We start from the raw sequence: 72,089 nt of genomic DNA, 5'->3' as shown, positions 1-72,089 counted from the left end.
GCAAATATAGACTTTAACCATATGCTTATTAGCTTGTCAAAGCCATCCTGAACCTTGTTCATTAATTCTGCCATCTGAGACGTGCTGAATATGCACTTGGGCTCGCCTCCAAATCACAATTTCAGCTCGCAAAGGAAGAGCTCAGCGCTGCAACCATTAAAGACCTTCCCCATGGCAAGACTCGAAGAGCCACAGATACCCTTTCAATCCGGGCGAGCAACACAAAGTGGAAAGACAACGACCCGTCGCGGCGGCTGTGTAAGTGCAGGAGCCCTGGGAATGGTTGGAGTGCTCGTAACGGCTCTGTCAGAAGTCTGGCTTACCAAAACACCTGCTAATAACTACCTGCACAGCAAGGACGTGCAGTGAACCTTTGAGCACTGCTGCAGGGCTCTCGGCATAAACACGTAAGAGCATTCAAGTCCCTACAGGCAATTCAGTCCAGCAGATTAAAGGACCTGATTTACCATTTTCCTTGAACTGCCTTTCCTCTAAGAAACCAGGCTCCCTAGGTCTGGGACAATTACAGCTACAGTTTCAGCTCTTCCATCATTAGAGTCAGCTGGATGTCAAGCAGCAAGATCTAAGAGAGCCTAACTTGGCAGTTTGTGCCTTTCATCCTCAAAGCCAAGACGTATCCAGTCAGCGGACCTCCCGTTCCTGCAGCAGATAAAGTAAAACAACGTTCTTCCTACTTCCATTTTGACAAATGGTCCTTTCTAATTGAAAAGCAGCTGTGAACAGAACATGGCTTCCTCGTGTATCACACGGGCATTTCTACACAGGAGCCTCACAAGATCACCCCATAGCAAGAACAATGGTGTGGGTTGATAACGAGCCCTCACCGAGGAGTCAAACAATGGACCTAATCGATGCTGCACTTATCGCAGAGGGCATCTGCTGTATTCATGTGGATTTATCTCACATTGGGCATTTGATACAGAGTTGCAAGGAGCTGGGCACCTGAGATCCTTTCCAAACTACCGGCAGCTGAAGCCAGATGGGGTAGGACCCTCAGTTCACCCCAGATTTGGGCCCATGCTGAGCAAAGTAGGGTACCTATATCTAGAAAAACACCAGTTATAAAGATTGATGTCTCCTTGCAGCACAACTGAATGCTGAGCCCAGGCAGTGATATGTTTCAGTGCTTCCTCACAACACTTCGTGTCGCTCTAAATCAAGGTTTCTGGATGCTTTCATAAATACGAATCAGTTCAATCCACAAAGACCCCCAAGACAGATCTGGAAGGAAGGACGACTTCAGAGCTGGAGAAAACCCCTTTAATGTATTGAAAGCCAGTTAAGAGTCACTGTTCTTCTGCCAGGACTGAGCTCCTCTCCCTCACCAGTGTTTCCCCCTGCCAAATTCATGGACGTGGTCCCTCCTCTCCCCAGCCCATGGTTCCCAGGTTGACCAAGCTCTGCTGGCTCAGCGTTGCCTTGGCTCTTCCTTCCTGAGCATCTCACCTGCCCTTTCAGACACCTGGGTATTTCCCCTGCATCTTTCTTGAACATAGACGACCAGAACTGTAAATGCTATTCCCAAAGAGACCTTACCAGAGATTTGTGAAACAGCAGGAACTACTGATTACAGTGCCACAGAAATGTTGCAGTAATTCACAACATCTCTCCCTTTTCCCTGGCTACATCCCACCAGTGGCTCATTGAGACTTGCATCTACCTTATCTAAATAAACGAGGCAGAGTACATTCTCTCTGACTAGAAAATCCATTTTCTTGTCACAAACTAAATCAGGTTGGCCTGACACTCGTTCCTTTTGTTAATGCCATTGGGTATTTTTGTTCATTTTTCCCTGACAATGAACCAGGAGCGGAGCTATTACGCAAAAGCCGCGTTTCTGCTTTTTCTGCTTCAGCTGCCATGGACTTTACTGTCACTTCACGCACAGACAGTTCTGGGCACAAACTGCCACAGAAACATCACTGAACCCAAACTTCAGAGGGATTGGGGTTTTAGAGCCGCTGGTCCATCTTGCTAGCCCAGGAAAGGGATCCACATGGCTGCAAGCAAGCCTTGGCCTTACAAACTGCAAACACAGTTCAGGCTGTGGAAAAAGGACAGCAGCGGGGTGGCAGAATGCAAGTTCCAGCCATTGTCCATGCTGGGTCCATTGAGAGAACTTCAGAACACAAAATTAAAAGACCCAGTTTAATTTATTTTGCAAGACATCTTGCTGCATCCGTGGAGCCGTACGACTCTCTCAGGGCAGGGTTACAGAGACAGAACCTGGCATCTGCAGCAGCAAGAGACGATGAACCAGAGAAAGGTCAGGGTAAAGTAGTATTTTCTGAGAGAATTCAACATAGGAGCCCTTGACTTCACAAAGTTCACGTCTCTGGGTTTCAAATCTGGGTTAGCACTGTGGTCAGACACATGCAGTCAAAGACCTGGAAAGGGACTCATCTCCTGCGATTTTGGATGTCTACCGCCCACACAGCATCTGAGACAGTCATCCGGACTCCTCTCTAACCAGTGAAGAGAAAGAGACACATCTGGAGTGTGATTCATCTGGGCTATTTCTACCTTTGAGTGAGGTGAATCATGCCCTAGAAATTACCATTTCTCTGTGTTTAATTGGGTGATGCAAAAGTTTACGTTTCCAACATCTTACATTCAACCCATCGACAATTTGGCCATCACTAAAAAGGGGTAACAAAGAACTGGATTTAACAACAATGATCACAATAGGAACAGTCAAATATTAAATCACACCCTCCCAGGCATAGCAGTTTCTCAGTATGAGAAGGTGGTTGTAAATAAAAACATGTTCTCCATGCCCACTGGAAGAATTCACAAAATCTCAGCCTTAAATTTACAATAACGAGGACTTAGATTATTTGGGAAAAGTGTCCTACTCACAAGAAGAGGGAGGTAGCCAGAATAAATGCAGTGGGTGATGAAGTACATTGGGTTTTGACATGCCCTGGATACTGCTTGTATTCCAGGTGAAAGTACTTGTTCCCACTAAAATCAATTATTCTGGGCAGTTGGTTTTTCAGACTAAAGAGCCCAAAGAGAAAAGTTCCTCGATGCTTTCGCCACGTGGCATCAGTGCAGGAGAAATGCCCACGAGCATTTCCTAACAACAGACCGGAGAATAATTTGTACTGTTTTACGGGAGACTTCAGAGTGCTGCCAACCACTTTCTGTCTGGGGCCAAGAAAAAGCTTCCTCAGCAGGGAGAAGACCAGAATCATGGCTGGGATGTGGGGCGTGGTGTACGGACCAGAGTCACCGTTCATCATGGGTCCTTCTTCACCTCCTGGTTGTGGCCAAAGCACCAGGACATACAGATGAGAGACCACTTCTATGTCCCAGCACCACAAACAGACTTCATGAGGAAAAGAAGAAGGGAAAAAAGATTATGATCTCCCTAATTATCTGAACAGCTGCCCGAATTCTGGAACACCCACCAAGAACAGGGATATTAGCACCATACTGCCAGGATCACACACATCAGCTTTTCCAGGGATTGTCACTGCAGGCTTTTGGAAGCCTCCAAAAATGCGGTCACAAACCCTCACTCTAAAGACGCTTATTTAAGACACTCCTAGCACTTACGTACAAGAAGTGAATGCTTTCACAAGAGCAAGTAAAGTCAGCGGAAAATAATTCAATCATTCCTACTTAAGGTCCGTGTGGGTTTCCCTTTCTGCTCTGGTCTGGTGTTCTATCCAGGACGGACCGTGGCCACTGGAAATACTGAATGACATTAGAGGTGCTGCCAAAACGAAATGACAACAACAACAAAGAGCAAGGAAGGGTTTCAGAGGACTCTGCACATCGGGATCTCCATGAGCCACCAGCGCATGCCAGCCAAGAGCTCCTGGCCCTGGCACCCCCCGGCAGGGATGCTGAAAGCTGAGCCTCGGTGAATACGTCATGGTACATCGCTGCAAACCTCTGCCGAGCTCATCTGGCCAGGACTGTCCTCACTGGTGTCGGGAAAACTCCGAAATGCCGTGAAAGACCCTCCTGCAGCAGCAGGTCCCACACCCCTCGTCACCTCCTATCTTGCGGTCTGTATCTCCAGCAATTCCTGACCTACAAAGCCCAGGATCACCACCGAGGATGTTTTTCTAAAGTCATTTTCAGAAAGTGACCTCTAAACCAAGGGTTACAACATCTTCAGGGTTAGTGCAGGGTTTAAACCCACCAGCCGTGTCTCTGCAAAGGGACTTTGCTCCAGCTCTACAAGATGGGACAGCTTGGAAGAAGAGTTTGGGGATTGTGTAAGCCTCCGCCCCCGATGCATCTGGTGCCTTTTCCCTGACTTCACGCGCGCCCAAAGCCAGGAGGCACAGCTGGAGGCCAACATCTGCTCCCTCTCTGCAACTGCCCGCAGTGAGGCAGCTGAACATGAAACATATTTTAGTGAAATGCGTCACTATTGCCAAATTTTGCTAGGTATTCCCAACTAATCAACTCTTACTGGCTTCTTATGGGCCAACCTGAAAATAAATCAGGGGTTTTCTGGTCCCTGGCAACTGAAATGGGCACAAAACAGCAGAAATCTTCTCAGGGGGGTGATTCGGTTTGAGGTTAGGCCACACAAACCACTATCAACTACTTATACCTCTTCCAGGGATAAAAAAATCACTGTTAGCTCACAAGATTCTGCATTGAGTTTCCAGCGCAAAGCACTCCAAAATTCACTTAACGAAGAGCCACTTTACAAAACAAAACCCCAAAGAAATCTACCATAGATCACCACCTCCCTCGAAAATGCCAAGTACCCACAAAGTTTCTAGGACCACAGTCTCTGGGTAAGATGAATAATCTTAAGGCAGGGAAGCATTTCTCTATTAGACCATGTATTAATGCATCAGTAGAGTGATAATAGTAAAAATAAAAGCTCTTGGTAGCTCTGTTTCAAAGCAGCATTACACAATCTGTGTACTCGTCCACAGGAGTGGGACGGCAGGAACAGGGAGCGGGCTGTGACGGGGAGATGGAGAAACACGGCGAGACTGCGCCATTCCTTCAGATTGTTCTTGCCCAGACGTGCCCTTTATTCAGACAACATAAAAGCACTGTAAAATAACAACAGTGTTTCCCATTGTATTCAACAGGCCCTTCCATAACGGCAGCAGCCAAAACATCTTCAAACATGAACATACAGAGAGCTGGCATCCAGAGCAGAGAAATCAACGCTCAAAGCAACCCCAGCAGATGCCAATGCTCTGCAAACCCCCACACATCCCTTTGCTTCCCCTGTTCCCAGCAGAACGGCACCTGAAGCTGCTTTACCCTCTTGTGTTTTAATTGCATTGCTCCCTGACAAGCAGGACCGCTTACAACTCCGAGTGACAGGGCTGTTAATCACAGGGCCATTAACTGCAACAGCAACGCGGTCATCTTAAAGACTTCCCAAGGAGGGTGTTGAGGGCTCTACTGAGACCCCCCTTGTACGATTCCCCCATGAAAACCCCGTGTACGAGCATGGAGCGCTCACCTGAGCTGGGCACGCAACTGAAGCTGCAGCCCCTGTTTCCACCCAGTATTTCACTGGTTTTCACAACTGCGGCAAGTTCACTCAGCTGACAGAGCAGACAGAAAGGAAGCACAGAAGAAAATGTCACCCCTCCCCATCACATTGTACTTTTGCTCTTGTATCAGCTCCCAATAGCCCCTTTGATTGTGTATTTATTTTTAAACCTCTCATCAGAAATTATACAAACTGAATAATGCCAAATCATAGTGAATTCGCCACACGGTTCGTTCACCAAACAAATGGGAGGGCATTTCCACTTGATTTGCTTATTCTCTGAAGAGGTGCAATCATACAAAGGTTAAGCGTCAGGCAAAGAATTTCCCCTTCTGCTTTCCAGCCCTGTGATGGGTTTGACGAGTGGCTGGATTTCAGCTGAAAGAGGCTGACTGAAGCGAGGGCACCTCTGATAGCCCCATATTCTGGAAAGACTGTCACACACTGGGTTGGAAGCTTTATAAACACATCTACAGGTGGAGAATCAGTACGGACTTAAAGGTTCGCTACGACTGAGTTATTGTATTTTTTATTGATTTACAGTTTCTTGGAAAGCTATCGTCTGGCACACATGAAATCACCTGGCCTCATACAGGTACAGCAGACAACTCCAGGGTATGGTATCAGTCTTATTCTCAATTTTACTATGGTTTTTGTCCATGTTTCCTAATAATAATAACGGCTGCAACACAGAGCTGTGTCCAGAACAGGAGAGCTGCAAGTAAAACCACGGCAGCAATGAGGAAAAGGCTGGGTGACACAGCAGAGTTACCCCATCCAGCACTGCCTGTGCGGTGTTAATTGGCTCCATCGATGAGGCCCTCATTTGATGGTGCATATGTCACCCTAATTGCTTCCCAATCCCTTTTGCGTCCTGGGCACATTAAGGCTCCCTTGCTTGATGCCATATCTTTCATGTGGAGTAATTACAAATAACCACTAACCATCATCTTTTCACTCAGATAAATTATGAGACCGGTTCCAGGACTCCAAGTTAAAAGTGCTCCGGGTAAAACAGCACCTTTGGTCAGACAGAGCCATAGCAGTTCCCAGCACCTCACTGACCTGGGGCAACACAGCCTGTCAGCACGAATCTCTCATTGCACACACCCAAAACACACGTCTGAATTGTCTTCAAGATCTAAACCTAAAATACCCACACAAATCCCACTCTCCTGGCCCCAGAAGCAACTCCTCATATTCCTGCATGAAGGCTGTAACTGCCTCAAAGACCTAAAGCTGCACTGGAAGCCTTCCCTACGATCAGAGGGCCAAAGCCATGCTTTTATTTCAGTCTAATCACACTGGGCTGGGCCTGCGTTATGCTGTCTGGATGGGGAAGCAGTCAGGATCATCAAGCGACGTTTCCAGTGTTAATAAAGCATTGGCCCAGCCCCACTGCTCGCTGCAGCAGCAAATGCCGTGCCAGATAACATCAAAGCTTGGTGTCCAGACCACTGCAGGACCCAGGAAAAGATGGATACGGTTATCTCTCAATCACCCAAGCTGCAAAATGACACAGATAAGCAACACGGATATTACAGAGTATTTATAGATTAGGCTCTGGGAATATGCAGGGAGGGGCAAGAGGCTGCTGTGGAGCTGAAGGACCCAGGAGGGGGTAGAGCACAGGGCTCCCAGCTGCGCTGAGATCACCAGGAGCACCCCTGCACAACCTCAAAACCTATCCATGGATAACCAAGGCTTGACTTGAAAAGTCAGGAATGCCAAATCTAGACTCATTTTACCCAATAAGCCCATCCTCACTGAAACTGGGAAGCAAAAGGCTTCTCTCCCATGGAGCAGACTGTGGGCAAACTGAGCTCATCTGAGCCACGGGACAGGTTTTGCAGGGAGGGCAGTTAAAATTGTAACTGCTCTGAAGAAGGCAAAAGTGCTTGATGGTTTAGAGATTTTTTGTTTTAAAACGCACATCACCTGCAACTCCGGGGCATGCGATTTTCCAAAGCAAAAAGGAATTAAGAAGCAAATTACACAAACGACTTCCAGTGGATTGCATTATCCAACACAACACAGCTACTCACACAGCTCTGCTCATCCCAGGCGTGGGGTCTTTACCCTGGGGCCGCAGGAGGAACGTCACCAGCCACCAAAAAGCCAGTGGCACACGGCTAAGCCGTCCCAGCTGTACCTAACAGGGTTAATGGCACACAGGGACAGGCACAGACACCAGTGCTGCAAGTGACACAACTTCACTTTCCTGGAGTCAGGCTTTCAGAGTGAAATGAATAAAGTGACAGGAGCAGAACTAATGAAAGCATAAGTAGATACTTTGTCCTATAAAAGCTGACACAGTTGGCCAGGGTCTAAAAATCATGAAAGAAAATTAATTCAAATGCAGGGCTGTTAATACAAACCAGAAACGTTATTCCTGGACAGCCAAGTACAGGGAACAAGCAGGAAGAGCCCGTCGTGATATCAATCACTGCGATGTGTTCTACACCTTTTAAAAGTGAAGCAGATGCCTTAATTATGTCACATTAGGCCACAATGTATTAAAGCACATCTTCAGTAATAGACTTAATAATGCATAATTCCCATATATCGGTATTGCAGTATGAGGCCAAAATGGCATCAAAAAAAGAGATATTTTAGTAAGTGATGAGAACTCGGAATTTAAAAAGTGGTGGCTGTTAATAGTGCACATCAGTGCCTGGGCTGGATGAAACTCCAGATGAACTTATTAAAATGATTACACTGCTCAGACTCCTTATTTGCTGTTTTGATCTCTTGATTTCTTAGCGTAAGTCACTACAGCTCACGTCTAATACAGCCAAGCAGTGCCTTGGATGAGCACATAGAGAGGAATGCCATCTACAAATTGCTCTGCAGACCTGAGCTTACAGAAAATTTTAACTAAATGCAGGAATAAGAAATGGCCAGGGAAAGCTTCTGGGCCCCGAATTCTGAACTTCAAGAGAATTATTCCAGCAAAAGCGCAAGTTTTCCTCATGTCTTTCAGTACTGCAGCACCAGGACCACAAAGCACTGAGAGGCAACCCGAGCTCAAAGGAAACATCTTGGGGACCAGCCTCTGCTGGCCACCACGCCACACATGCTATCGATACCGCAACACAACGCATGCAGGGAGATGGAGGTCGAGTCGTTACAGCAACCCAAGAGGGCAAACAGGCAAAAGGGGTGTAAAGCAGCTTCTTCCCTTGAGACGCTCATGGAGCCACATCTTGTGGTCTCCTCTGGGCTCTCCAAGCCCTGAGCTCACAGTCCAGGGTGGGCACAGAGCCCTGGCGTGGCCTCACCCCTGCAGCCCAAGAACATCTCGCCGCATGCAGTGCATCACCCCAAGGTCCTACAAGCATTCAACATAGTGCAAACCCTGCCGTGACCACCACTTTTGGGGCAACAGAACACGAGGCAGTGGAATTTGGGGCACTGTCACCTAGGACATGGGGCAGTGGAAGGAAGTGGGGTGACCCAGCAGGGTATCACAGCAGGTGCCTTTGCTCCCTTGGTTTCAACAGGGATGCACCAGGTAACTGCCATGATATTCTTATTCCCACCTAACTGACTTTGCGTTACTGAAGTTTTTTCCTAATAAAAGCTCAACGGCCAATCCTGGATGTCAAAGGCTCCCTCGTCAGCCAGGTAATAAATTGATGCTCGTTAATGGCGTGCAGCTCCTCAGACTGCCATCAGAGCCCTTAAGCCTATTACACGGATCGGCCGGATCAGCGAGGGGACACGCAGCCCTTCCACCTCTAAGCTGCTTTTCTCCGTTCAGGCTGGGAATGAATGGATGTTGCTGTCTGATGGCTTCACAGGTTTTATGGAAAATTGCCACCGCCAGAACGTCCTCTTCTGGTCTTTTTTCAAGTCATCAACACCCGTTTTGAAACATGAGAGATCACCACAGCCTCCTGGGCTGCTCAGGGAGAGAGCACCTCACCTCCCGGTCATGAGAGGCCCCATTTGCTGTCTGCTATGACAAAATTACATCACCTGGATGGTGCTGGAGAAAACGGTTGCGTACCAAGATAATGCTATTCAAAGACTAGAGGGCAACGTTGTCACGGATGAAATATCACTGTCTGTGATCTGTTGGCAAACGCAGCCCATAATGGCAGCCACTCAACTTAATGGCTTACATTCCAGCTCCTGCAAATGAGCCCATCGCCGCTGTATGTAATCACAGTATATATTTAAAAGTATAATTTCCATCCAAAAGAGACCAGAGCAGTATGACTCACATGGCTCCCTGTGCAGCACAAAGCATGTCATGGAGACTGGGAATTCACGAGCCAGTTACCATCTGTGTACGAATTCGGCCGTGAGTCCTCAAACCGGTCACCAGCAAACTCCCCCTGACATAAATGGCAGCTTTCAGGCTGCTGGGATCCAAAAGCTGGGCCCTTTGCACCCCAGAGAACAGAAATGTTCTCTGAAGCTCTATGGGAAGTAAAGGGACACAAATATTAAACAGAAGTGCATCAGAATTAAAAGGCCTTTCTCCCCATATACCTAATCTAGCACTTCAGAGCTGAACAGTTATAGCTGGGAATTTGGTTTAATTTCTGCCGTAACAAAATCATCTCCACAGCATAATTAGTGTGTTCCTGTTAAAATGGGTTCAAATGCATGGAAAGAGGCATCCAAATACGATCTGCTTTTCAAGACAACGTGATGTTTTCCCTGGCTCGTAGATCTGATTCATTAAGGAACAACAAGAGCCAGGCAAACTATTTGCAGCAAACGTCTGCTGATTTTAGCAGCGTTCCCTCCTTGGTGAATTAGCCACGAACAGACTGGTTTTCACATTATTATTTTTTACCTGCTATGATCTGACAACCTATTTTAGTCTAACTTGGCTACGCATTGCGTGCAAACTATCTGTTCTGTAACTACTGCTTAAAATAGCCATTATTCCTAATTTCCTTAATGGTTCGATTAAGTCACCTGGCACTACCCTGTCCCTGGACTGGATGGCTACTGCACTCACACACAATTTTCAAGACAGCCGAACTGAGCATTGACGCGAGCAGATATTTGCACTAGGATTTGCAACACTATCTTAAGGCAAACATCAGAGTTGTCTGAAGGGGTTCTGACTGAATAATTTTCTGCATTATTCACCTACCTCTAGAAATAACGCTCCATCTGTTCACGGAGCGGTTCCTTGTTCTTACGTAGGGAAAATGAAGGTCACGCAAGTGAAAGAAAAATCCGCACATCCCAACAGCCTACAACCATGCACATCTCTCGAAACACATGCATACCTGGTCAAGGTCATTAACCAGTCAGAGAGAGAAATACAGCTGTCAGGTTACGGGGAGTGAGTAATCACCCGGTGCATCATCGCTGCGACAGGCACCCCAGGACACGGGCTGGAGTCACAACATGTCCTTCGCAATTAATCACTAATCAGGATGCGTTACGACAAAGAAGTCAAACGGCAACTCTGAAAGGTGAACCGAAATGTTACTTTTAAAACACCTACGCTCTAAAAGGAAAGCCAACTCTCAGATTTGAGGGGAAAAGCAAATGGAGTGTAGGTAAAACCTGTACCAGCCTCTGGGTGGAAAACATCCAGCTCATACCGGGATGTGATTCACCCCACCGGCAGCGGCACAGCTCGGGAGCAGCTCAGCCCCAGCTGGGGGGGATTTGCTGGTGTGGAAGAGCTCCCCTTCCCCTGGCCTGTCCCACTTCACAGACCTGGAATTTTGGACGGAAATACCAGGGCACTGCCTGTGCTGGGCCCCCCGGGTCTCCACACAGAGCCCTGGACTGCCGGTGTCCTAGGTACTTGGGATAACCATGGCAAACAGTCATCTACAGCAGTCAGAGAACCCTCAGCCCATGTGCTGAGCACTGATGGTCATGGTAGCACCTGAAGGAGCATGTTCAATGCAAGTCCTACTCTGGCTTCAGAGCTTGGAAGCGGTATTTGAGAGCACAGGACAATCACGGACACCCAGGCTCATGCTCTGCAGAAAACGAAACTTCTCAGGGCAGATCTTCTGATTTTTCTTACTATGTGTTGAGCAGAGCCAGCTTCATCTGTAGTGCACGGCTCTGTCCTCATGCATGTGACCCCAAAGTCAGTGCGAACACCTACAACCACAAGCCCACATTCGTCAACCACACTGGGTTCTTCCTTCAAGGAATACATAACTCCAGTGTCCGGTGCCTCAACCCATTTCAATGCTGCTTTCCATTTGTAGTGGACAAATTTTAGCAGAACTAGTGTAAAATATGAATGACAGTGCAGGGAGGTTGGTGCACGCAGGTACAGACAGATCTGAGGGTGCACTATGACAACCCAACTTGGGTTTGGATCGAAACTCGCCCAAATGGAGCTGTTGTGGTTGAGGTTGGCAGAGGCCGTCAGCACAGACGAATTCTCATCCAGCTTCAGCTATACTACATATTACTTGCCTGGTAAACAATCTACACTCAATTATATCCAGTATATAATTATTATTCATATAAAAATAGGTTTTCCTGATGCTTAAAGGATGTCTTTAACGACTGTTACTTCTAGAATAGAAATTTTCAGAAAAGAGATCATACACCGAAGGTGGGAGATTCAGACCTAAATGGAAAATCACAGTCATTCTGTTTTTCCAGCTAAAGAAACAGAAGTGGAGCGTGTGGACTTCCCCCAGCTATGCTGTGTGCTCATCCCAACAGCATGACAGGGAGAACAGCGATGGAGAACGATGAGCACACCCAGAAAAGACGTCTTGTACAAACCTACGCCAACCGTGACAACACTGCCCCAGAAAGGTGGCACAAACAGGGGCAAAATGCAAATGTAAATGCACAGACGGTGGCTACAAGGGCTGCGGGACCCACCCAGGGAATGTTTGCAACGAGCAGTGCCACATGAGATAACATTAAGTGATAGAGAAATATGCTCAAACCTCTGAAATAAAAAGCTTTAGTCAGAGCTATTTTGACTAATTGCTGAAAAACAGCGCAGGTCTCTCTCGCTGCACTGCAGCCCATTTAATTTCTCTTTCCATCACTGCAGCAACTTCCAAATACTCCTGAAGCTTTAAAAAATGCTACAGCAAGTCCTGCCTGCACTGTCCAAACCAGCACCGTTAAGAATTGGTGCTGTTTGTTGAGAGCACCCAAGAGGTTCGCTTGGTGAGTACTCTCCTGAAGACATATGGTAAGGGATTTACACTACTGGTTTAGCTACATACTCCACCTGGAAGAATTAAGTGGTTCTAAGGAGCTTTTAGTCTAAGTAAATCCTCATTTAAACAAGCCCTGTGAAAATGGACAGGAGCTCCGATCGCCTGGTTTGGTTTTGGTTTATGATCCACTCGGACAGAAACAAACAGGAAAGAAAAAACAAGTGCAAGAAACTAGAAACGGGCCCCAAGATTTGTTGCTGTCTTTGATACCTTTACATCTTCACTGCAACGTGGAAGAGGGGGTATCATTCACTAAAATTCCCTGATGGTATCAAACAGGAAAACTTCATGACTATATCTGAGAATCAAGAAATAAAGCCAGTAAACAGGAGGCAAACTCATTCCAAGCCCACATTCACTGGGAGAGATGCTCACAGCAGCAGGAAATCTGAGGAGTCTGCAATGCCCTGCAATGAGAGCAGATCCGTAAGAAGCTGGAGCCATCCCTCCTCCACGGCTGCTGCTGCACACAGGCACTCGTTTCAGACAGATATCGACGGCGTGGGAGGGATTCGGAGAAAAGCAACACATTTTATCAGGGATTCTGGAAGGATTAATACCCCAAAAGAGAGAAAACCTGTTAAAAGCTCAGCTAAACTGCCATTGCAGAGACCGTGCTAACAATTTAAATAGTTCCAGGAGAGGTATTATTTATGTGTAATGGGGAGAGCTCGGAGTCTGAAATGGAGAAAGGCTCCATTTTAACTATCTAAAATGAAAACACCAACAAAGGATTTTAAACAAAGGATCTCCAAGGTGAAGAAGCCTTTGAACAAAAAATAAAACTATACAGCTTTGCCCAAAAGGAGGAAGCCCCCCAGGTCCCTCCTCCTTGGCTCACTTGGCGTTAGAGGGGAAACTGTGAATAATTTTTGCACTTAAATGGAGCTGGGGGAAGTAAAACACAGCTGCTGTGCTGGGACTGGGGCTTGGCATCTTTGTTTGGAGCTATCCATGGAAAAGGAAGGTGTCCTTGATGCAACGTGCCTGTTTCACAGGGTAACCATGTAAAGAGCAAAACACACTTACTCTTCTGCAAGCTTTGGACACTGGGAACACCTTTTCAAGAAGCTCCCGTGTCTGTGCAAAGTCACTGGCACAGGCTGGGTGACTCATGGGTACCAGAGACCTGTGTACGCTGTCACCTGTAAGGACAGCCTTCCCAGGGGAGCACAGATTCGCCACCAAGAACGGTACACCGCAGCAGATGAATCCTCGCACCCGTCTCTGTCCAGGGATGCTCCCAAGCAGTCACGCAGAGCATTGAGGCCGTGCATCCTTCTCCCGCTCCGCTCCCTTCCCACCCACACACCACGACCACAGCGGCTTTAACTGCCCCCCCATCCCCGCAGCACCCCAGGAGGTGCCACCCAGCAAACTCAACCCCCTGCCAGTTTGGCAGGCCCTGGCCGGGGTTACAGCGGGTTCATAGGGCACTCGCCAGCAGTTTTACAAAGAGCCGTCTTGCAGCGTGGTTCCCCTCACTTCTGAACACGATACCTCATTAAACAGCAGTAAAAACACGCTCATTATTTCCCTAACGCTACTTTTGCATGTAAGTAATTACTACAGTCACACCAGGATGGGAGGCAATCATAAGCCCGCCCATAGGGTGACGGATCCGGACCAAACTCCCCAGTGCAGACATCCACGAGCCACAGCTCCATCTAATCAAAACCACAGGAGGGGAGGATTCAGGACAGCCGAGTACAATAATCCCAGTCAGAATTTAGCCAGGACACTGTGACTTAACCCACCGCCTTGTGCACAAAGCTCTAAAGGAGTTTAACTGCTGCCGCTGACGGGATCTGCACTTGTGACTTATCTCCAGCGCACATCCTAAAGTTACTGTTGTCCTCACTCCCGATTTACTTTTGCTAATGCACTCCCAAGGCCACCGCTTCGGCGGTCGGGGTCACGCTGGGAAGCTGCGTTTGGGTGTCTTGAATTGCAAACCACCAGGCTCGAGCAATGGCTCCATCTGGGCCCATCTCTGTCCACTGCCCCCTGCGCTGCTGGGGAATCGGAGCAAAAGGGAGCAGAGTGGGATCAAATTTGGGAGGAGTCATAAGGAATTGGTTTTTTCTGACGTAATGTAGTCTTTAAATGTGAATTTTCTGATTCCTTCATGCACCCAGCTTTCTTAAATTCATTTCATTTTTATCCACTCTTTTAAACACAAGAAAAAGGAGTTAAAATCTCTTATCAAACAAAAAGGGACAAATAAGCCCAACTGTTCGAGTTACACTCTTGGACATTTTTCAGGCTCATTTTTTTCCTCCTGAAACACAAAACCTTTGCAAATTGTGAGAAAAGCTTCAGATTGAATGCTGTGAGGTCAGAATAACACAGACATATTTTTCTTTTTCCCAATTATTCCTGTAAGCAATGTGCTCACACTCCGCTGTACACCTTTGCAGTGTCTATTCAGAACCCTTCTTACCATTACAATCTTGTCAAATTAATTCATCATTAAGGACAGATTTTTTTTCCCTCGCCACTGTGCGTTAATTAGCAAAGGGGTTGCCATGGAAACCCAGCAACACGAGTTAACACCACATAATTCCCCATGCTGGTAAAACGGGGACCAGAGCCCTGCAACAGGTGTCACCGCAGGCACAACGCCCGGGGTACAACGTGAAGCCAGATTTGCTCCTCTGATGAAGGTTCTGATGTCTCTTTACTCTACAAAAGTTGGGAAAACTTGTAAAGACACAGACATGAGGACAAGTTGTTCTGCGTACAAGCCTGAGGGCAGGCTCCCTGGACAGGAGGAGCATTTAGGACATTTTAGGACACTGGTAGGAACCAAAGTGAAGCAAAGGATGTTGAGCTGAGCATGTATGAAAAACACTGAGGTGTGTGATCAGATCCAGGCACTTGTTTTCAATAATTATCAATACACCATGGCCAGCTTAAAGCTTTGCAGCCGTAACAACTCTGTGAGCCACGGCGGTGGGGAGGCTGCACTGGAGGGGCCCCAAACACACCCTCCTGCTGCCGTGACTGTACCTGAGGGGCCTCTGCACTCAAACCTCCATCCTCTGGGCAGAGGATGCAACACCCCAAGGAGGCCGCTCTACCATCCCATCCTGCCTGACGAGCACAAACCACCTTCTAACTACGAGCCTGTATTTTGCTGTGGTCACCCAACACCTACTTGTTCCTCCATCCTCCACCTGGAGCTATTCTGCTGCCCCGCAGGTCTCTGTCCTCAGAGCATTTGTAGAGCCCAGCCTCATTCCTGCTCAGTTGCCGCTCTGCCACGCCAGACAGGGCACAGCAGCTTCCCTTCACAGACAGCTCCTCCATCCCCTCATCGTCCTTGTCCCTGTTCCAGTTTGAATTCATTTGTGTTGAATATTGGCAGCCAAACAGCCTACTCCAGTCCAAGTGAGGCTGCACCACTGTCTGGTACAGCGACATTAATCTCTACTGGAAATTCATCTTCTAATACACCCTTGGATCATACCTTGCTTTTTTATGGCCATATCACGCTGTCAGCTCCTCATCGGGCTTTGATCACCCCGATACAGCTCAGGCTCCGTCCTGCACAGCAATGGGAGCTGCAGGCAGGCACTGCTCTGCTGTCAGTGCTGCCAGGAACCTCACATCCGCTGCCTGCTTATTTGGTTACCCTGGAAATAGCCCGTATCCTTCTCTGCTAATATAAGATGCAGAAAAATTCAAGGCTTAAGCCACCTCTTTAAATAGTCAGTTTGCACTAGCTGGATAAAATTAGACGCAAATCTCAGCACCAGACTAATGAAGGGATTTCAGGAGCAGAACAAAATCACAGCTTCCCCCAGCAAACAGAACCTGCAATAAAAGCAGGGATTTACCTGCCCCTTGCTGAGCCAGCTCCTGAGGAGCACAAGGCCAGGCACTGCCCAGCAGGTCCCACCGAGGCAAATTCCCCCTCCCACGCTTACTGGAAGAGAAACAAATTTGGCTATTTTGACCTCAAATACCAGAGACCGGGCAGAGCCCAACTGCCCAGAGCTTCCCTGGGAAGGAGGCAGCCAGATGCGGGTTTTTTAAACCCTTTTCACCTTCTTTCACTCCAAAGGGATTCACAGGACTGATGTCAAAGACAGCAATCCCACCTCCAAACGCCTCCTCCTCCTCCAGACAAGGACTTGCTCCCACACCAGCAGCCCCCTTTCTGCTGACACCTCAGCTTCAGCAGCTGCCACAGCTCAGCCCGTCGGTACAGACCTGCAACAACCTGGGTTTTAAAATGCCAGGGATGTTCAGGTTCACAAGAGCAAGACGTGTGAGGAAGCTCAGCCTCTTCATGACTATCCACATTATAAAAACTGAATTTGATGAAACCATTGAAAAAATCAAGCTGAAAAAGATACCCGCTGCCAAGTTTCTCCATCCCTCCCCATCATTTTAGCAATCCACCCGCAGGATTTTGTCCTCCGCTTGAACAAATAGTTATTTTTGCACTTAAGACAGAAACATCTTCCATACTTTAAAACTTTCTCTGGCATCCCCATCAAGCTCAAATCCCTCCTCAAAATACCCTTCCAACTCTGGAGAAAAACATCTGTGGCTTGTGCTGAGAGCTCCAGAAACTTTCTTTCACGGACTTGTGTTCCTGCAGCAACTTGCTTGCCTGTTCAGTAATTTAACGCCCCAAAAAAGGCACAAATAGCAAGGAACAGAAATGCTAAACCAAGGCTGGTCTCCAAAGCCCAAGCGAATGTTGGTCTACCTTAGGTCAGAAGACAATGAAGCTTTCATGTCGCACAGTCAAAGCAGAGAGAGCTTTCCTCAAACCGAGGGCACTAAGCTGATTTTATATTAACGAAGGTTTAAGGTCACCACATCTCCATCCAGCTCCAATTGCTGAATTTCCTGAATTAAGAGATCTCAGTCCAGTTTCAAGTAGACAGGAATCCAGAAACCATCAGCAGAGCTGGGAAATCACTGTCAATGTGCTGAATTTCCCAGTTTCCAATAGATTTAATTTTGATTGAGAAGTGTGTGAGTGAGATCAGGATTGGGTCCTCTTGGCCCAGGGTAGGACTGGGTTACCTGCTCCTGCCAGATTTCTGGTAAAGGGAAGAATATTAGGGGGAGACCAAGAATTAAGGGAAATGGAGACAGTAGAGAGGTCATCCAAATTTGAGAAAAGTTATGACTGTACTTGGATAATTCCCAGACATTTCTGTGAGTATCCAAGCCAAATTTGATTCTCCCTTTACCAATAATAAAGGAATAAAAGCCATGTGCAGTATTCCACGCTGAAGAAAATAGCAACAAATACTAAACATGCACACACCAAGGTGCACATCCATGCACTGCAGATCCGATACAGCTCCATGCAGACACAGAGGTGCACACACACACACACAGACACACGCTGATGCAGTCGACTGTACCCAGATATTTCAGCCCCTACCATTCTCTTCTATAAAGCAAGGCTTAAGGACTTTCTAACACATCTTTTGTACAGAGAGCGCCAACAAACTTTTACAAAACTCCGTATGCTCACATAGTGGTTTGTGCAAAGCCAACACCGGGTTAATGTGGGGGCTGATGGCAACCCCCAGCAAACCCTTGCTCTGGATGTACTCCACTGCCACTGTCGGAGCCAGATCTTGGTCTCCAGGACCTGGCCCCAGTGAAGGGATGGGGAAAGGCTGGCAAAGGTTGAAGCAGAGAAACCAAACGGGAAGAGGAGAGCAGAAGCTGGAGGGGCCTTCAATGACAACTCAACAGTCGTTGGGATCAAGCAACCTGGCACAACACAGCTGGATTGGTTCCTCAGCAGGGATTTGAGGATCCACATCCAAAGAGAAACCCTCTCCCTTTGTGTAACCCACCCAAAACCTGGTTTGCTGATGAGCGCCTCTGTTTTCAGAGCAGCTTGGGCTACTGCAGCTCTGAACACATGTGAACAGGGTGAAGATCTATGGCCTCTCACTCTCCTCTAGAGGAGTTATTTTTTGCTCCTGCATCTAACCTGAACACATTGAACACCTCCAACACTACCAGTTCTAGAGAACAAGTAACATGCTTCGGGAGAGAGCATTAAAACACAGGTGAAGGTAACACAGCACAGCAAAACCAGCCACATGTCCCAAATTACCTCTCTTCAGCCCCCCTCAGCATTGCCTTAACAATTCCTGGTGCTTCTGCATCTTTATTATAGATTTCTTGAGAGCACCCATCAACCTCCAGGAGCCTGTGCCGCAAACCTTCTGGATAAGAGGTGAAAAACCCTCCTGATCCTTCCCTCCAGGATTTAATCCCCCTTGACTTTGGCCAGATTGGATGCTCTGTGAGCTTATTCTCCCACAAAGCCCCCAGTCTCGGGCAGGCACAGGGACGCGATACCTCCCAGATCAGCAGCGCAGCCACTCGCCTTATCTCCCCTCTCTGCTTGGTGCTCTTCCTACCAATCTTTTCTCCAGCAGCTGTAATTTCAGCGCTGCCTTGCACTAGGAGATGAAGTGCCGTTATTGACAGAGCTTTATTGGGAAATGCAGATTTATACTCATGCATGCAAATGATTTGAGCGTGCAGAAACTTGCTTCGGACGCGGCTGGGAGTTTGCTTTGCAAGGCTGCTCTGAAAATGTCATAGAGGCTGCAGAGTATCACTTGGCATCACTCATCTGGGGTTCCCCCCAGCAAACCCCACATTTCTTTGTGGTGCCTAAAAGTCGATGCAAGGATCCACATCCAGCTCACCTGGTCTCAGAAATATCAACTGCTGCTGGCCTTGCATTTTAAGCCTCAAAGCACTTTAGAGCATCTCATCCCAAATTCCTGGCTTCAACCAGGACAGAAACTCCTTTTCTCTAACAGCATGGGTTTTTAATAGAAATAAAGCTTCACACAATATAATCTTTCCCCCACACTCTCTACCTTGCTCTTTTCATGCTGCAGATCCAGTACAGCAGGGCTTAGGAGCACAGGATGATCCTAAGAATGCTAAGGAAAAATAAAGAAACTGAAAAAAAATTTAAGAAATGAAAATGCAAACTGGGTTTCCCCACCTGGACACTGAGGAAAGCACCCGCTGCCCACGGGGACCACGGCTGTGCACGTCCCATCCTCCCAGCACAGAGCCCATGGCAGCCACGGGAGTTTTTAAATTACTGTGATCTCAACCACCTGCTTTGCATTTGTGCCTCTAGAAGGGAGATTTCTTTCTGCTGTTTTTAAACTCTGCTGCTCGACACCTTGAAGATCACAGCCTCTGCAGAAAGGCGGCAGACCCAGCAGCTACACGGGCCAGCACACGCGCCCCCAGGGCCGGCCTGGGGACCCGCTGGCCCCCTGCCGCAGAGCTCAGGAGGTGCCCGATTTGCTGCATCTCCACTTCCCATTGTCAGCGCTGGAAATAACGCCAGGCTGAGAGGGACCCCAGGGACATTTTGCAGAGAAAACTGTGGGCAGCTGATACTTCAGGGTAATTCTTGAACTGAAACCCAGAGGGAGTTTCCCTCTCCGTTGCTTTTTTTGGGGTTGTTTTTTTTTTGTGTCCTGCATGTAATTCTCTTTCTTTCAGTGGCATTTCTAGAAAATAAGCAACTGAGGTTTGCTCTGAGCATTTTAGCTTCTGTTGCTTTGACTTATTTCCAAACCCTGATCTAAGAATTTCTTCGCACGTGTGCCTACATGGGCACAAGTGTGTACGCACTGTCTCTGCAAGCAGGATGAAGGCTCCTGTGTGCTCCACGACAGTAAATACTCACTCATCATCTATTCACTATGTAAGAGTTTTACACAGAATATAATGAAGGCCTCAAAGAAACGGCGCACACCTCCAAAACCTCTCTGATGGATCCACTTCTCTCAGGAAAGCATTTCTACCCTAAACAAGCTTCAAAACAAGTCACAGAATCACAGAATCACAGAACGTTAGGGATTGGAAGGGACCTCAAAAGCTCATCCAGTCCAATCCCCCTGCCGGAGCAGGAACACCCAGATGAGGTTACACAGGAAGGCGTCCAGGCGGGTTTTGAATGTCTCCAGAGAAGGAGACTCCACAACCTCTCTGGGCAGCCTGGTCCAGTGCTCTGTCACCCTCACTGAGAAGAAGTTTCTTCTCAAATTGAAGTGGAACCTCCTGTGTTCCAGCTTGTGCCCATTACCTCTTGTCCTATCATTGTTTGTCACCGAGAAGAGCCTGGCTCCATCCTTGTGACACTCACCCTTTAAATATTTATAAACATGAATGAGGTCTCCCCTCAGTCTCCTCTTCTGCAAACTAAAGAGAGCCAGCTCCCTCAGCCGCTCCTCATAAGGGAGATGCTCCACTCCCTTGATCATCTTTGTAGCCCTACGCTGGACTCTCTCCAGCAGTTCCCTGTCCTTCTTGAACTGAGGGGCCCAGAACTGGACACAATATTCCAGATGCGGTCTCACCAGGGCAGAGTAGAGGGGGAGGAGAACCTCTCTCGACCTACTAACCACCCCCCTCCTGATACACCCCAGGATGGGATTGGCCTTCTTGGCCACAAGGGCACGCTTCTTTTGACGCTATCTCCCAAACACCTTGATGTAAAGAATCATGGATGGTATGTTATGTGTTTTATGTTATGTTATGGTTACTTTATGCTATGTTATGGTTATGTTATAGTTATTTCATGCTAAGTTATGCTATGTTACGGTTAGGTTAGGTTACAGTTAGGTTATGGTTATGCTATGCTATGCTATGCATGAACACCATAGAATTATTGGTCAATTCGAGAAAGGCTGAAAGACAGAAAACTGCAGCCTACTGTTCTCCAGCCCCTCGAAAGCTCACCTGAGGTTCCTGCAGGAGAAAGGCAGCTGCATTCTTATCTCACCTTAGGAAATACTATGTATTAAAGAAATACAGGAATATTTATTCTGGCTGTTCTTCCCAAGTGCCACTGTCGCATATATGTACAAGGGCTGGTGCTCACCCTGCAAACACACTGAGTTTCATCAGCAAAATTCAAAAGCAGGAAAGAGTAGAGGAACCAGAGTATCCCACCCGCAGATGCCATAGCACCAGCATCCTCTGCCTGCTGCAGCAAACCAGGCAAATTTAACTTAAAAACAAAGAGAAAACCAGATAAAAGGCAAACCGGCATCCCAGAGGAGGGAAAATCACAGTGACACAGAACTCTCATGCACATTATTTCTTATCTTAAAAAATCGGTCCTTCTGATTTTCGGACATACAGCATTCAAAATTCCAGCCTGTCGCTGAATTTCACCTGACGTGCGTGGGACTTGAGTTTTCACTTCAGGTCTGGTGCAAACACACTGCTACCCCCAGGTGCCAGGTAACATCAGCTGGCAAGCGGCTGCTCCCCGAAACCCCCAAACACCAGTCTATTTTGTTGTAACGGCCAGAAAGAACCTTGAAAATATGCAAAGACTGACAATTTCTGACCGTCTTCAAAATACTGTAGCTATGACATGACACTTTGTTATTCCAGCCATGGACAAATGCTTCTGATAAAATATCTGTCACAAACAGGTCCCTCATGCCCAGGCTACAGGCAGCTCTTTTTTAGCGACTAAAAGGTTCAGTCAGACCATTATGAACTTAACTCCAGCCGGAAAAGCAATGGAAGAGCTGGAGCACCAAGGCAGCAGCTATTCTTGTTAAATTGGTCTCAATTTTTCAAGTATCCTGTTGAACATTATAGGGGTCATACCCCTACGCTGCTGTGAAAATCTAAGAAGTCTCTAAACCCTACAGAGTTTAATAAGGAATGCTATATTCCCAAACCACCTCAAACACTTTACAGGGTATTATGACTTGCAGCTTTATAGGTCCAAAACACTAACCAAATAAAAAGTCTATTTCTTCCGGATTTCCAAGCTGCAATTTTTAAAAGGCCAGAAGCACACACAGCTCCTGTGGTCAGGGAAGTCTTGGCCATCAGCTCCCAGCAAAGACAGGGCTGCTGCTTCCTACGTGCACTGTTCCTGTGTTCACTGTTGCCCAAATTAATTTGGTGCCACTTTTTCTGCTTTCCTGATGTCATAAGCTCTTTGCGTTCTGGAGATGTAACTTTTCTTGAAAAGCTAAAACAACTCATCAGACTGAACAGCATCAGATAATGAACCTTAGTGCCACGCGTGATCACACTGCCCACCCTTCCCTTGTCTTTACACGTTCACCAAGTCTCCTACGTGCACATAGGTTCGTATTTCCCATAAAATGTGCTCTGAATTGATCAAAGTGCTTCATCCTTCTCTTTTTCTCCCTCTCCTGCCCTTACGGACATGCTGGTGTTTCGCTGATGGACCCAAGCCCTGTAGTACGCACGTAACACACTCCGATTTACCACTGGAAGAGGCAACCTCACGGCCTTGACAATGACATCTTCAAATGGAAATGTGAATTTTGGGAACAGTGGTGTGGGTATCTGCCCAGTTGGACCGAATGAAGCTGCAGCATGACGTGGGGACAAACAGCAACACTTTCCAGACCCTGCCGGGCCTGGATTTACACTTTCCATCTACTGCACGGTAGGGCTGTAAAATCACATCTTTCTTTCCCTGCTGCCCTTCCCTTCCAGATTAATTTTATTAACAGCTCTTTTTATGGGCACTATAAAACACCGTTCTACATTCAGGACCCTTTTAAGAGGACAAATTTCTACACAAATCTCCTGTCACCAGAGAGTGACTCTTCAAACACTCTCCCATTTTTTTCCTCACTGGGCGTGCATCCTACGTCCCCTTCAAAGGAGGTCAAACCAAGAACTACCCCAGCACTGAAATACCACAGCTGGTTGCTCTTAAGTGCATATATTGCACATTATTATTCTGAAAACACAAGCAAGAACGCTGAGGACCCATGGCCTTCAGGGCCCTTGGGTTGGCTCAAATCAGCTGCTGGAATATCGAAGCGAATGCTGCTTCTTTGTGATTTACACTTTACTTTCCCCACTCCTGGTTCACAAATAAAAACCGATGTCTTATTTTCCACTGAATGACAGCACTGCAGTTCAGCAAATTAATAAAGTCACTCACGGGCTCTGTATGTTGATTACTCCCTCTCTTTTATTATGAAAGAAATGTCAAATCCTCAGACCTTTAATTGGAATTTTTCAGAAGCATTTGAGCAGCTTAGGAGCAGATTCTTACCACTGAAACAACCCACATGGGCTGCTCTATATCCAAACTCAGATCTAAATTCCTATTTCATCACAGCTGCAAACCAAATCCCAGCACAGCCTGGGTTCAAGCAGCAAGGCCAAATCTCCACTGCCTGGGAATGAAGTGGCTGGGGATCGTCCTGGCAGATGCAGAGACTCTGGCTTTGATTTTCACTTCGATCCTGAACTGTGAGCACCAGCCCTAGCTCAGCCTGCGACCCCTCCGCTCACACAGAGCCACGGGCTTTGGGAGGTATCGAAACAGCAAATACTGTCATTATGATTAAAGCAGCACTGCAGGTCAGCCCTAGTCTGGTCCATGCTGCTCCTCTCCCTGGTGCTGTTTGCAGGCTGTATGTTACCACATGTCTCCAACTGCACACATTCAGGGACTTTGATGGAGCACCTGAACCCTGCCAAGTCCAGAGGATGTGGTACCCAGTGCAAGCGAGACCCTGCTGCGGGCCGTGCAGTGCCTGGTGTTCAGCCCCTCCACCCCAGCGCTGCCAAGAACCCAGCGCCAGCAGCACGGCCCTGCCACCACCTCCAGCAGCCACGACTCCTCACACAGAAACCCATCCTCTACTGATGATTTTATCTGAATAAAACCTGTTCTGTATGAATAAAATGCTTCTCTTCTCGCTTTCCAAGCGCTGTTTGGCTGAGGCGTTGCACATTTTCTCCAAACCACACACGTACCCCGCTCCATGTTCAGCATCACGCTCTCTCCTCCTCCTCTCCCTCTGAATTTTTCCTGCTTGGTTTGAGCCAATCGTACAGGGGAAAATTCTAGCCTGAGCCTCATTAGTATAAGATATAAAAATAGAAGTACATTATCTTTTGTAGCTCTCTCAGTTGCTTCAGCAGCAGCACAAATGTAAAATAATTAAATGTTTGTCTAGTGAAAAAAAACCACCAGAGAGGCTAGGTCTGTGCTTTCCTTAAGCCCGAGCGTGGAGATTTCGGGTCTCTGGTGATGCAGAGACTTTGCCTTCCCTGCTCCCCATCGCTATCAAACGCCTGCTGATGCCTCCCTCCTTCCCTCCTCCTCACTTCAAAAATAAAACGCGATGGGACTTCAATGCAGAAGCTGGCGAAACATCTCTGCTGCAAAGCACAAACCTTCAGCAACTCCCCTCCACAACTTCTCCCCAAATCTCCCCAGACCCAGCCTGGCAGTGATCCCAGCACCACAGGAGCTGATGCGTGGCTGCCCGGACCAAGGTCAACACAGGAGATGTTCACAAAACATTAGCAACTTGACTTGATCCTTCATCAAAATACTTTTTGCTTTCCCTTCCTAACACTTCACTGCCCACAACGTGGCAGGCTGAGCCGATGTGACAAACTGTCGAAACACATTTTTTTTAACAGAAAAAAATTAAACCTAGACTTTAAAGGTAGAAGTGGCCCCTTTGAGTCCCTCCATCGTACATGACGTTCCTGCTGGAAAAACCAGAGGCCCCAAGACAACTCGCTGGGAAAAGTCTCCCACAAACTGGGCAGAGCTCCCATCTGCAGCAACAGGACCAGCAGCAGCCATCTCCTAGGTCTCACCTTGACATTTAAGCTCACATTTGTTAATAAAAGCAACCACAGAGGTACAAAAGCACCTGAGCATCTGAAAATCCCCAGGCCCAAACCCATGACAAGATGCTGCTCATCGACTCCATGCAGTAACAAGCAAATACCACTCAAACCATCCTGCTGGCACTAAAAATCAAATCAGCTACCAAAGGCAAAGGACCACAAACGCCATTATCTCTAACTCTCTAAATTCAAGCCTCGTGGTTTACTGCTGCTGCCGAATCAGTAACAACCTATTTACCACAGGGCTGTTGAGGGTGTCACATCCCAAATGCCATTGCGTTCCGTGCTGCAGTCAGAGACTGCTATTGATGAGCTGCGTGATTTGATGGAAAGGAAATGAGTTGAGTATAAGGCTACTGGTGCTCTCTTTGGAGAAACGTCAGGGAATTTTGAGAAAGAGTCTTGAAAGCAACAATAAAACACCACGGATCTCCGTCAGAGTGGGCAGGCGTCTCGGTGTAAATCCGTGAGCAGATCTGTCTGCACAGCCAAGAACCAAACACATGGGGAACTACATATGCACCCCATGTGTCCAAACCGGGATGCGGGAATGCGGATGTACTGGGTTCTCTGCAGCTGCACACAACTCAAGATCTCTTGCATGGTCTGAGGGTCACCTTTCCACTGCTCCATACACGTGATCACCACTCGTGCGGGTAATTTCTGACGTGTGTGTTTGTGAGCATGCAGCAGCCAACAAGCATTTCACATTCTTTGCTTTTAATTATCTCAGGTAGCAAAAACCAGCCCTTTCTTGGGGTCAAATGAGTAGGGAGTATGTGTAGAAAGCACCTCGCAAATGCCCAATACAAACTCGATTAACACAACTCCAAAGAGACTAAACCTTTATGTTTTTCTCCAGAAACTGGTTGCACACTTACTACTACTTCAAAACAATCCTCCCGAAAGCGGGGTGGATAGGTTTAAATTATTGATGTCTTTTTCCAATACACGATAGTCTAAGATGAAAAATTAAAATCTGAGAGCTACAACCATCACATGACTTCCTAACAAATTGGGAAAGCTCAGCAGCTTTGGTTGACCGAGAATTTGGTTGATGGTTTCAAAGTTCTTGGGCTTGCTGCCAGAATTCCTTCCCAGTGCTCTTCCCCATTGGGTTCATCGGGATCTGCAGGAACCCTGGAGTTTCAGCTCCCTGCTTTAAAATGGCTGGTGCTGCTGGTAAAGAAAATGGGGAAAAAAACCCCTGTTCTGTGTTTATGCATCAGCGTAAAGTAGGGAGAGTTTATGAATAAGTGTAGTGCAGGATGGGACAGAATTATTTGAGAATTAAGGCTTTTCTGTGTTAGAAGAACGCAATGCTCTTGGTAATGAATATAGGAGTCTGTTTAAAAATCAGATCTTGAGGCTGCTGGGCACAGATAAGGCTCTATGGCCCTCCCTGTGTCTCCAGCCCCCCGGCTGACCACAGACTGCCTGTGCTTCCTAAGGCTATCCATAAATCCCAGAGACTTCTCACTACACCAGATAGATCAGGGAGGGCTGGAATAGGCTGCTGAACTACCACGATAAAGCCTTTTCTCCCAGCCAAATCCACCTCTATCAATCTTTCCAGAGCAGCAATCAAAACGCTGATTCCAGCCTACAAAATCTCTCACGGATTTTTTTCTTTATTCTTTAGGACCAGTGCTAAAACCACAACTTACTTGCAGCATAAGCTCCTGGCACCTATAACCGCCATCTCCACCAGCATCACCACCACACCAACCCCCAACCTCTCACTTTGCCAGCCTCTGCGGATTCACAAAGCACAGGAGGACACAGGACCAGTGATGGATGGGACCAACCTCCCTGTGAGTGCCCAGTGCCCAGCTTTCCAACACAAACTGGCAGATCCCACCATCTGTTTAAGGCTTGAATCCACTCCAGGTAATAATAATAAACTACCCCCTTCCTCTCTGCTTCAGTGTTACCAACGGCCCATTTCCAGAGCCCTTCTACTCGTGAATCCATCTGTTCTTGGGATGTTTCCTGCTCCTCGCTGCAGTTACCATTAAAATAAGCTCTATTTTGTGCAAATCCTGCTGGTGCTGCCCCATCATTAAGCTGTGCTGCCCAGATCCGCCTGCATGCGAGGAACACACGGCGTTCCTCGCAACGCAGGGGGCTCTGTGCTCAAAAACCGTATTTGAATCATCTGGTTTGCTCCAAGCCAAACACAGACTGTTCCCTTGAGTACCTGTTAGTGGCATTTTCTCCAATCTCACAATAACTGTCCAACGTGGAGGTACTTCAGTTATTTTCCAGAAATACAAATCCACAGCCCAGTGGATCACATTTTCTCCATGTTCTGATTTGTCGTTACCTCCAGCCCCAGTTTTCCCTTCACAACACCACTCCCATGAGGGAGATATCCTCCTTGCCCAAGCAGCAAGGTCACTGTAGCTCCTGATCACGAACCATTCCCAGATGGGATGGTACCAGTGACAAACAACATTTCCTCTGGGCATGAAAGGACAGTCCCAGAGGGAAAGGGAAAAGTGAGGGGGACACTCTCAGAAGCACGGAGGGAGGTCAGATGAGATATTGCATTGCTGGAGTCAATTACTTACGTTTTGGGCAATCTTTCTATGATCTGTCTGTCAGGAAAGCCCGCAGTTCCCTTGGATTTGTGCCTCAAACCCTCACCTGTGTTTAAACCTGATTTCCAAGCAATTCCTGACCTTCGAGGAGCGCGGTTTGCCTTTGGGTTGCTTGTGCCTTGCCCCACCACTGGTGTCCAGCTCCTGGGACTGCACCCCAGCAGTACAAGAGGCAGGAGGACAGAAACCCGCACAACCCAGAGCCCAAATGTGAGCTCAGGTAAGCAACAGTGCAGAAAAGCCCACAGCAGGTGGGGTGGAGGCATTCTCCCACCTCCAGGAGCAGAGGGATGTGTGTCCCATGGGACAGGGTGCACAGGACACATCACTGCTGCAGTCTCTGCACGGTGCTTACCAAAAACTGGATTCAGTGCAAATTACCGTCAGTGGCCCTGAACGCTTGGGATGGATAAGAAACAAGGTAAAACCTCCTTCACAAATGCCACCAAATACAAGAGAAATGTCAGGTGCACCACGCTGGCCTGTCAGGACACTGCTGGGAATGGCACTGATGATATTTGCAAGATCCAGGACTTAATTCTGTCACAACAAAAGCCCCAGGAGCCTTTAGCATTGATGGACTTCAACCAGCCTCTGAAGCAGGCTGAGAATACATATGGTACAAGATAAATATCTGATGATTAAGCAGCTATAATGCCTGTGTTGCACGATCTGATCTAATGTATTGAAAAAGGGTGATTAGAGCAAACAGCACAGCATGGCTCCAGCTCTACAGAATTATGGTCTAAAACAGGAGCTCCCTGTATCTGGACACCACCACATCCTGACCATCTCCATCTAACGTGGAAGACATAGTGTGGTCCTCTCCAAAACAGGGTGATCCTACAGAAACCCTGGGGTTTCCACCCTCCCTGTGCTCACCAGTACAACCACCTCATGGGGTTTCTAAAGAGGGAAGGTTCAGAGCAGAAAGCCCAGGACACTCCATTTACTGCCCACCTGCAACACAGCCTGGGGGTCCCTTTCCGTGGCCATTGCAAGGAGGAATTCAGATCAACTGTGGAGGGAGGCTGAAAATAACGATCCAGAAAGCTGCAAACATCTGAAGACCAATGCTTTGCTCTGCAGTTCAGAACTGATTTCTTGCCTCAAATAGATCTCTAGATGGATTGCAATTAAAATTAGTTATACAATGCTGTAAAAATGTTGCTCGTTTCCGTTTCAGATTTTATTTCTGCATCTTTGCTTTCTAGATCCTTTTGAATTTCCACATCCACTCCTTAGATCTAAACTATCTTTTTCTGTCCACTCTTCTTCTGGCCAAATCGCCCTGCATCAATCCTAATGTGTGATTACTCCAAGGATTATTCTGTTGGTGGCTTACACAGCCTGGTACTGCTTCCCCCTGAAGAGCTGGACAGTGGTGACACCACCACTGTGAGTGGTGACTGCAGGCACCAGGAACGCTCACCAAGAACCCTCAGGATACCCTCATCGCACACCTCTAGGACATAAATATCCATCTTTTGTTCTGATATCTGCTCATAAACCACAGAGAGGGAGGAAGATGGTGAGGAAGGATGGATGACAGGAAAATGGCTTTGCTTTTCTGAGAAGCTTGTGAAGGAAGCTCAGCTGCCACTGCAAAGGGCAGGGCAACCACTAGCCCCACTGCAGCCACTTGCTGACCATTGCTGCTGATGGACATGAAAATACGATGATAAAACACAGGATTTCCAGCAGGCCAGCAGAGGGAATGTCAGGTACCAAGCCCAGCCCTGAGGAGCATCAGGGTTGAGTTTTAGAGATCCACCGGGCTTTCACCAGCACAGTGGTCCCTTCACACTTAGCCTACACAACCTCACTGCTGTTGGTATTATCTGTGGATAATACAGAAAACTGCCACGAGTCCCAAGCCTTGATCTGCATTTGACTTTTGAGGGCTTCAGGCACCCATTTCCATTTTAAAATAAAAAAAGTACTTGAGTATTTATATAGCACAAAGGCTTTTAAGTAACCTAACTTCAGACAACATTTTTAAGATGCTGGAATGAAGAATGTCAAGTATTATTATTATTACTGTTTGAATTTCAACCTAAGTTGGGAAAAAACCTGTGAAGGTAAAACTGCCTGCAGTAGAACCAGAAAGGAAAAAAGGGAAATGAAAGAAGCCTAAACCCACTGCTAGTGATGGTGAGATGATTTCAGCTGTAGGAGCACTGCTCAAAGGACCCAGTGGAAGCCTTTCATGACCATCTGAGATTAACCACTACAGATATCTCCTGCCAGCTCTGAGAAACCAGGAGGGAACGTGCCCCGGGGAACAGCCCTCCTTTTGGGGAGAGGATGGCCAAGCAGCAGCTCTAGAAGGAAAGATCTGGGAAGGGAGACAGGGAGCTCCTGTCACTCAGTCAGAGACAGCACTTCCAGGGGGATCCCATCATCCGGGGCAGGGTGGGCTGCCCTGGGTGTCCTCTGTACCCTGTGAGCCTCTCTTACACGTTAGTACTGGCTGTAAAGCGAGGGTGAGCCTCTCCTATATGTCAGTACTGGCTTTAAAGTGAGGATGAGCCTCTCCTGTATGTTAATACTGGCTTTAAAGTGAGGATGAGCCTCTCCTGTATGTTAATACTGGCTTTAAAGCCAGGATGTAGTGGTTACCCTGACTGGTTCTGCCCTGGAGCTTACACCATGAAGCATTACAAAGCTACCACTGCAAAGCTACTATTTTTACTTAGGTATTTTGACTCAATGCAGATTAATTCCTTAACTGCCCAGAAATGCCACAAAAGGCTTAGAGAAACAAAAAAGCTTAATTTGGATCAATTAGTAACAGAGAGCAACTGTATTATTAATGAGTAACGACTGAAGGCTCTGAAGAGGTACAGAGCCCTTCTCCAGCTGAATGCCATTTAAAACAGTGCAGATGCAATCTGCCCTTGCATATGCAAAATATTGGAGGCTAAATTAATCTTCGGTGGTACCCTGCTGACATCATTTGGCATCGCATCCCTGTTGGGATTTCAGGTGCAATTCGAGATGCGGCTGTGAACCAAAGGAGGGTGCAGCCGGGAAGGGAGCCCTGCTTCCCTTTCCCCTCTCTCCCCTTTGCCTGCGAAGGGCAGAGCAGAGATTTTCAGCAGCCCTCACTTTGCTCTAGTCCCATCTGCCTTCAGCACCGACTTCTCATCCTCAGCTGTCAAAGCATTTCACAGCAAAGGGCAATTTCCTTCTGCACATTTTTCAGAAAGAGAAGCAAAGATGCAGAAAGATGCAATGGCCTCTGCAGTATCCCCCATGGGGCTGGAAATGGGGGGCAGCTCCCCGAATCCCAGCCCCAGGAGCAACCCATCATTCCCCAGGCACACACAGCTCAAACTGGGCTTTTGAATAAAATACGAAGAGCCCTGATGGATGGGGGACTCGCATCCACTCTGCTGAGCTCATGAGAATTCCCTGGTTACAGCATTTTTGTGGGTTTAAAAATACAGAAGATGTAAATTCTCTTGTCTCCATGCACCAGAAACCCAAGAGCTAATGGGGGTGAAGGCAGAGTGCTCTGGATAAACAGGTTATCCCGTCACCATCAATGACTGTGTCTCTCATTTTCTCTGCAGCGTCTCTCAGACACTGTCCCAGCCAAGCACGGAGCTGCTCGCACTCTCAGGTTCAGCCAGCGTGGGGATTAATTCCTCCTGGGGAAGGCTTCAGTGTTTGCAAACCACAACACAGCTTTCTCTTTGCTTGAAAGGCAACTACTTTCTCAGCCCCAGTGCCCTGGGAGATGAAAGCAGTTCAAAACCTTTCATTTTTATTGGGCAAGTTAAAAATAAACAGAGAAGTCCTTTTCTGCATTCCCTTTAACTCTACTGGTGCCCATTCCCATCCCAGGCTTTCGGAGCATCCTTCAGGGATGCAGGGATTCGACTGAACAGCCTGGCATTAGAGATGGAGAAACTGTTGAGAGAAGAGAGAAGAGCACCCAACCACCGTGCTCTGCTTCCCGTTCCCTCGCGTGGGCCACAACCCACGACACCCGGTGTAGCCTCGGATGTAGGACCCAAACCCCTGACGTTACCGCTGTCTGACTTGAGCCAGACTCATCTTACTTGGGTTTTGGGTTGTGTTCCATCATAATCCATGATGCTCCCCCTCCCTGCAATGCTTAGTGAACAAGAAGAAAACTGCGTGTCCCCTCTCATCCCCTTACCTTAAGGCACACGATAGCATGACCGCCGGTAGGACCAGACAAGTGCTATTACAGCTGCAAAAGCCACAAAAAATGGGTGTTCAACCCCCTCCTAATTTCACCCTCTGCATATATGACAGGCACAGCCTGGAAAATGAGCTTGTGGGGAGAGCCAAGCAGGAAAGAAGGGCTAAAAGTGGATCCTGATTTCACTCTCCCATTTGGGAGGAGGCGGTGGAGGTAGGTGGCCGTAAGCAGGGGCGAGGTGGAGGGGGCAGCGTTTATTTCCAGCTGCACTCGTGTGCCATTGCTGAGATTTTCTAGAAAACAGCAGGAGGTGGGGAGTGGGGGGAAGCAAAAAGGAAAATCGCAGCGTCTTTGCAGGAAAAGATGGTAAGGAAGAGGAGCAAAGTCGTTACCATCACCACAGCCCCAAGACTCTGCTACTGGTACTGCGGGGTTTAAAAATATAACAGAACCCTAGGCTAACAAAACCGGGACTGCATTCTGCATCGGACACAAACGTGTTCAATGGAAATAAGGCCACTTGACCGAGAGGCAAGCGCCAATGCGCGGTGACAAAACGATGCTAAAAAATGCTGCTCGCAGAAAGGCTGCCTCCTAATAAATCGCAAGGTTTTCTTCGCTCCCAGAGATTATGTAATGTGCTCTTGCCTGCTGCTGACTCACATTTTCCAAAACATATCTGGGAAGGCAAACATATGCACATGTGTTTTAATCCGTTTCCCTGCATATGTAAAAATAAACGTGTATGAGGATGCACAAACGCCAGCACACGCGTGCACACGCGTGCACGTTGGTGAGTGCGAGGACGAGAGGCGCAGCCTGGCATCTGCTCTAGAAACACACTGGAGAGGTGAAACCAGCCCCATTTTCTGGGGCAAAACACAGCAACACAGGGAGTGTGGGAGGAGAACGAGAAACTGGGATGATACAGGGAGAGATGGCAAAATAAGACGCACCAGGAGTGCACTGCCTACAACCTCCAGCCAAACTTGGGCTCTGGGCTTAAAACTGGGCTGGAAGAATGGCACTGTGACCACTTGCAGGTGGCAGCGGGCTGGCAGCAGCGCCTGGCTCGGCAGCACCCATGGCTGCAGCGGGGTGCTGGGTGCAGCGAGGCCAGCGCTTCCTAAATCCCATAAATCCCAGGTATGGATCCTGTTAACGCCTGGAGTACCGCACCCAGGCACGCACCGAAGAAGCCAGGCTCCTCCTGGGGGAACACTTGCAATTACACAGCAGTGGGTCAGTCCTGAGCATATTTGTTCCCAGCCTGCAGGTTTGTGAGGTTTGATTCCTTTGCTCTGCATGCTTTTTTACTTTTAATTCTTCAGGGAAGACTTTTGGATGCTTTTGCAAAGCCCTGGGTGTCCAGAAGATGAGACAGATCTGCTGCTGGGCATCGGCCCAGAGATTCATCTGCCCTGGACCAGAGGAGACTGAAAAATCTATCGAGACGTCAGGAAATCAAGGCAGAGGCTCTGCACCGATGGCAGCTGCCTGTCCCCACCGCCCCAGCTGAGGTGGGAGCTGCCTGCGGCAATTCCAACTCTGTTCTATAATTGTTAGTTTAAAATTAATCCTCACAGACCTTCACAAAAGACCAAACAAGGCTTTGGAATAAACCTTAAAAACAAACATGAAAGACTGATCGCACTTTTCCAAGATTGCACTAAAGCTGACTGAAGCTCGACTAGATAAGAAAAGAGAGTTGCATAAAATTAATCAGCACCTTATCAAGCCAGGAAGAAAGAATCTTAGATAAGAAGCCTTCCCTAAATTTGGTATCGGAACAAAAACTTCAGTGCACAACCGATGAAGTAAACCTTGTCAGACACAGCGAGCACAATACAGGAGAGCGCAGGCATCAGAAATCGCGCGGGGAACGCGGTCCGTGGATATCCTTTGAAAAAACCCCACACTCTCTGATAATGCCAGCAAGAGCCTGGTGCCTTTTTTTCAAATGGAACAATTCTACTTGACAAAACTTTTCTACAGATACGCTCGGCAAACGAGCCCGCTGCTTATCAGGGTACAGGACTGATCCTTAGGGCATTTCTCTCCACTTACATTTGTGCAGCTGAGGCCATACTGCATTTTTTGTGGTTCTAAGAAACACCCCGTACACAGGTAGGGTCTTTGCTACTTTTAAATCCTCAGTGGGGCTCATTTCTCCCCGGCACCCTCCATCCCCAGCCCTCCAGTGGCCCCACGGCAAGAACACAGATCTCCCTGATGCATGGGAAGGAAAGGGTGCTGGGGTACACAGCTACTCCTGTTTGTGGCGGAGCAGTAAAATGATCTAATATCAGTAAGTGACCTAGAAATTAACTTTGGGGTTTATTAAAAATTAAAAAAAGGGCCACGCTGCCAGGTGGGGCTGCCTGACCCCACGCTGTGGCAATGCGGTGGTGCCACCCACGGCTTTACCCCTGTGGCAGGGCTCCTGCTCCCACTCGAGCACCCACGGGGGCTATGACTGCCTGCCCTGCAGGTCCTGGCAAGTCCTAGAGGAACACTTCATCCCGCAGAGACCTAAGCACGATCGCAGAGCAGAGCAGCTCACAGCACAGCCCCTGCCTTACTGAGCAGAGATGCTGCCTAAAATAGAAAGCCATCGCTGTCAGCAGTCTATACGTTCTGTTATATACGTCTCTGCTGATGCAAAACAAGGGGCAGGCACCAAACCGCATGGGACCTTCCACATGGGCACGGGCGGATGTCTCTGCTTGGAGTCTGCTATTCCGGGAGCTCTGAAATCCCCCACAAGAGCTCCTGCCCCAGCCCACATACCCCCAACACAGCCTGGTCCCCTCGCACCTCCGACTGCAAGGTTCAGAGCAAAATCCAAGAAAGAAGGAAGAACTCCAAGAACCAGAAACCAAGTGGCATGCCTGTCTGCCCGGCCTCACTGAGGACTCAGAGAAGGCTGCTCTCTGACCGTCACGTGCCTCACTTTCCCTGGCTCTGTGATGGGAGCAGGGATAGCTCTGCAAAGTAGTACACTCCTGAAATTTCCTGTAAGAATAAACCAGAGACAGTTGAAAACCAGACCTGATTCTTTAAATATCTTCCTGTAGGTGCTCCTTTACCACCTAAGGCTCTCTAATTTGGGTGGTAAAGCTTTCAGGCGTGCCCAAGATGTTCATTAACAGGAGAGCTCTGAGGGCAGCTTGCCCCGAGCTCGGGTGTCCCGGTGAACACGGCATCAGCGTGGCGTGTCCCACAACGCAGGAGTGATGCTCTACAAAAACTAGACAGAAGCAGTCAAGGCTGCATGGTCCTGTGCTCTTTCAGATGAAGACTCATTGCCACTCAGGAAAGAAACTCGACCATAACCAATAAAATAATAATTAAAAAATCCTGGTTCCTCCAGCAGCTCTTTCTCCAGCAGCATCTATTTTTAGTGAGAAGCATAAATCACTGTAACTTGCTGCCTACAACAGCTCCAACAGGTAAAACCCAGCAGGGCACGGCTGGGCCAACACGGGCACACACGCGTTGTCCACCCGCACCGCCAGACCCCAACGCCCGAGCACAACGGCGCTTTGAGACACAGAGTCAATGGGTCTCGGCTATGTGTGGGTGGTGGGTGACGTCCCTCTGGGGAAGAGCAGTCGCAGGGTGGCAAAGGGACGAGCCCAAGGCCACGCAGAAAATCAGTGGCAAGATCAGGACCCCTGGACAAACCGGACACCTCTCCTCAACAGCACAATTAGTGCTCAATTATTAACATCAGGGAGCTTTCCTCAAGCTTCCTCCCTTCTGGTCATTGGAGATGACAAATCCCTGCCTTTTATCAAAATAGCCCTCAGAGCGTTTCACTGGGAGATATACATTGAGCACGATAATCACACCCAGCTGAGAAAGACACACATCGGAAATGCAAAATATAGAAGCACCCCCCCCCACCATGGACACAGATGCATTATTCACAACATACAGCACATACGGACACGGTACAGCACAATAAATACATCAATACGTGCAAACAAGCACTGTACACAAAGAGCACCACAAACCAGCATTCGTTAAGCACAGAAATTAAAGAACGATCACAAAATGAACTGAACAGTACAGGAGAGGGCTTCAATTCACAAATTAAAACCAAACCAAACCAAACCAAACAAACTTACATGGATTTTTGGCAATTTTCCTTCAGACATTATACACAGCAGCTGGGCTGTGTACTGAATACCTGATCCAAAAAGAAATATAACCACATTATGCAAACAGATGGGGGCAGGCAGCAGGTGAACATGCAGCTCCTAACCACACTCAGCTCCGGCTCTGCGTCCCCACCAAAGGGCTCGATTTGGGCAGATCTTCACTCCCTACCAAGCAGAGGCAAGCGCTGTGCTGCTGCCATCCCGGGGGAAAATCCAAATGGCAAGACAGGGCAGAGCCATCCTGTCAGGGACCTCTGAGCCGCCCCGTCCCCCTTTACTTTGTCATGTGGGCTTTAAAACAGGGCTGGGAATAGCCAGGGTGCAGGAGGAAGCCTTTGAAAAAAGCCAAAGGAAGCCCTCACGTTAGCCTTAAAGACAGAGCATTAAAATGATGCAGGATGAGCAGGGATCATCCCAACACGGATGCTTTTTCTGGAGCATCCGAGGAGGGAGAAATGCACCCTTTCCCTGCGGCAAGAGGGGTGCCCGAACCTTTAAGACGTGTCTTGCCTTGCTGCTCAGGAGGAAGGGACTTCTCATGGACTGTGTGAAACCGGGTTGCTATGATACGGGCAGAGGCATTTTCCCGAATCCTGTGGCAAATAACATTGAATTCTGCTTAAGCAGCCCAACAGCAAGGCAGGTCTCATCAGCCAGCCCTCGCCAACACACAGGAGCAATCACCAAATGAGATTTTATGCGTTATAAATATACTATTTGCATACAAATGACTATTTTCTCTTTGGGGCTGCATTTTCCAGAGGGTCCATCCTTCGATTTATTTGAAGGAACAATCCCTCTTCCCCATCCCTAGGCTTGAGCATCCCCACAAACATGAAATACTCAATGTCCACAAATACAGGGGGCCTACAGGGCCAAACCCCCAGGAACCCAGCCGTCACCAGCCACACATGTGAGCCAAACCATCCCATAGAGTTTATGTGTGTGTGTGTGTGTGTGTGTGTATTTTATATATATATATATATATTTTACAGCATGCAAATTAAACCCCCTATTTTGCAAGCGGCTGGGAACTGGCACCCCAAAAAGCTGCTGATGCAGCCTGGCACAGAGTGAGCCGCTCCTGGAAAGTACAGCAAGACGGAAGGGTTTAACCCCTTTAAACCAGGCAGCTCAAAGCTCCTCTGCAGGCCTGGAAAATGCCAAATTGCAGGTGCAAAACTACCGAAATTGGGCTGGGGCAGGTGAGTTGAGTCCTGAACAAGCACAAACCCCAGCCCTTGCTCACATTTGGGGCTTATTTCTTTTTTTTTTTCCCCAAAAGTCCACTGGGATGCCTGACAGGAATGGATTATTTTGCTCCAATAACAAAGTTTTCTGCTTCTAACTTTCCCATTCACATTGCTCTGCTTAAAAACCTGCTTGCTTTGACCCCTCCAGTCTTGGGGAGAGCAAAAAGGTGAGAAAGTTGTCACAAAAATCACATTAATTCTCTCAAGCATGCTCAATGATGGGAAAAAACCAAGCTCACACATGGGGTAACATGCGAACCGCACACCTCCCAAATATTGCCCAAAAAGTGCAAGCTCCGGAGCAAGGCAGACACTCTGCTGGCGCTGGTAAACTGAGGCAGGCACCAAGGATTCCTCCCAGAAACCTTATTGAGAGGCAAAGCTTCACCCCAGCGAGCAACCCTTAGGAAAATCAACATTCAGACACTGTTGCAGCCCATTTTTAACTCAGAGTGTGGTTTGGGGATTTGTTTTTCCTCATTTTCCCACCTTTACTCCTCCAAATCACTACGCTGCTTAAACCTCCTTCACTGCAAGGATTATTTTGGCTGCTGTTTGATTGATTCCCTTTCTGTGGTGATCTTTGCTCATTTATTGGATTTCCAGGAGATTCTGCAAGCTGTAAAACTCACGACATATGATAGCTGGCAGGAAAATAAAGCAAATTTGAGCTGTTTAACAACCTAAACCAGCCTCAGCATCTGATTTTATTTTTTTTATTAATAAAAAGAAGATTCACTCCATCTCCTAGGGGGTGAAGCTGGTACTTTTGCACAGAGAGCTACAAGTGAAGAGGGAGAAACAGAGCCAGCCAGCACCGGAGCATCTTCGCTGGGCTTCTACCACTGGGTTTTGGCTTTTTTACCCATTAAAACGGGCCACTGCCACTGACCACCTCTTGTCAGCTTTGGGGGGAAACTGTTACCGCCCTGGGAGTCAGGGAAATTTTTTTTCTCTTTTTTTTTTTACAGATAAAGCCACTTTGAAAGTGCCAGATTCGCAGCGTTTAACTCAGTTTCCAACTGTGCCACCAGCCCCTAAGCCCCACTACGCATCCAACTTGCAGCTGACAGACTCTCCATGGAAATAACCGTACAGCTCCATCCATAACCCCCAGCCATGTCTTTATCGATCAGTTACATGATTTCCCCCCCCTCGATCAGCAGAGGACATCAGATAAATAACAGGCAGCTGCAATTAGCACAAACTAGTTAAATTACTGAGGCGATATCATTCCAGTGAACATCAGTGAACATTTCCAAACTGCAATTTTTTTGGTGTTGCTTTGAGCAATTCTATCTTTCCAGAGCAGAAAATAATCTATTAAATACCTGAAGATTTCTAACAGAAACCCAGTACAGAGAGAGGTTATCAAGAGGAAAAGCCATTCCTCTTTTCAGACATTCCCTTCATATCCTCTCCAAACTTCAGGCGCTGCCACTCGCCCCCCAGCTCTGCTTCCCGCTGTAAACATTGCCATTTTGGTCCAGACATCTTCCACCTCTATCTAAATAGTGAGCACCTTTTTAGCAAGCCTGTAATACACAACTTAGCGCTTCGTTTTCAAGAAAATCGATGTAAATAAAGTCCCGCAAAACAACCCATCTCAAAATCCTGTTATCCTTGAGGTGGGCAAAGATTTTTCTCACACACATTACCAAAAATTATATTTGTATACACAAACACATGAAAGAAAAGAAAGCCAAAACAAGATTTCTAGAGAAATCAAAGCAAAACCCAACCCCTCCGTATCTGTTGCTTTAGCAAGGAAAAACAAAGCATGCATTGCCCTTTTTATCTCTGATCCCTCCTTCCCAATTTGCAGAGACATAAAGCACATACAAACAGCAAAAAGCCCAGCAGGTTCTGTTTCCATGCCTCTCACATCTCTAAAGAAAGGAGCGAGGCTGCATCAGTGTGGACACAGAATTGGGAGGTCTGGGGGCTGAATACTGAGAAATCATGCCAGATCATCAAGGCAACACAGATAAATCGAGTTAAGTAGAACTTCTCTCCCTTTTCTTGTGGCTGAATGTTATTTTAGCAGAGATTTAATCCTTTAATAGGATTTCTCATCCCCCCCTTAAAAAGGTCCAGAGCTCGATTCGGCTGCACGCAGCAGCACCTCTCACCTGGCAGTGACACGGTTACTCTCACAGACATCGCACATCAACTGCTCGCTACGAATTCCACACAAAATCACTTCTTATTCGCCTGAGCCTCTGTTTTAACAGCAGCAAAACAGCACAGCCAGCGCTCGCCACAGCCAGGTATTTTCACTCGGCTCCTGACTCCATCTGCACAGCTCTGTCTGACTAGCACAGCATGATACAGGAACGGATTACCATTATTCATCACATTTAAAACCCAGGCAAAAGCAGCCACACTTACAGGCATACTGAAAAGACAAGACATGACAAAAGATGTAGGGAGAGATAATATACCAACGTCATACATATCACAGCGAGGCCATGTTGAAGCTCAACGCGTTTCCCCCCTCAGTAAGAAATCTCTCTCTCTCTCTCTTTCTCTCTCTCTCTCGCCTTTCTCTCTCTCGCGCGCGCGCTCGTGCTCTCTTGTTGAATTTTGCTAGTGGTAGTAGTAGCCCCCAACAGCTCGGGAGAAAAAATCCATTTAACGAGTGCCCAGGAAAAACATGAGTATGACATTCACAAGCAACAGCACCACGATCACTGCAAAAACGACCACTGTTTGAACATCCAAGGTCATGGTGCAATGCAGAACACTGTAGTGTTCGAGATGTGGGGCTGGCAGATTTGGAGAAGTCAACCTCTGCTCTGTAAGACTGTCCATACATCCACCATGCTAGAATAGAGGAGAAAACTGTTCCTGGTTCTGCTTTGGTTCGTAATGCTTTGTGCTCTGCTTTCAGTTTCTCCCCTAGCTGCTGTCTCTAGCTCATTCTGGAGCCCGCTAAGCGCAGCATCATCACAACCAGCGAGCGCTAAAGACGCAAAATCCTTCCTTTAGGAAACGAAAGCCAGCGCTGTCTGCAAGCTTCTCTCTCTGTCTCTTCCCCCCTCTCTCCCGGTCTCTCTCGCTGGCTGCCTCGCTTTTTAATTCGCCAAGCCAGTGCGGAGAAGCAGCCCGAGCGACTGTGACAGCTCCGCAAGCTGCTGCGGCTGCATCGCGGTGTGAGGCGGACCCTGGCGCATACAAATCAGCTGAGGTGACCAGGCAGCGACGGGATCCTGGCTGTCACTCAAACGCCAGAGGAAGCGCTGGCTCCATAAATACGCACGTCTTCCGCCCGCCGTGACAGCCAGAGCCGCGCAGGCATCTTCTCCTTCCCCTTTTGCCGTGTTTCGGAGAACGGCGCTGTGCAGGGGGTCGGGGAGGTGGCAGCGCGCTCGGATGCCGGCGCTGAGCTGCGGGAAGGCGTCTCCGGGCTTTCTGCGCGACGCGGATCCCGCTCCTCGCTGCCTTTGTACGGCAGGGACGCGGGTGCACTGCGCTTCGGCTGGAAAACGTTAAACGGCAGCAAAAAGGGCCAGTGCTGCTAGGAGGCTGCTCAGACCAGGTAGGGGAGCAGGAGGAAAAGTGTGGGGAAGGAAAGCAGCCAAAATAACCAAAAGGCAACCCTTGGTAGCCTGGAAATTCATTGAGAGCCCGTAAGGTGGGAATTTTGTAGGGGGAATCACTTTTGAGCTCTGTACAACACTTATGCATCCCATCATAAATCTATCGCATCACCTCTCTCCTCTGCGCTGCACTGGGTTTCTCCATGCCAAGAGTTAAATTGAATTGGGATTGTACAGACAGGGATGTATAAAAGGGGGGTTTTGGAGGGAGGACAGGATGAGGGCTCTTTATTACTTCTGCAGCAGCCAGCAAAGCTCATTCCTGCATTAAATCCACATACGCACTCAGGAGTTATGCTCCAGTTGCTATCCCAAATCTCATTCTCTGATCCCAGAACCAGCAGATACCTTAGAGAGGCATCACACACACAGACAAATGTGCTCAGCTAGAAAAAGCAAATTATTTTACAGACAAATATAGAAACGTTGCCAATGCATATGCATTAGGCACCAAAATGCACATACGGGGGCTGATTATCAGCACCTTCCAGGAAACTTGCGCCCTCGCACATCCCCGGGACATTCACACACAAGACACAAGGCCAACAGGCCCCCAAAAAGTGCTTATTTTCTTTTCCAGTAGAAAGCAGCAAGAGTTCAGGAGGATTTTAGTGTTTAAACCTGAACAGTCAGGCCCTGGAGCTGGCTCACGCCACGGATTGGCAGCCGCTTTTCCCATCGCAGCATCCTTCAGGGCTGCGAGGTTTTGTCACTACATCTGGGGAAGGGACGGGTGGGATTGTGCCCCAACCTCACCTTACCCTTCAAACTGACACTAAACCCAGCTGGTCACTGAATTTTCCTCCTCTGCTCTTGGGGTTGGGACTCAGTGGTTTGTGCAAGACCAATGCTCGCCTGGCACCGTCCTCCCCATTTCTGACCTCCTTTCGATTTGGAGCGCATGTGGGCTGACACAGGGGAGGGGTTGTGCTGAGCAGAGTTAGAAACAAGAACGGTTTGGATTAACCGAGTGGTTTCTTTTCCTCTCTTTTTTCTTTTCTGTGGTAGCTCAAAGCCGGAGGCTGTCTCCAGCAATGCAGACCCCCTGCTCTGTTCAAGAGTTTTTCATTCAGGCCAAGGAAAGGCGATTTTTCACATGCATATTTACAAGAAACTGCTGTAAACCTGCCCCAGGCTGCCCTGTTAGCACACAAGCCTGGCTGGGCTTGGGTGATGGATCTGTCTCATCACCATTTCCTATCAAATATGCATTTTTTTAGATACTCACTCTGTCTGATGCAATTTTAGACTAATCAGAATAGCAAATATGTAACAGATGTGGAGTATTTATTATTGTTACCACCCTTTCCCAAAACAATACAGGCAGTTTTCCAAGCCCCACGCCTGAGCTCCCACAAACATCCAGGAAATTCCAGTTTCAGTCTCAGTAATACCAGTAACTTCTCTAAAACATACAAACTGAGAGGCATCTTTATGGCTGGTTAATCTTCTCCTCTAAACTGTGTCTAAGACCCCAGCCTGGGATTCAGCCTTGCCTTTCCAGGAATCCCAGGGATGTTCTCCTTGTCCCCAGCAGCCCCGAGGGCCTGCAGACACTTCCGCACACACGGTCCTGCGCCAACTGTGTCCAAAAACCGGGCAGGTAGAAGTGGCGGAGGCCTAAGAAATATCCAGAAAAAAGGCACAGCAGCTCTCACACATGCTCAATAGCCACTTCCGCTGCTGAAAAAGAGGATTTCATCGGGAGCGATGTGCCTGGCGGGTCGCACGCAGTCCCCGTGCAAGAGCTGAGCCAGTCAGAGCACAGGGGAGGGCAGAGATTACAAACAGAGGCCATGGAGGCAGCCCCCTGCCTGCTGTTGCCCGCCAGCTGCAGGCGAGTGGTCTCCAAGTGTCCCCATTACCACGCACAGCTTCTGCATCACGGGGAGCTGCCAGCTGCAGGGCAGGAGCTGTGGAGACCCCAAAATACCAGGCAGGAAAGCACCGGGCACCTCACCACATGCAGATGCAAATATTGTGCTCCAGTGAAAGTTGTAACAGCTACCAAGAGTCATCAGCACAAACAGATTTACTGCACAGAAGCTTCTCTTTAAATTATGTTCACTGTATTCCAAATAGTCCTTGCTGCTTTATATAATTTCCCATGCCTTCTGCGTGTACTAAATGTTACTTTCACTACGAAAATGGATGATACTTTCTGGTAGAATCCTCACTGAAAAATAACACCTACACATCAGGCGTTTATATAAAACCACCGCAAAGTTTAACTGCACATAATGCTTTCTGAGAAGTTTAGTCTGTACCTTCCATACAGAGCTAAGCTGAGGAAAAAGAAGAAAAGATTTGTAATAGTTATATAAAATACAAGCTCCCTTACAGCACAGCACAGCACATGCCCTGGCATTACAGTAGCTTGCAGGAGCACAAATTGTAATGCAGGATCAATCAGGGAAGGATCCAGGGCTTCCACTAACACATCACATCCGCACATCTGTATCTGTATATAAATCTGTATGCACACATAGAGACACAGAGTGTATTCCAGACTCCTAAATAACAGATGAATCAGAAGGGCCCCCACAATAACATTAATTACGAGGTGGTCATTCTGAGCGAGCCTCTGAAGCAGATGATGCCACAGCTTCATTCCTGACGTGTGCAGCGCATTGGGCTCCGTCGTGCACCACGACTCCCTCCCATGGATGTCCCCAGCAATGAGCACAACCCGCTCCCTCCAGCCACACCGACACAGCGCTAACTCGGATTTCTAACCCAAATGTTTAAAGGCCCTGCACTGCACTCCAGTGATGGGTACGCCGCCTCCTCACCAGCTGCTGGGACAGCTCGGGGGCACAGGGCAGTGCTGGGTTTCGACCCCAATTCCCCATTCTGCCATAGATCCCAGTGCAGATGAACAATCTCCGCTGCAGCAACCCCTTGGGTGCACAGAGGCAGTTGTGTTTTCCTAAAACATCACCCCCACCTCCCATTAACTGCAAAAATGAAACGCATACCCATAAATACCCGTAACCTCAACGCAGACCCAGTGAATTCTGTCAATGCCACTGTGGGATGCAGTGCAGCTGCAGCACCCAGGGATGTGTGGGCAGGAGCCGGGCAACTGCTCGTCCATTCCCAGTTGCATCTGCTGGGCATTTGCTACATCAGGCACCGACATGGGGTTTGAGTTGTGGGCTCCAGTACAGATTATGAGAAGATTATCGAGTACGTTACTTTTTCCTAAATCTAGCCAGGAATTAAGCTCAGGGTTTCAGAGATTAAAAGGCAGTGGGATTATGATTTGCTATGTTTCCTAAAAGGAGGATTTGCTTAAACTGGGAGTTGCCTCTTTTCCCATTCCTCCTCACACAAAGTGTGACACAGAGCCCTCTTCTCTAACCCTTTGGCCAGAGCGGAGGTGCCACCTGGCGAGCCACAGAGCTGCTGAAAAGGGCAGGTTCTCCCTCAAGAAAGCTGGTGAGGCATAATTAGACCTGAGAGGAAGAACTGCATAAGAAAAGGCTGAGTTGAGAGCCTGCAAAGCTGTGAAATATGAGAGAAGGTGGATAGGGAAGAGAGCAGAGCAAGAACCATGAAGCAAGCTGCCCTTGTAGCAAGGCTCAGAGTGCTGGAGAAGAGTAAGTTCAGTTTTTAAGTCCACTTTTGCAATATTTAGAGAATGCAGGGCATTGCCAGAGGTTAAGTTTGCTGTGCTGCTTAACCTGCATGGCCAACTGGCCAAGAGTGTTACACAAAGCTCAGAGGCTACGGGGCCAGACCTGAGTGTCTCTGGGTCACTGCTCTAAGTACCACACCAAAAAGGAAAACAAGAATTTTACCGAATGATGGGAAGAGTCACATTGGCCTCCACAGCGTGATCCTTGGCAGATGTACTAAATACACAGACACATTGCTCAGGCAAGCTGGACTTGGTGAACTCCTTCCCGTTCTTCACCAGTTCTAGTTTTACCTCAGAAAACAAGGGATACACAACTGAACTGTGCCCCAGTGCAGAGACCGATTTATTCAGAACCATTTCACTTAATACTGACAGCCAGACAACAACCAGAGGTAGCCATGGGGGTCGTGATTCATTGTGCACCAGCCCTGGTTAACCACCCTCTTGAAAACAACCATGCTCCAGCTGAACAGGGCTCAAACCCTCGAGCGAAGGGCAGCAGGGACATGTCAGTACCAACCAGGGCTGGCCTTGGACCACATGTGGAGACCTCAGTGAATCCTGCTTCCTTCCACAGACAGAGCCAGCATCTCAGCAGATGGTGCTCTTTCCTCTGCTGAAGAATTAAAGCACTCACGTGATGCTGTGAGGGGGATTTAAAGCCAAAGCCTCCTCAGTGTTGCCTTACGCAGTGTCCAGATGCTTTTTCCAGAGCACCCTGACCAGGTGTCATCTGCATCCTGGCATGGTTTAGCATATCCCCACTAACGTCCTGCCCTCGTCTGCTGTGCCGTGCCCCACACACACCTGCAAGGCTCCATCCCAGCACTGGCTGCGTGACGACAAGGGGTGAAGCACTCATACCATCGGTTTTCGTAGCTTTTGTAACACTACACAAATCACACTGAAATGGCATGGAGAGCAAGCCTCTCTGGGGCTCGACTCCATTGTGCTTGAACATAAAAACTTCTATTTTTAAGTTTATTTGAACTCAAAGCATTAAGATACACTAAAATCTCCCGCCCCTGGCAATCATGTTGCAAGTGCTTTCTCTTCTCCCTGCATCTATTCCACGCTTCAGCCCATACTCCAGAAGCATCCTCAGACTCCCAATTTTGAAAAAGAAAAAAAACAAACCCTCAAATCCAGCAGAAATCAGATACAGTAACACCAGTTACCCTGGTCACAGAGAAAGACTTCAGGGACCAAGAAAGTTAAGTTTAAAAGGACTCATGAAATTCAGATGTTCCTTTTAACCTTATATAAGCTGAAAAAAAAACTGGCCTAAAAGAATGCACAGACATTGACTGCTTAATTTTACTTCTCAGGCTTCTGGGCTTGCCGTTGAGCCTGGGAACAAGGTAAAAAAGGCAAAGCCCAAACTGCAGAAAAATCCAAGCCAAGTCCTTCCCCTTCACTGCTCCCTCCAGGCACTCCTACAGGAGCTCCAGTGCCTCTGGTCTCATTTCTGATATTAAATTGCAGACTTTCACATCCACACGTGCCTGGACAGCATGGTAACTGAAGAGAAAAAATTATTATCCATGAGAAACTTCCTTGCTAAATGCAGGGTCAGTGTCCTCAGTGTGGTCCCTGGGAAATGCAGCTGCACAGGCACAGAGACGAGACAGCTCCTCACGGTGACAATCAAAGGGGTGTTTCAGCTCTGCCACAGCACAGCAAGGCCCTTTGAAATCCACTGCATCGCGTTTCCTGCAGAGTTAAAAACCAAATCTAACGGCGTATTTTGACCTGCCTACGCTGCAGAGGTGCAGCAATTGACAGTGCCAGATCCAGCCAATGGGCAGGACAGAAAGGATGTGCTCCATGGTGCGCATCCCAAACTGCCCGGTCAGAAACCACACAGGGGAAAAGGCAGGGAAGAAGAAAAAGTTTCTGGTTCTGCTTCATGCCCTCACTGATGACCTTGCAGAAAGCGTGGGCTTAATGAGCAGCTCCTGCACAAGGACCCTCTCCTCTCTTCTCCTCTCCTTCTCCTCTCTGATGACAACCAGGTCTGTTGATGGGCATGGCCAAATCCTGCCCTGGTGCACCATAAGAAACACAAAGGCTTGGGAATTGGAAATTCCTGATGCCGTCCACTCCTTGGGACTTGCTATTCAGCTTGTTCCTGCTGCTCTGTCAGCCCGAGCTTCCTCTGGGGGAAATATTAAATTATCCAGCATGTATTTATTAGGAAAGGAGAGCCCAGGCACAGTCCTATGACTTAAAGAGAGTCACAATGGCAGATGGAGAAGAAGCCATGGCCCTGCTTCGTGCAAGAAGGATGAGGATGGGAAGAAGCTGCCTGCAGCTTCTCACAGCCCTCCTCATGCCCCTCCTGTGACACTGCTGACCTTGGCTTTGCTGGATATCTTCTTGTCAAGATACTGGGTAAAGAAAATAACATCCTATTAAGAAGCTGACCCATGGGTCTCTTGTTCTTCGCACAGATTAACCTAGAGAATTAGATCTATTTCATATAAATCATTTTCTCCCCTGCTCTCTGCCTCCCAAAAAAGGGAGAGGGAACAGCCAATTGAATCTGGCACTCTTTTAATGAAGAAAATGATGCAAGAAGTAGGAATTCCAGCTGGATATCAGCAGATATATGAACAGAACATAAACCACTTATTTTTATCAGCAATAATATCAGCATTGGGAAAGGAAAAAAAAAGTTTATAGCTTTTTCCTTTTTTTTCTTTTTTTCCCTCCAAATGAATGCCAAAAGGCTTTCTGCTCCTGTTCCATCCCGACTCAGTTGGACGGTGAGCGCCGGCTGCCATCCCCATCTGAGATATCAGCAGATATATGAACAGAACATAAACCACTTATTTTTATCAGCAATAATATCAGCATTGGGAAAGGAAAAAAAAAGTTTATAGCTTTTTCCTTTTTTTTCTTTTTTTCCCTCCAAATGAATGCCAAAAGGCTTTCTGCTCCTGTTCCATCCCGACTCAGTTGGACGGTGAGCGCCGGCTGCCATCCCCATCTGACGCCACACACCCGCCTTCCAGGAACGGCCGGTGCCACTCCTGCCCGCTGACGGAGACAAGCGAGCCAAAGGGCTCCTCGCTGTGCGGGATCACAGGGACCAACCTGCCCGCTGCGGGACACGGCTCAAGCACCATGGGCACAGAAAGAGCCTGGTGGTGTGCTGGCTGCTTCAGGAGGCACAAATCTGTGTGGGTAATCAGCAACACCGACGGAAAGGCTCTGGGACGGAGCCGAGGTTCACTGCGCTATCCAAAATGTGCCATTTCGGGAGTTGTGAGCGATCCAGCCTGCAACCTGAAAACCACTACAGCAGAGAAGGTGCAGTTGAATTTACTGCATCCCAACGTTATCTTGGGTTGAATCCAAGGAATTTTGGAGCGTGGCAGAGCTGGGGAGCCAGCAGCTGGCAGCCCCTCTGACCAGAGCACTTGTGCACATGAACCCCTTTTTGGGTTCAGTGGGAGTTACCAGACCTCCAGAGCAGCCACCGGACTTCACTTCTCACCCACAGCCTCCCACCAGACCGAGTTAGAGACTGCACAGCCTGAAACTGGCTCCCGGATCCATTCTCCAAAAACACTTGGCTTTCCTTTCCCTGCCCACTTTACATAACGGGCAACTTTATTTATTTCTTTTTTCATAAGATGTCTTTTCATAACAATAGAAACTATTGTAGACCGAGGTAACTTGATGAATTTTTCCTATTATCTCGGAGCTTAGTCACTCAGGGAATTAGTCATGTTCAAAATAACAGCCAGGCTCAAAGAAACGCGGAGCAGACGTTCTGGAGCAGCGGCAGCTAATGTCATAAATACATTAAGATGTTCGCTTCAAGCATTTCAGAGATTTTTCAAGAAGTGTTCAAAAAAAGAAAACCCCTTTGACTAGATACAAGGAAATCAGGTTTTCCGCAGTTAAAAACCCACTGCAGTTTACAAAGTCTGCCGTGCTCAAAGACTGAAACCCTGAACGCAGGAAGGACAGATGGACGCTGTGACCGCACAGTGCGAGCGCGTCCTGCTCAGTGCTCTGTGAAATCCTGCTTTGTATTTCTGTGGCATCCTCCGAGCAACAGTCATAAAGGGTTTTCCAGACATCGGGACATAGCCCATGCAATAGAGAAGCTGTCAGCACGTTCATTACCCAGCACTGGGGCACTGAGCCATGGCTTGCACATGGGACCAGAGCCAGGCCTCCTCCCAGCCACACCTGGGACTGACACAGGGGCAAGCGGCAGCGTGCATCAGGTAATTATCCAAATATTGTTATTTACCATAACATCCACTTCTTAACCTGGGTGGTTTTTGCGTACTTTCATACTAACGCTAGTAGGAAGCTACATTTGAAAAATGAAAGAAGCCCCAAGCTGAGAGTGAAATGGAAAACAGAGCAGAAACTCTGTGGGTGAGGAAAACCCCACAAAGAAACGCACTGGGTAGCACTGACTGAAGGCTTTGGGAGCTCCATGGCCCTGCAGCACACACAAAATCCTCCAGTGCATGCAAAGCTTGTTCAACTCAAATATCAACCTCCAGCAACAAGAAAGCCCAGGATGGCCAGGAACACACTTGGAATAAACCACTCTTCGGTGGGAAAAGGCACTCCTTGCTAGGGCTGCAGTCTCCATGCAGCATCCTCTGCGGGACACCGAAACCATTAAGTCCCATTTTTCCCTCATGCCTGGATACTGCAAGATCCTTTTTCCATCCCATCCTGGCCTGGCTTCTCCCCACCAACTGCATTCGCATACTCAAACTTTGAGAAATGAAAGTCAGACCAAACCCACTTTCTTCCACTTCTCTCCTTCTGACTCCACATTGAGCTTTTTAGGATTACAGAGTGCCAAGAGTCTTTGTACTTGAAATCTCCTGGGATCCGCAGCCAGACAAGTGCAGAAGAATCAGTCAGGAAAAATGTAAGGAAGTTTTCTGGCTGCTGAACTGCCCTGCTCATGAACATCTCCATCACTTGCAGTATTTGGCCCTTTTGTTCACCAAATTCCTTTCCAACACGTTGTAAGCTGTGATGATTTACAATAGCTTCCTTTTTGTTTATGACAAAAATGTCCAATATCAACAAGAGACTGATTTTAAATGTTTGAACCACATGCACTGTAAAAATAACCAAATAACCACTGTACCTCCACTGCCCGCCAGATGTGCAGATTGATTCTCATCACTACCAGTGACAATGAGTTTCATCTTTCTGGGTTGGAAACGGATACTAGAGGAGTTTAGCAACTTAGCACCAATGAAGCATGTAAAGCACCCTCATGGGATGCCAGCATAATTGGCAAAAGATTAATTGTTTCTAAAACAGCAGCACATGCAAAGGAAGAAAAAAGAAGCAGCCCCATCAGCCTAATATTATGGAATAATAGCTACCTTTAAGGGGCTGATTTAGAAACAGTGAGCCACCTGCCATGAGAACACAAGGTACCACCAGTTGTACAATACGAGTGACATCCTTCTTAGGGATGAGTAACTCTAAAAGGCAGCAGGTCTAATTCTTTAACCCAACCCAGCACTGAGAACGATAGAAAACAGCACTTTCCATAACCCAGTGCTGTGCAGAACTTCTGAGAAACCAGCCCACAATCCAGCTGTAGACCAACGTGCCCGAGCAGAACAAAGTCCCGGGATGCTACCCAAAATAAACTTCTATTGCTGTTCTGCAGTAGATACAGAGAAGAGAACATCAGAGTCAAAAAAGACAGCTGAACATCCACCATCGAGGCTCAGTGCTCATGAAAATGGGTCCAGCGCTGCTCTGGATGCAAGGCTGAGGTTCTGCACCGTGTGGCAGGCACCTCGATGTGTGCAATGGATGTGCCAACCTTCACTGAGGAGTAAACTGTGTATTTCTGTATTTTTTATTTCTGTAGCACATATTAACCAGTAGACTGAGACGGTAATGTTCACACTGACATGGTGAAACGCAGCTACTTCTGGTGTGGGATAACTCAGTTGTCTAGCACAGCACACCAATATGATCCAACACTTTAAGTACTACAAATTAAAGTCACTATACCAATAGGAACAGCAGGCAAAACCTGCATTAGATGGAATAAAGCACTATCTGCAGTGGCATTTGGCCAGGACACCTGCACCAATATGGCTCATCTTGCAAAAAAAGAGAGAACTTACATGGACCAAGTGCTCCCAGCACCCCAAAACCTCCACGCATGGGAGCTCTGATCACCCCTAAAACCCCTCGGACCACACCATCCGTCCCCTGGGAACCAGGCTCCTTGCTCACAAGTGACTGCAAAGGTCTCTGCTGGATTTATCTTATTTGGTTCAGTTTTACTTCGTTGTTTTGTAATAATTTTCTAGCTTATTTTCAGATGAGCATCTTCAAACACTGCTGAGGTTAATAAATGCTGTATAAAACACAGAAACCACAGCCCTCTCTTTCATTTTTCCCTTACTAGAAGATGCAATATTGGGAAATTCCTGGGTACAGCTTGCTTCAGAATCAATCACTGGAGTCTCACTTTCCCCAAAAAATGTTTTAAATAACAGGCTATTCAGCAACCACTGCCATTTCTCTCTTAGAGAAGACAAAGATGAGACTAACCAGAACAAAATAACGAAGTCTCCCTTATTGCCAGCAGCGAGAAAGGAAGCTGGAAAGATAAGGGGGCGAGAAAGTGTCAAGTCTGGTGCTATGTCAATTAGCAAAGCCGTTCGCCTTGCGCCACATCCACTCCCAGCTCGCAGTCACCCAGGGAGGAAAGAAGAAAGGATGAGAGAGCCACATCCAGCTGCCCTGCATCACTCAGCATCCTAACCTCCAAAAATGTACACCGGCAAACAGGCGAAAGGTGATTTGGGTTGCTTAGACACCGGCAGAGAGGGGGGACAGGGCAGCAGAGGGGAAGGAAAAGCCTGGATGCTCTGAGGGTGGGAGGAGGCAGCAAAACTCCCAAGTCCTGGCTGGGTGGTAGAGCCCTAAACAGGACCCTAAGAAATTCACTGTGTGTCACATGCTGCTGTCTGCACCCCCTCCCCACATTTCCAGCACTGGCTTCAGTGGCTTTCGGAAGCACAAAGCATTAAGCCCCAGTTTGCGTTAGTATCTTGGAGGGGATGGAGCTGCGCAGGGTGGTACGGAGCTGGTGGCTGGATTATGGACAGCGATTTCTGCGCTGGCTCCAAAATCACCCCCGCTGGCAGTGACATCTGCCGGGTGCTCCCGAAGGAGCCGAAAGGCAGGGGCTGAGCCAGGTGATGCCAGCAGCCCGCTGCTGCCAGCCACCCCGAGCGGGCTTGTGCCATGGGACCAGCCCGCAGGGATGCTCCCAGGCTCCCCGCAGGATGGAAAACACCCAGGGAAGGGCAAAACAAACAAACAAAAAACCTGCAAAACCCAGCGCAGAGAGGGGAAAGCAGAGGGAAATGCCATTGCAAAGCAGAGCTGTACGAGGAGGAGGATCTCCTAACAACCGCATGTCTTCACGGGGAAGTTTCTGAATGAGAAACAGAGAACCCTGCCGAAACGGGGGAACTTCCCCGGTTTCCCTCCCGGCAGACAGAGCCCCCAGAGCTGCTCCAGGCACACCGAGGGCATCTGCAAATGAGCTTTTTTGTTGTTTTTTTTTAAATTAAGCTAAGCTGTCACTGTTTAAACCACTCTTCAGAAGCCTCTGCTCTTCAGAGGAGTGCTTTACAGCCTCATGCAAGTGCGGGCAGGGACGCTCTGGCTCAGCAGCAAATTCGGGCTCCCCCCGCACTGCAACTCATCATCCGTGCAAGGGGCAGACCTGACAGGTCCCAGCGGCGGCACCGCTGCATCCAGCCCCGCTCCCGTACTCCTCTCCCCGCGCTGTTACACCACACACCCCAGCACCCGGAAAATCCTTTGCTTCCCCCCCCCAACCCCGCTGGTTCACCCTACCGAAACCCCCTCCCCAGCTGCTGCCGAGCGCCGCTCCCCCCCTCCCACGCCCCAATGCATGCACACCCTCCCCTCCTTCCTCCCTTTTAATTTCTTCTTTTGCTCAGCAGTTTGGGAACGCAGAGTCCATAAAATGGCTACGGGGTGATCAATGGTTTCAAGGACAGGGAGTAAAGGAGGAGTCAGGAGATAGGACAGAGCCTTATTTCCCCGTCCAAGTACTGCAATAAGAGGAAAGAGAAAGACATAGCTACCTGAACTCACCATTCCTGAGCCATCCCTTAGCCACTGCATCTTGCTTCTGATGATGTCCTTATTATCAGGGAGGGGAGGAAAAAAAAAAAATCCCTGCTGCCTGGAGATAGCGGGGAGGGAAAAAAAAGCAGCCCCGCACCCCCACCGGAGCCCGGAGCCGTCAGGCAGCCATCGCTCAGCTCAGCCCGGCAATCGCGTGCCTGGCGGGAGCACGGTATCGCAGCCTCCTTGCTACCTGGGCTCCGAGTTATTGATTTCAGTCACAGAGCCACGGATTTCAGGGGAGGGGGATGGCCTTTTGTTGTGGGTTTCTTTTTTTTTTTCTTTGCTGTGCTTTGAAACTCTGCAGGAGAAAAGGGGAGGGAAGGGGCACCTACAAGAACTTCAGGAGGGTCCCAATGGGTGCTCAGCCACCCCTGCCCTCCTCACCCCGGTGTGGGACTCCCAGATCTGCAGAGCCAGCATGAGGCTGGGGATGGTGCTGGTGCTGAAGGGCACTAAGGTCTCCCTCTGCTCTCCACATGCAGGACACGGCCCCTTCCCACCAAAACCAAACCTGCCCACCCAGACAAGGGCTGCACCTACCCAGGGTTATTCCCCCCTACAAAGCTTTTAACCCCCTCCCGCTCCCCTTGCTTTTCCCTGACTTTCTGGTCAGAGCAAGGAAAACGCCAGTCCCCCCACACAGTGAGAAAAGGCACTCAAAAAGCGTTCCCCATCGATACGGACACCCACCACGCTGGAGTAGATGGGATCGGTCTGTCTGGCGCTGGTGAGAAGAGGCGGTGATAGCATATGGGATGCGCACAGCCAACTGGAAACAGGACTGAATCCTCCCGACTCCTCCAGCTGGGACACGGATGTTGACATGGTTCTCCCCATCTTCTGGAGGAGACGTGGAGACCACAAGGAGTTGGCCAAGGCCACTCCAAGAGGCTGTGGTGCTGCCGCCGTAGCCCTTTGCCATCCTTCTGGAGCTGAATGCCCACAGGAAGGGGCAGTGTGTCGCAGGGACTGACGCACACCTAAACACAGCCAAAATTTCCCACCAATGTTCCCGCTACCTCCTCTCTGGCCACGGATGAAGCCTGCAACCAGCTTCAGAGGCAGGTAAAATCGTGGAGATAATGTGGGAAATGGCCGACATCCTGCTCGGGGTACAGAAAGCCACAGTGAGGATACACATACACTGGGTGTGCTGGTTACATGGATCCATGCACAGGATACAGAGAAGCTACAATCTCCTCTATTCCATTTGCAGGCAATTTTGGGTTGTGTTTGACTGTTGTGGGTTTTTTTGCATTCCTCAAGGGCAGAAGGGCATTTGAATCTACTGCTCCTGACCTCCAGGAGTCACCGTTTTCCCTGCAGCTGGGGATTTTGAGGCAGGAAACAACACGCAGCTCCTCGTGACTGCCATGCAGCAGGATGCGCGAGGGATCGCAGCCTGGGCGCCTTCGTCATTTAAATAGGACACAACAAAAGCACAGGCGAGAGGGAAGGAATGCAGCCCAGCATCTTGGCCCCCACGCAGGCTGCTCTAGTTCCATCAAGCCATATCCCATCACCTTTTACACAGGCTCTGACAGCCATCACTATTCTCAGAGATAGCTGACAAACAAAAGAGTCAGGAAGGAAACGCTTACAGATGTCCAAACTCTGGAATTCTGCCTAAGTTTCCTATTCTAAGTGACAGAAACCCCAGGTAAATTATTGACATCCAAAGGAGGACACTGGTCTGAAAATCCCATCGTCTGCTTGGGATTGTCGGTCAGATCCAGTGCAGACCCGAAAGCTGTCAGGGTTGGGGAGAGCTGGAACAGAAGAACTGACAGACAGACAGACATCTTGAGTGCATGGGCACTGTTTGCTTCAGAAAATTCAACTAAAACTAAAAGCAATGATCAGGTTATCTGTAATTGAAGGGTAAATGTTTTTTTCTACAAGGAAATAATAAAAGAGAGATCTGCATTATTGTCAAGTGCACACACAAATCATACAAGAAAGACCCTTTTGAGCACAAGATCATCTTTAAAACACACACTGCACCATCCCAGCAACTCCCTTAACTTCAGAGTTACACCCTCTTAACCTTGGCAGTGCAAATGGAGGGAGAAGCGGTCTGGCACATCCCACCCTGTTGCTCTAATTGGTGAAGTGGATCTGGAGAAGGAGGAGGACAATTTTTGTTAAGGCTCGTTACACACAAGCAGAAATTATTCTGATTTCTCTCCTCCTGCTGTCAGCTGTGATTAGGCCTGTCAATAAGGCCGATATTCCCCTGTTTCACTTCTCATCCCTTGTTCACACTAAGCTGATTTGAGGAGTGAACCAAAGGCTGCCAGTTTAATTCTTGCTCCCTGCGAAGGTGACAAAAGGCAACAAGGACCAGAGATTGGCCAAGTCCCTGAAGCCTGAACACAAATCCACTGTTTCTAGCGCAGCAAGGTGGCGATTCCCTCTGGCACACACAGGCTCACAGAGAACCCAGTGGCGTTTCCCCTGCCAAGGAAACACACCTCGGCTGCCTCTGTCTCCGTGCAAAGCGTTTTGCAGGCAGCCAGCAGGCAGGGGACCAAACCCTGAGCCCTGCCAGGGGAGAGGGCATGACAGGAGCAGCCACCAGCAAGCTCCTCCCCTGCACTGGCAGTGAAATCCATGGTGTCCATGGGGAAACAGAGGCAGCTTTCAGTGCGTGGTATTTGGGCACAGAGTTTGCACCACAGGCTCCACAATAAGCCCCCTGTGGGAACTCATGAATTTCTCACATTTTACCTATCACAGGCTCTAAAAGTCCCTTTCAATACACAATAAGACTCAAAACCAGCTGGTGTGTTTCAGCCTCACCTGCTTCTGGACCCCGTTGCCTGCACAATGCCTTTTACCACATTCTTGGTCTGAATCAACCAACTTTTGGGATAATCCAGCCACTCAAGCCCTGAAAGTCTCCACAGCCAAGCCTCTGACCAGCAATGCCCTGCTGAAACATTACAAGGGAATTCTACGATTCAATCCCAGCAAAACCAGGAGAGTGGCCCATCCCATGCATCTCCATATGCAGGAGGTGGCTGCAGACAAGGTCAAGCCAAACCACAGGTACAGTGTCCCTCTGATGGTCCAGGACAGTTCAGGGTCTGCTGCTGCATGCCCAATGCCTGGGCATTGGCATTCATAACATGCAATAACCTCACAGGTGAGTGAAGATGTGAAGGCAGGGACAAGGTTTACCTGGAAACTGCTCTGCAGTAGCAGTTATGACTGAGAAAGACACTAATCATTAGATTAATGCCACTTTTCTGCATGTAACTTTTTCCTCTTAAGCACTTGCAGCTGGAGAGCAATTCAAAAGCAAAGTGAATGGGTGTGAGCAGAAGGACACTCACAATAGCACCGCGCTGCTGGAAAAGCAGAAAGTAATCGCCATCCTTGTGCCTCATCCACTACATTTGGAGTCATGTAAGAGACACACAAGACCTTAACAACATTCCCATCGTGATCCGCTGTCCAGTCCAACAAATACAGACACCCACTTTGCTCTCCCACCTATTATGCTGTGTTATCACAGGGCAGCTTTTGGGTGCAGACCCCTAGTTTGAGACAGATCCAAAACACCACACTGGGATCCCAAACTTGATGGTTCATTTTCTTACTGCCTATGAGAGCAGTAAAAGAAGCACAGCAGCATTACAGGATTTTACCTGCCTCTCAGTGCTTTTTTCCACTGTATTATGTTACCACATCACCACTGAAATCTCCTTTAGATCTTCAAGGCCTTTCTTTAATCCCACCGTAAGCACGCTGCTATAAACCACTTTCTGGATGTGGAAACCTCTTCCAAGGTGCTGCTCTCCCTCCCCTGCTGCTTTCTTCCCCACAGGATTTCCCTTCCTTTGCCTTTCGCCCGCTCTCCCTTTCCTCCCCAGCTCCGATGGTGACTGCAGGCACTGGAGCACAACCCCCAGCAAACACCTCTCCATCCAAATTCCAGCCCTGAATCGCTCCATTCAAGCGGGAGCTCTTGGAGAGCCCTGGCACACAGTGGCTATTTCACTGCTGCAGAAGGCAGATGTTCTCCATCGCTTATCAGAGAGCACAAATATGTCCCTGCAGCCATCGTCTCTGCTGAACTGCAAAAAAAAAAAGGCACCAAACCCTACAGGTTAATTAATGAGCAAGGAGGGGAATTTGTCTAACCTCTACTAGGAATTACCCAGCCTGGCTTTATAAACCAATCAGCCACGCTACACAGCTATGAAATCCCTACCTTCCTCCAGGAAAAAACCCCAAACCCTGTGGAATTCTTTCTTAATGGCCCAGCGCCTCTCAGATTAGCACAGCAATAACGAGGTGCTTCAGGCTCTTGCAAAGTATTATTATTATTTATGGTGCATTACAAGATAGTTTGTTTGTTCTTTAACAGGAGATGACATATTCAGAAGCCCTAGACACAAGTGTCCTCCTGAACTAACTCTGACACAAAGGTACCTTTAGTCATAAATTATAGGACTTGAACAAGTGCACAGAAACCATTTGCTCTGATGTAAGTGATGGGGATCTTGCCGCTTGCCACTGGAAGGGAAGAAGATCATTACCTCCTTCTTGCAACTGCAAACCAAAGGTGTGAGGTCTGCCCCAACATCAACAGCTTCAATGTCTGAGAGGACGAAAGCAAACCGCAACTTTCGTGAGAGCCCAGTGGAAAACCACAGTTTGGAAACCTGTTTTACAAAAAGAAAATTTTAAATGAACTCTTCAGTTGGCTGCACAAGATGTCCCAGCCATGCTGGACCACGGGGTGACCAGTGTGAGCCCCAGCCAGGTCCCTGGGAAGGCAACAAAAGACGCGAGCCCTCTACCTGCCCCCTCCCAAAACGGCTCCTTTGCCGAGCTGCCCCTACACTCTGCACCGTGTTTACTATCCCTTTTCCTTGTCACCCCTGACTGACAAGACCACTCATGCCTCAGACCATTTGATTTGCTAATATCTTTCAACTTTTTCCAATGGTGCCGTTTTTCAGACTCCCACACTGCTTTAATGAGACCACGGCAGGCTGTTGCCAAGGAATGCGCTCTGTTGCTAAGACCTCTGCTTTAGAGGCGAAAATTAATAACCTGCAGTAAAATTAAACTCTTGGGGTGATGAGGAAAGCACCCCGGTTCAAATCCCCAAGTCCTTTAAAAGTCTCTCCCACATCCAAGTCTTCTTTACGTCCATCTGTTACCAGCACTGCCCTAGTTCTGCTTATTCAGGCAAAATCCTATGGAGATTAAAAAAAAGGAATAAAACTAAATCTGAAAAAGGGCTTTACAAGTAGCACAATCCTCATATATAAATTCATTTTGCTTGTGCACTTAGAGAGTGATCTGCAGCCAAAAAAAGATTTTTTTGTTTTTAAAGAAAACTAGAGCTTAATATTGCTGTTCACAAGATCTGCAGGGAAACCACAGCTGCTGCCCCGGGGAGGCCAGAGGGGACTGGAAAAGGTACCGCACTCCTTCTTCTTGCCTGGAGGGTTGTTCCCTTGCAGGACCCAAGGACAGAGCCTCCAGGGTCATGTCCCGTGGCCCAGGGGCTCTTCCAGCCCTCCCCTGTCACCGCATTGAAAGCTCAATTCACATCCAAACTCCCGTCTGTCCTGTCTTCTCCTCCCAAGGCCAGTGGGGATCCCACTGGAGCTAGGTGCCGTCAGGCAAAGCATCCCAAACTGGTCTAACACCCACAGATACATGCTAAACCTTGGGACACAAATGTTTTTCCTCCTTTTGAGAAATCTGCAGAAACCACAGCGATGGGATGGCACCATCTGATCCAGTCAAGGCAGAGCTCCACCGAAGTCCACGGGATTACTGCTTGAATAACAGTTTCGCAGCTTGGCTCTCAATAAACAGAGCTATTGCACAGAACACCAGTAGATTGGTCTCCCAAGACCTCGCTTCTCCATCAGGCAGGTGAAGGCTTAATGAGCAGGTCATATTTATAAGGTTATGGCCACAGTTCATCAAAATGCAGAGACAGATTCGAAGGAGTCTTTCGTATTCACTCGTCACTCTTCTGGCTCTATTATTTCATATGAGCTGTGACCTGTGGCCCTGGATGCTGAGCTCGGTTCACAACCAGGTTTTCACGGCTTCACTTGGCCCGAGGTGCAGGGACATGGCAGGAGCCCCTCAGCCAAACAAGAGGTGCAGAGGAGCACAGACTGGAGGGGGGACCACCTCCCAAAGCAACCAACCCTCAGCCTTGCAAGACTGGAATGTCCAGTGATGCACACCCAGGACAACCAGGAGTGTCCCGACCATCTTCTCTAGGACGATGCATTTTTAGTCCTCACATGCACATGCTACTAATGTGCTCAGGTCAATCTCAAGGTTTCCACATTTCCCTCTCTGGTGCCTGACATCAGCTGCAGCAGCCAGGGTGCAGCTGGGGCAGCGAAATGGGCAGGAAAGGAGCAGCTGGGACCAGTCCCAGCCTCACCACAGCGTCTTGTGCTGGAGCATCATCTGCAGCTCCAGCCAGCATAAGGAAACCTCTTTGCTCTCTGCTGAGTCCCTCTATTAATTGGAACTATTGACTCTCAGAGTCAGGAAAATCACCCGGGGAGATGCTCTCCTTCAATAGTTCAGGCTGCTAAAACACTCCGAGGTTTCCCTTCCCTGCACTGCTTTGAGTCACCCACTGGAGTTAAGAGAGGCAGAGAGATTCTCTCTTCCTCACCCACCATCCGCAGAGGGATGGAAATCCATCTGATTGATGTGGATCAGTACTGCAGACCAACGGTTGCAGCTCTTCATCCCAGGCTACTTTTCAAGACCCCTCCAAGTCCCACAGTCCCCTTATCGCTTCCACTGACTGAGCCAGTTCATGGGTCATCCCCACCGAGCTCAATGTGCAAAAGAAAGTTTTCATCTTGTTTCATTTTGAAAAATATTCAAATATCACTTTATGCCACTGCCTTTATTAAAACTTCCATCCTTGTTTCCCTCCTTAAACCTACAACCCCTTGCTCGTGTCCTTTGAAACTGTTAAAACTCATCTGCCTGCAATAATTACTAACTCAACGCTTTAATTCCAACTGAAATTAGATCCCTCTTGGGCTTGTTTTATTATTGCAAAGGAAACAGGCCATAGGCTCAAAGCATCTCTGGTTTGCCAGGAAGAAAGCAGTAGGAAGGGGGTTGCTCTCCTGCTGTGCCCACGTCTTTCATTTCCACATTGCTCTGCTGTAGGTGAGGCCGTGTCGGCGCAGTGGGGTGTGCGATGACACCAGAGCCAGGAGGAGCCAAAGGTTTCCCCATGGAAGCCATCTCACAGCGGGGATGCTCCACAGCAAACACAGAGTGTAAAACATGGACAAGGCTCAGCTAACGTCTCCTTTTAGGTCACAAACCAACTGAAGGCTAGAGAGGTCAAATCTTGAGACCACTTATAAAACTGTGGTCAAATAAATAAAGGGGTTAAAGCCAGCTCTAAGCACTGCCTGGAAAGCCTTTCTAGAGAAAAGCAATTCCTGTATTAACCGCACAACCCCACACGCATACGCAGCCATAAATATGTAACATTCTCTCCCTCTAGTGGCTGGAGGCTCGGAAATTAGGAGGATGGTAAACAGCCCTGCAATTCCTGGAAACAAATCAGGTTGACCCAGGGGGTCTGACCCCCAAAACCCCCATGGAGCCAGCAATTACCCCTACACATACTAAGCCCCAAAAAAGTATTAAATCCTTTGCAACAGCCACTCCCCATCAGCACTGTGCTTACCAGGATGCAACGAGCTGGTGTCTAAACCAAGCGCGTAACTCCAGACGATGTAATACAAGAAGCTCCGCAATAAACTGCTTCTGAATAAACTTATCCTAGTGTTGGCGTTGCTGGAGGATTTTAAAGATCACAGAACACTGAGCTCTGTACCACACTTCAGGTTCCCAGGTTTGGTTACATGGTTTCTCTGTTTCTAGGACTGCTGGGACTGGTTTTCATGTAACATAAGCCTTCTGCCACTCAACCCATCCTCTAAGGATAACTACTATGGTGTTTGCCCTTCATTTTAAATAAATGCAGCACTGTTTAGGACAGCATTCTTGGAAAGAAGACAGTGTGGAAACACCAGTTCAAGACAGCTCCTTTCCACTAACTGCAATACAACTCTACCATTTCATTTATTTTTGTTTAAAAAAAGAAGCCACGCTCTATAACAGACATCATTACATCAACACAAAATACACGTGTGTGGGTATGAGTGCTGGACAATATTCTCACCAGCATCAAAAGTGTTGTTATAAAAGGCCAGGGGAAAAGGAAGAAAGAAGTGAGGGATGCTGTCCAAGTGAGTTGGTGGTTTTGGTTCAAAGACAACGCTTGCAAATACTCTTTGCAGTTTTCCAGGCTCGCACACCAACCAGGAGCACATCTGAGTCTTTTTAAATGCATGAAGTGGGAAGGCATGAAGTGGGAAGGTCTCAAACTCTGCACAGATTTACACAACCCAGAAAAACCATCCAGAAGGAAAAGGTCTTTTGGCTGGCTCTGGAAAGGGTCACAGAGCCCCCCCACAACAGCCCTGGCCACTTCTCTCTCATGAGAGTCAAGTCCATCCTTTGCCTTCCAAAATTGTCCATTGCCATTTGGTACCTGATTGGCAGTGATGCCTCTAATTAGGTCCCTAAAGTGCCACAACATCACTACTGAGCACCAGGGATTAGACAGAGGCAAAGACTTTAAGAGCCCAAGTGATGTGAAGTCAGAACAGCATCTATCGCCTTCCAGAGTGCTAAATATACCCATGTTTTACTATGTACTTGTCTACTTAGCTATCCCAAAAGTAGGCTGTATCAGTCCCTAAAGAAGGCAGTTTGCTATTTATATATGATGTGCTTAGCAATTTTTGTCACTAAAGTTGCATAAATATATTCTACACGGGGCTTTTCAGCCTTACCAAATTCAACAGGGGAAAAATCTACGCTACAAACTAATCTGCATGGGTTCTTAGGAAGCGATGCTGTCAGGTGGGATGAATACCCTAACGTCTCCGTTAATTCTTGGAAACTGGCAATTTTAATGACATTTAGAATATGGCATGTGAATTAAGTCACACGGGCAGCCATTGAAAAATTTTCCAGTATTCCAGCTACCAGAATGGTAGGTTTTTGCATTTTACCCTGTATTTTCACAAAATTAAGATCCACATAAAGCCCCTCAAGAAAGCAAGCAGCAAGACTACTTGCAGAAGCCAGGCCAGACTGCAAGATCATATTTTCAAATTCTTCCCCAAATGTAAAGCTTCTGGAAACACACCAAAGATGATCACTGAAACTCCTCAAAATCACCACTATGAGAAAGCAAGATAAAATCAAAGGCACTGAAATAAATGCTGGGTGTGTGGCCTTATCTTGCTTCAACTCTGCCTGATGGGACCTATAATGGCAATACATGAAAGGCACAAGATGGTTCATGTGAGCAGCACCGGAGGCTACAAACGCAGCCAGAAAACCCGTGAGTGTGCTGAAGCACGCAGCCCATGCACCATTTCCCCCCTGCATCTTGCTGGGGGATTTTCTTTTTTGGAAGGGGGTAGGTTTGAAATGTACAGGAGTGTTTATAAAACACACTTTTTCTTAATTAAACCATGTTGTGAAAATATAAAAATAGCCTTTTTGGGGAGAACAGCCTAACTGCAGAGGCATCACAAAAATATTCCCATCTGAAGTGAAGAGGTGTGAAAGTCGTTCTTAAAAAGAAACGTGTGGCTTATGCTTTACTCTGCTTCCGCTCCGCAGCCGTACGTTGGCTGCTGTGTTTATTAATAAACTCGGTGCTCTGCCGTTATCCCACTTTGTGGCTGGATATGCACGACTGGTGAACAATTTTGGGTACATCAACTCTTAATGCCAATACCTTCAGTAGATGGTGGTGCTCAGGTGTCAGCTCTGCCACGAGAATTAACGTGATGAAGTCTCCTGCAAACCACGCTATTAAGAGCACACAGATCCCACACCATTCATAAATAGCAAGAATTGGAGAGGGCTTCCTCTGTAATCCCTCACTGATATATGGGCCTTCTCAGTATAAAGACATATTAATCCATGCAGAATTGCCTCCAGCTCTGAATCGCGGCCACAGTTTGGGTAGAGCATCCCAGCTCCCAGCTGGCACAAAGCGAGAGTAACAGTGTACCTAAGAGATGCAGCTCATTGCCAAACAGCAGCTAATGACTCACATATAATTACTTAAGCAATTTCTTCTTGCAAAGTAAAATGTCCATGCTATATGGTAGCCTACTGCAAAAGTTACTGGCTGTCACTTCCAGCTGCATAACCTTTGTTACCTTGGTCGGACATCAAAACCGTCAGCCAGTGGATCAATATTACACGTGACCTCAGCAGACAAACAGCTTCTGCAAAACTTTCATACCTTCTTTGGGACTAACTGCATTTAAAAGCTGCCTTCAGCCATGGCTCTGCCACGGGAGTCCCGTGTGTGCACTTGGTTTCTGGGGGGCACAAGAGGTGTTCGACCCTTCCTTGGATGAAGCGTATTGAATAACTTTAATTTCCCTCCTGTTCTCTCTGCAGATGACAGCACATCTGTCCCAGCCAGCACCAGCAAGGGCACAACGCTGTCGTAGCGTCCTTCTAATCCCATTTCTCATGCCCAAGTGACGTGACTTTTTCCTAGACTAGAAACAAGAGTTGTCTCCTACAAGGAGAGAAACTTCGTTTAATCCAAAGAGGAAAGCATGAGTTAGCATCTCCAACCCAAAATAAAGAAGATTACTCTTCGGCCATGTTCTGATTCCACCAGCAACTCCAATGATGTTCAGGTTTACTTGGTTATATTTCCTCCAAAACATTTCCCGAGCCTTTAGAGCTTGCAAAACTTTACTGGAAACCAAAGAAAACTTGGATTTTGGCACAGAATCCCAGAATTGCTGCTCACTAAAGAACATTTTTGTTAAAAATATTTGCTTTGATATCTACAGTTCCAGCTGGAAACCAAAGAAAACTCATTTTGCCGAGTACAGCAGCAATAGGAAGGCCCCATTTGCAGGAGGGACCCAGCACTGGGTGATTTTCCATCAGGTTTATGCTGCTCCAGAGTCCCCAGCAGTAATCTACGCTTTCCCCTCTGACTTGGAGGCTTTAAAAGATAAATGATGGGAAACCTCTTTCAAAAAATCAATTAACTCCACAAAAGAACAGCATTAGAAAGTGGAATAAGCACTTCTTGCCCTGTGTGTGTGACATGTAGAATAGCAAGCCTGGATTGGAGTTATTTAGGCACCACAGCCTCTGCTCAGCCGTTCTGCTCAGCAGTTGTAGCTCCACTCATAGCTCCACTCTTTCATTGCCTCCACGATGCTCAGGCTCTATTTTCTGGTGCTACACAAACCCCCTAACATCCTTCTGGCCCTGGTGGCTATGAAAACTACACAAAGAGAGAAAATAGCGCATTATGATCCCCCTAAGCTTTTTCTTTTCTCCCGCCCACCCTATTTCTTGTATTTCAATGTTATTTTTAACGTGTAATAACAGCTCTGGTCTCCTATTCCAGATGGCGCCAACTCCTGCGATACCCCAGGCATCCTCTGCTCCCACTGACTACACAAAACAGACCCAGCAACGGGGCTGAGCCTCAGCAGCTCTTAAACATTCACCTTTTTGTAATATTCTTAATGCTGCATCTGGCAAGACCTCAAATCATTTTCCACTCATTTATTTGCAGGAATTCTATACACTATTCCCTTTTTCTTGCACTGAAATGGAGCTGGTTGAAGGCAGCCGTTATTTGGCAGCCCACAGAAACGCCGTAGAATAAAGTAAGCCTCAAAGTAAAGAACACTCAAATGCACATTGTGCCACAGCCACTGCTCTCAGCTATTAAAAATATTAGGTTGTGGAGGGGTTTTGTTTGTTTTCTATAGGTTGTTTTTTTAAAACAAGCCTTCTGAAGAAATTTTTCAGTTTCAGCTAAAACATAAAAGCTCAGTGTGTCGACGGAGACACTTCATTATGGTTCAGAGCCCAAAAACTTTCTGATTTCTTCGTATTTGAACCTTCACCCTCAGAAAGAAGGGGGAAACTTCCAGGTAGCAGAATGAACACAAAAATTGTTTGCAAATCTGATTTTCTGAACAAAACCCACAATCTCAATAGGAAAACAAAGGAGATTTGTCCCTGATTAAATTACTTTTTTTTATCCACTTGCTTTATTTGTTCCCTCAAGGAGTTTAGTGCTTTCTTGAGTTTAGGAAGACTATAGAACCCTGAAAAATGAGCGTACGTGAAGCTTGCTGGAAAGCCACCTCCGGTATGTTCATACAGTACATGACATTGATTGTGTCACATACGCAGTCTCTCAGTACATTAAATTGCTTCTCCCTGAAAGCTCTTCTCCCACTGAGTCTGCTAATTGTCTCTGCTTTTAAAAGTTAGAATTTAGAACTGGGTATAGACGCTGCTTTAATAACCCTCGAGACTCCAAAACAGGTATCAGGTGAGCATCAGCAACAAAAACTTTGCTGCACCATCCACTACACAAGAATTTAAGAGACCATCCCCAAAAAGAGGAGAGCATCAGTCCCCTCCTCATCCTCCTGTGACACTGCCAGAATAAGGCCAATGTCTGCCCCAAGGCAGGACCTCATCCGGCTCCCCATGGACACCAGGACACCACATGCAGGGCTCCTGGACACGGAGATGGATCAGTCTGGGCCCTCCAAGGGCACGATTCCTCACCTCGACCCCTTGCTCCCTCTCCAAAGGCATTCAGCAAAAGCTGAATATTCAGTGTCAAGCTTCAATCTCACAGAAGCACTTTAGGCTGGAAACGCATCCCACAAGATCACTTCCAGAGTCCGAGCCAAGCTTTGGGAATCCCAAGTCATCCCTAGGCTCTCCCTGCTGCTCCCACTCTTCTCTGTCTTCTCAAGCCGCTTTGCAGAGACAGGGGATACCGTTCCCTTTAACAAGGCACATTCTGACAAATCAACACAAGCTTTTCCTTCAGCAAGGCTCTCGCTCTTATTCCCAGGTGTGCATTCATGTGCATCTCCCGCCTGCTTTGGAAATCCCATTTGAAACAGCACACCAGAACATTTTTAAGACTCACGAACTGATACGGCAGGAGGGAGAAGAACAAAAAGAAAGCTGCGTGATGTCTTTCAGATGATGAAACAGGAGGACAAATAACCCCAAATGCAAAAATTTCTCCAGTTCAAACAATAATTGAAAAGTATTTAATAGTTCCTTCATGCCTGGGCTAAAATAAAAAGTGCTCTGGGAAAGCATGACCATGCAAAAATATCCCCTCGCCACAATTTTCTGAGGCATCCTCACTGAAAAGCTGCAGCAGGTGAATCTGAAATGCAGGCTCTGTGCCATGGCCGATGCCAAGTGCTATGGGCACCAGAGCAAGCTGTCCCCACACTGCAACTCAAAGCAGTGGCTCTCGGTTGGGGCAGCTGAGAAACCTCAGGAGATGAGCAAAGAGGTGCCCCAGCCATCCAGACCTCGGGCAACAAGGTCAGGAGCCAGAAAAGGGATAGGAACTCTCACACCTCTATATTAATCTTCAGTTCTGCTGTATGAGGACATAAGCCAACATGAAAAGTGTCTCAGCCCATGCAACCCCTCCCTGTAAGCACAGGGCCAAGGGCACCATCAGCAAATGGGTGCTGGTGGAAGCTGGCTGTGGTGTGTGAAAGCCTGTGCAGGTCTGAAGGAGCAGCAGCCTGGGTCCAGCTGTGGGGTGAGCATGACAGGACGGGAGAGGCTCTGCACCAATTTTCTGTTGAGTACAAGGCTCAGACACCTCTTGAACAAGAATCCCATATTGCGAAGAAGATACCTTGATTTCAAACCAAAGGGGCTCTAAAAGGTGTCCCATCTTTCACTGCAAATTATTTTTCCAGACATCAAGTGATTTCTAAAGATTTGCATTTCTGAAAAGTGAACTCATTTCATTTTTAACCCTGAAACTGGAGCCCTGGCCGTGCTCCCTCGGGACAGGCACAGGCACCCTCTGGCAGCACCGAAATGACAAAGTTTTGTGGATTTTAGCTGGATGGTTTGGGTATTCATGACATTACAGCAAATCCAGTAAAGCAACACCTAAAATCAAACACGTGCTTTAGAGCTTTTGGGGTTTGGGGCCTATGCAGTAAGTACTAAAGCTGATAATACACCTCAATTACTGATACGTGCAGACACATCACTAACATCAAGAGAAGTGATGCCAGCAAAGCAAGTGCAAGGAAATAATTAGCATTTAATATTTCATCAAAATGCTTAATTTTTAAACACTGACGTTGTCAGGTTTTTTATTATTATTAGTTTTAATTACTTAGCTGGTTTTACAGCATCTTGGAGAGTTTCTCTCCATGTCCCAGGTGGCTCCAATGCCAACTGCTCACCAGGTGATGCCACACGCACTGCTTTTCGAGATAGCTGCTATCAGCCAGCTTTTTAATTAAAAACTCCAGTCCTGACTGCCATCCATGAGAAGCACCTTCCGCTCAGCTTACCACGCCTGGAGAGACCAAGCCCTTCTTCCAGGTGCCTCAAGCAGTGATGAGGTGGATGTGACTCCTCCACGCCTGACCTGGCCTTCACCAACACCTTGGGTTTGATGCCCCTCCACAAACAGGCAGTGGTTACCTGAACCTTCAGGCTCTGTTGCCATCCTGATGGGGACCACACATGCCCAGCCCTGGTGTTCCAGCCCCACCAGTCCCATCCCATCAGCTCTGGGGAAAGTAAGTCTCCACTTCCCCAATGACTGGAGGAATCACAGAATCCCAGACCATTAGGGATTGGAAGGGACCTCAAAAGCTCACCCAGTCCAATCCCCCTGCCGGAGCAGGAACACCCAGATGAGGTTGCACAGGAAGGCGTCCAGGCAGGTTTTGAATGTCTGCAGAGAAGGAGACTCCACAACCTCTCTGGGCAGCCTGGGCCAGGGCTCTGTCACCCTCACTGAGAAGAAGTTTCTTCTCAAATTGAAGTGGAACCTCCTGTGTTCCAGTTTGTGTCCGTTACCCCTTGTCTTGTCATTGTTTGTCACCGAGAAGAGCCTGGCTCCATCTTCGTGACACTCACCCTTTAAATATTTATAAACATGAATGAGGCCTCCCCTCAGTCTCCTCTTCTGCAAACTAAAGAGCCCCAGCTCCCTCAGCCGCTCCTCATAAGGGAGATGCTCCACTCCCTTGATCATCTTTGTAGCCCTACGCTGGACTCTCTCCAACAGTTCCCTGTCCTTCTTGAACTGAGGGGCCCAGAACTGGACACAATATTCCAGATGCGGTCTCACCAGGGCAGAGTAGAGGGGGAGGAGAACCTCTCTGCCCTACAACCACCCCCCTCCTGATACACCCCAGGATGCCATTGGCCTTCTTGGCCACAAGGGCACAGTGCTGGCTCATGGTCATCCTGCTGTCCACCAGGAAAGTGGAGGCAAAGCCCTGCTGGCTCTTCTCACCCCTCAACAACATCACAGCTTTGGGAGAGCAAAGCGGAGTTAATTTTGTGCTGTGTCTCACTGACACAATCACCAGCTAAAGGCTTTTTTTAACTGGTGATGTTAAAAATGTAGAAGAAGCACGCTTGTCTGGCGGGTCCCAGGTGGAGTGGCAGAGTGGCAGTCAGAAGGATCATCCTTCCCTGTAATCGGAGCAACACGGCTATGGATGTCACTCAGGGAATAAACACGAACCTCTGCAACCCATTTTTACACTCGCTTCCCTGTCTCTAATCTAGCCTTAAGCATCCCGAATACAATGGGATGCGAAGTGTTAGGACAAGACATACTGTCAAATCCTGGGTAAAATCCTGCCAAAATTCTGACTTTTAAAAGTCGAGCCTCTACTGAACCCATCACAGGACCTGCTTTTATCCTGCGAAATGAAGTAAGCATATTCCATGACTACCTGCATCACGCCTGGGGAAGGCATAGGAAGTAACTTCCAAACAGCCTGTGGCTAAGATTAAATACACTGCTGAATATTTTTAATCCCTCTCATGCTGCCACTTCCATAACCACCCATTTCAGTGCCTCTCCCCACCAAGGGCTGGAGATACAGGAGCTGCCTGGGCTGTTCGGAGCCAACAACACAGACCAGCCATCAGCACACCTGGAAACAAGGACATACAGTTGCATTTTTGTTTCCCCAGCTTCCAAGAAATAGGCAGGGAGAGTTAATTTTAGCTCTTCCAGGAATAGTTAGGTGGCTAAAAAGAGAACAAAGGTGATAAAATAGACCGTCTGCAGCAGCTGCCGGAGAGGTTTTATTCCTCCGGTCTGTTGATATCCCCAACAGCCTCTGCCTTTGGCTGTCACTGGATGGAAGATCTGGATAAAACCCCTTGGGTCAGCTCTGCGACAGCAACCCTCAAAGGGGGCCAGGATTAAATGCACATCAGCTAAAACTGATCACCCTGGGAGGTCTGGACCTTCTGCAAATACCTGTCAGTTGACAAGGAAAGAATCACCTTCGTCTGGCTGAAGCGGCTCTTCCTATCTGTGTTATTAAAGACATCACTGCACACCCAGGTGGTGAACAACGACGAGAAACACTTCGCATTCCCATGAAAGCCCTTGCTGCAAAACCCCAAGGCACTTAAAGAACTGAACACAATTTTGCAGATTCCCTGCTGGGGAGATGCTACCCAGAGAGACAAAGGTGGTTTTGGCCCAAATCCCAGCAGCCCACACAGAGCAGGAGCAGCACCCTGAGCTCCAGCATCACCTCTGCTCATCATACATTCAGACTCCTGCCCCTCATTTCTGTTTCCTTTTCTTCATTTCTGATCCCACCACACAGTACTGAACATGGGATCCTTGGGATCAAATGCATGCTAACCGTTCTGTGCATCAATATTCCAAATCTCCTTCAAATAAAACTTAAAAATGATAAATCACCTGATGGCTCAATGTTCACTGATCACCCTGGCCAGGAGAGAGGAAAATCCTGTTCCTCAACAAATGAAAATGCAGAGGGTTAACTCCTGCCCTGCAAAGTCCTGCTGCAACTAAGGTAGAGCATCAAAAGCCATGAGTTAAATTCTTCCTGAACGTTTCCCTTTCAATGAGGTGGATAACAGTAGGGAACTGCATAATTTGTTTCCATTTCTGGGACTGCATTCTGCCTTTTTGGGCCACCACCAGGCCTGGCTTTAATGGCTTGCAAATTACACCCAGAAACAGTCATAAGCTGCACTGAAGCACTCAAGGACTTTTTCTCCCCCTTCTCAGAAACAAAGGCTTGCCATGTTGCTGCCTTATTAAGCCTATCATGAATGTGCCTGCTTCGATGACTGTAATTACAGGAATTCAGTAGGGTCTTTGTTGTGTTTTATAAGCTAAAAAATAGGGAGCTGGAGGAAATGGAATATGAAAGACCACTGGACACAAAAGTAGTTTTCCAGGAACCACATGAGCGTTAAGAATCACTGTTTGTGGTAAAAAAACCCAACATTCTGGATGGGGTTAACAGTGCTGGACAATCATTAAGCAAAGAACATCCAAAAAACAACCGGGCTACAAGGAAGATGCATGGGAACCACGTCATAATCTGTGGCCTCTTCAGTGGTGTGACTCGCTTTGAGCTCAAGGGAAGGGAAGGTACTGACAGCTCCCAGAAATGCCCACACCCCCCATGTCCTGGGCTCCAACGCACCATGCTCCAAAAGCAACCAAAGCAGGCACCAGCCCAGAGCAGAACATGGATATCGCCTTCCAAAAACCCATACCAACCACCGCAGCAGCAGCCTCCAGTGCCTCGCTGTTCATTTACTGAGTGTAACCAGAACGTGAGGTGTGCGACGCAGTCCTGACATCCCTCTGAACAGCAGAGGCTATGGCAGACAGTCTTGGCATTTGGGGACAGGCAGATTTGCCACAAGAACAGAAGCCGGTTTTCCCTCATTTCTGTATTGCTGCAAACTGCACAATTCTGCAGTGGAAGGACACAGATTTCCCCAGCTGAGCCCTGAAACTCCGAAGCCAGCTCCTGCCCCAGTTTCTGCCCGATCATCACACACAGACAGGGAGTGTCTGCCTGCACAGGTATAAAAGCTACCAGCTATTACAGAATAAAACAGCTGCTTGAGTTGGATTTCTTCTTTGCCAATTTGGACAGATGAGAGCAAACGCTGGTGCGTCACTGCTGGATTTTCCCTGCAATGGGAGCAGACCTGGGGATCCCACAAGGAATGTGTGGATCTGATCCAGGACGAGTCTCTGTTGTGGATCAGCAACCAGCAAGGCACCTCAGTGCCCTGTGCACATCGCTCCTGCAGACAACTCCCTGCATCCATTAGCAGCATCTGCTGCTAATAAACAAGGAGAAGCCAAGCTACCAGCTCACTGCTATTTTTGGAGCAGAAGCCTGTTTTGAAAGAAAATGAAATTTCCAGCTGTCACAGAGGCCTTTAACCTTCTTCATGCGGGAAACTACCTGCCGTATATTCCCACCAGGCACACACACACATACAGATTCGCTAAATTACCTGAAATGCTGTTGGCTTAATTTCCAAATCAGAAGCTAACGCACACTACCAGAGAAGAGAAAAGGGGTTATAAATTACCATTAGCCACCAGTGTAACACAAACCCAGCTCTGTGCTGCTGAGGGATGAGACACCAGGCATTCACACAGAAGGGCACTGAAGGAAGATCCCTTTTCCCACCCCACCGGAGGGCTCTCGGAGCTAAGCCACGCACCAGGGACCTGGGCAAGGAGTCCATGTCATGACGGTTCTGTGGGGTCTAAAAATCCAACATCTTACGCCTTTACAGACAGGTTTGCCAGAAAACAAGCAGCTCTCTTTCCACTGCAAGGTATCACATAACATAACACCAAAACAAGCACTTTTGTCGCAAGCCTCAGGGTCAAAAAAAAAAAAAAATAATTTCAGATTCAAGCTGAAGGAAGGCAGTGGGATGATTATTATTATTATTATTATTCCTGTGAATAATACAGCACCTTGTCCTGTATTGCAACGAGCCCTGACACTTTTCTCTGACTAATCTGTATAATTGATATAAATGGGCCTCAAGCAAAACCACAGCTCCTTAGTAATTCTGTGCTTCAAAATCGAGA

This window comes from Mesitornis unicolor, unplaced genomic scaffold (assembly GCF_000695765.1).
Source record: "Mesitornis unicolor isolate BGI_N332 unplaced genomic scaffold, ASM69576v1 scaffold17215, whole genome shotgun sequence".
Taxonomy (NCBI): Eukaryota; Metazoa; Chordata; class Aves; order Mesitornithiformes; family Mesitornithidae; genus Mesitornis; species Mesitornis unicolor.
The sequence above is the reverse complement of the archived record's forward strand: the minus strand, read 5'-3'. Positions refer to the sequence as shown.